Source organism: Gorilla gorilla, chromosome 21 (assembly GCF_029281585.2).
Source record: "Gorilla gorilla gorilla isolate KB3781 chromosome 21, NHGRI_mGorGor1-v2.1_pri, whole genome shotgun sequence".
Taxonomy (NCBI): Eukaryota; Metazoa; Chordata; class Mammalia; order Primates; family Hominidae; genus Gorilla; species Gorilla gorilla.
The window spans coordinates 62,379,452-62,449,561 of record NC_073245.2 but is presented as its reverse complement, the minus strand read 5'-3'; the positions used below and the strand labels follow the sequence as shown (position 1 = coordinate 62,449,561).

Below are 70,110 nucleotides of genomic sequence, written 5' to 3'. Positions count from 1 at the left end.
AATGTTTTGTAGAGATCAGGTCTCATTATATTGCCCAAGCTGGGGGAGTTGATTTTAACTTTATGTTAGAGTAGTCAGGGAAGACCTCACTGAGGTGACATTTAAGCAAAAACCTGAATGTGGTGAAGCAGGTATCTGGGGGACCTTGGACCACACAAAGGGAACAGCAAGTGCAAAGGCCCTGAGGTAGGAGCACGTAGTTTTGGTGATGACGGAGAGTAGCAAGAATTTGTGTCATAGAAATAGTGGGGGCTGGCCAGGCACAGCGGCTCATGCCTGCAATCCTAGCACTTTGGGAGGCTGAGGTGGGTGGATTACTTGAGGTCAGGAGTCTGAGACCAGCCTGGCCAACATGGTGAAACCCCATCTCTACTAAAAATTAAAAAAAAAAAAAATGGCCAGGCATGGTGGCGTGCATCTGTAATCCCAGCTACTCAGGAGGCTGAGACATGAGAATCACTTGAACCTGGGAGGCGGAGGTTGCAGTGAGCCGAAATTGTGCCTCTGCACTCCAACCTGGGTGACAAAGCGAGACTCTGCCTCCAAAAAAAAAAAAAAAAAAAAAAGGAACATGGAAACATGGAATGGGAGAAAATATTTGCAAATCATATATCTGATAAGGGGTTCATATCCAGAATACATAAAGAACTTTTACAACTCAACAGCAATAAAAACAACTCAATTGAAAATGGGCAAAGGACTTGAATAAACATTTCTCCAAAGAAAACTGTGAATGGCTAATAATCACATGATAAGATACTCAACATCACTAACCATTAAGGAAATACAAACCAAAACTGCAATGAGGCCCAACACTTCGGTGGATCACCTGAGGTCAAGAGTTGGAGACCAGCCTGGCCGACATGGTGAAACCCCGTCTCCACTAAAAATACAAAAATTAGCTGGGCGTGGTGGTACGTGCGTATAGTCCCAGCTACTTGGGAGGCCGAGGCAGGAGAATCACTTGAACCTGGGAGGTGGAGGTTGCAGCAAGCCAAGATCACGCCACTGCACTCCAGCCTGGGCAACAGAGTGAGACTCCATCTAAAAAACAAACAAACAAAACGCAATGAGAAGAGAGGATTTTGAATGTTCCTGACACAAAGAAATGATAAACGCTTGAGGTCATGGATATCGTAATTACCCAGATTTGATTATTACACGTTGTATACATGTATTGAAATATCATTCTGTAACCCATGAACATGTACAATTATGTGTCAACTAAAAATAAAAGGAATAAAACACAATGAGATACCACCTTACGCCCATTAGGATGGCTGCTGCGTTGGGAAGGATGTGTAGAAATTGGAACGCTTGTGTAGCTACTGTGGGAAACGGTATGGCTGTTCCTCAAAAAATTAAAAATAGAATTACCAAATGACCCAGCAATTTTATTTCTGGGTGTGTATCCGAACGAATTGAAAGCAAGATCTTGAAGAGATATTTGTACACTCACATTCATAGCAGCCTTCTTCACAATAGCCAAAAGGTGGAAGCAATTAGCTGGGTGTGGTGGCGGGCGCCTGTAATCCCTGCTACTTGGGAGGCTGAGACAAGAGAATCACTTGAACCCGGGAGGCAGAGGTTGCAGTGAGCCGAGATCGCACCACTGCACTCCAGCCTAGGTGATAGAGCAAGACGCCGACTTAAAAAAAAAAAAAAAAAAGAGGTGGAAGCAACCCGTGTCCATCGATGGACGAATGGACAAAATGTGGTGTGTCTGTACAATAGAATATTATTTAGCCTTAAAAAGTAAGGAGATTCTGACACAGGCTACAACACGGACGAACCTTAAGGATATTGTGCTGAGTGAAATAAGCCAGTCACAAAAGGGCAAATACTGCGTGATACCACTTACATGAAGTGCCTTGAGTAGTCAGATTCATAAAGACAGAAAATAGAACAGTGGTTGCCAGGAGCTGAGGTAGGAGGAAGTTCTTGTTTAATGGATATAGAGTTCCATCTTTGGGAAGATGGAAAGAGTTCTGGAGATGGATGGTGGTGACGATTACCCAACAGCGTGAATGTCCTTAATGGCACCAGACTGTGCACTTAAAATGGTTAATATGGTAAGTTTTATGTTCTGCATATTTTACCACAATTTGAAAAAAAAGGCCAACGTGGGCCAGGCGCAGTGGTTCACACCTGTAATCCCAGCACTTTGGGAGGCCGAGGCAGGAGGATCCCTTGAGCCCAGGAGTTCAAGACCAGCCTGGGCAATACAGTAAGATCTCTTTTTTTTTTTTTTTTTTTTTTTTTGAGACGGAGTCTCGCTCTGTCGCCCAGGCTGGAGTGCAGTGGCACGATCTCGGCTCACTGCAAGCTCCGCCTTCAGGGTTCACGCCATTCTTCTGCCTCAGCCTCCCAAGTAGCTGGGACTACAGGCGCCCGCCACTGCGCCCAGCTAATCTTTTGTATTTTTAGTAGAGACGGAGTTTCACCGTGGTCTCGATCTCCTGACCTCCTGATCCACCCGCCTCGGCCTCCCAAAGTGCTGGGATTACAGGCGTGAGCCACCACGCCCGGCCTCTCATTTCTAACAAACAAACGAAAGATGGATCTTCACCTGTGGACAGAGAAAGATGTCCACTGGCATTGTGACTTGAGAGGCAACAGGCAGGGCAGGGGCCTGGTAAAGTCACGTTTGTCTTGAAAACCTTTGCCATTAGCTAAAACGTTTTTAAAATGTGAATGACACGCAGTGTTGATGGTGTGGAAAAACAGGCACTCTTACAGTTTCAGTCGTTGTGCAAAGTGGTATAACCTCCAGTTCTAATCTGGCCATGCCCATCAAAATGGGAAATGTCACAGCCATAAAAAATGAGAGTTCATGTCCTTTGTAGTGACATGGATGAAGCTGGAAACCATCATTCTCAGCAAACTATTGCAAGGACAAAAAGCCAAACACGGCATATTCTCACTCATAGGTGGAAATTGAACAATGAGAACACATGGACACAGGAAGGGGAACATCACACACCGGGGCCTGTTGTGGGGTGGGGGAAGGGAGGAGGGATAGCATTTGGAGATATACCTAATGTTAAATGACGAGTTACTGGGTGCAGCACACCAACATGGCACACGTATACATATGTAACTAACCTGCACGTTGTGCACATGTACCCTAAAACTTAAAGTATAATTTAAAAAATAATTAAAATATTAAAAAAAGAAAAAAGAAAAAAACAAAATGGGAAATGTCACTGGACCCAGAAATGCAAGGCATTTATGCCACCAAGACACTCACACTTGCTTAAAGACAAATGGACAACGGCAAATGCTTTGCAATAGCAAAAGCTTGTGAGGTAACGTCAGTGGCTGTCATTACCAAAGAACACTAAGAAGAATGAGGTAGCTCCATGGGAGAGGACTTAGACCAGCACTGTCCAAGAGAACCTTCTAGAATGATGGACATGTTCTCTATCTGGGTTGTATCATACGGCAGCTATCAGCCATGTGTGTCTATTGAATTCCTGAAATGTGGCTAGTGTACTTGAGGAACTGAATTTTTAATTTTATTGAATTGTATTTAAATTTAAATTAAGGCTGGGTGCAGTGGCTCACAGCTGTAATCCCAGCACTTTGGGAGGCCAAGGCGGGTGGATCTTGAGGTCAGGAGTTCAAGACCAGCCTGGCCAAGATGGTGAAACTCCGTCTCTACTAAATAAAACCCACAAAAATTAGCCAGGCACAGTGGCAGGTGCCTGTAATCCCAGCTACTCGGGAGGCTGAGGCAGGAGAATCACTTGAACCCGGGCGGCAGAGGTTGCAGTGAGCCGAGATCGCACCACTGCACTCCAGCCTGGGCAACAGAGTGAGACTCCATCTTAAAAAAAAAAAAAAAAAAAAAATTAGCCGGGCATGGTGGTGTGTGCCTGTAGTCCCAGCTACTTGGGAGGCTGAGGCAGGAGGAGTGCTCTATTTTAAAAAAATACATAAAAATTTAATTTTTAAAAATAAATTTAAATCACCTCCTGGACTAGCGACTACTATATTGAACAGTACACATCTAGAACAATCTCCAAGATCTATCATTAACTGGAAAAAAAATAAAAGCCAAGAGCAGGCCGGATGTGTGGTGTGCGAACCCCACATAAATGAGGGGAGGAGTGGAAATGTACTCACGTATTCTTTTTGGTTTGTTTATCTGTTTAGAAACAGGGTCTCACTGTATCGCCCAGGCTGGACCACAGTAGCTGTTCACAGGGAGATCATAGCACACAAATTCCTGGGTCTGGTGATCCTCCCACCTCAGCCGCCTGAGTAGCTGGGACTGCAGACGTGCGCCACCACACCCAGCTTCATGTATTTGAGGATGCAGAGGCTCATGCTGGAAGGGTCATAAGAAACCAGCAACAGTAGTATCCCAGGGCCGGGGGTTCTGGCTGCCACCATGTAACACTGCACCTCAAAACTTAGTGAATAATGCTGCAATAACCGTGCAAGCGCAGATATTTCTTCAACATACTAGATGCATTTCCATGGGATATGTGCAAGCGCAGATATTTCTTCAACACATTAGATTCATTTCCATGGGATATATACCCAGTGGTGGGGTTACTGGATTATATAGTAATTCCTTTTTTTTTTTTTTTTTTTTTTCGAAACAGAGTCTCACTTTGTTGCCCAGGCTGGAGTGCAGTGGCATGATCTCAGATCTCAGCTCACTGCAAATTCCACTTCCCAGGTTCAAGCAGCCCTCATGCCTTAGCCTCCCAAATAGCTGGATTACAGATGTGTGCCGCCACGCCCTAAAAATACAAAATAAAAAATTTTTGTATTTTTAGTAGAGACAGGGTTTTGCCATGTAGGTCAGGCTAGTCTTGAACTCCTGACCTCAAGTGATCCACCCACCTCGGCCTCCCAAAGTGTTGGGATTACAGGCGTGAGCTACCATGCCCGGCCAGTAATTCTGTTTTTTAAGGGCTTAAAATAACCACCAATATATTTGCTCACGATCCTGTAGGTGAGGAATTAGGACAGAGCATGAGGGGACGGCTTGTCTCTGCTCCAAGCGTCCACAGTGGCTTCTGTGCTCCACGTGTGGCAACTCACGGCTGGCCCGAGTGGCGGATGGCTGGCTGGACCATGTGTCTGCTGCCTTAGTTCATTCCTCAGTGCTCCCTCTGGCAGTTTCTTTCTCCCCATGTGGCCTCTGCACATGCTGCAAGTTGTCCCTTCAAGTAGCCTCTCCTCCTGGCCTCTCTTGCCTCACCGCCTTTCCATGTGGTCTCCTCAGCACAGTCTTTTTTTTTTTTTTTTTTTTTTAAACCTTGCACTTTTTGCAACCAGCACAGACTTCTTACACAGCTGCTGGCCTCCCCCAGAACACAAAAGTGGAAGCTGCTGCTTAAGACTTAAGCCAGCCAGGCGTGGTGGCTCACGCCTGTAATCCCAGCACTTTGGGAGGCTGAGGCGGGTGGATCATTTGAGGTCAGGAGTTCAAGACCGGCCTGGCCAACATGGTGAAACCCCATCTCTAGTAAAAATACAAAAATTAGCCAGGCGCAGTGGCACGACCCTGTAATCCCAGCTACTCAGGAGGCTGAGGCAGGAGAATCACTTGAGCCCAGGAAGGGGAGCAGAGGCTGCGGTGAGCCAAGATTGCGCCACTGCACTCCAGCCTGGGCAACAGAACAAGACCCTGTCTCAAAAAAAAAAAACCTCAATTCACCATGGGGCCTAGCATGGTGGCTCACGCCTATAATCCCAGCACTTTGAGAGGCCAAAGCAGGAGGATCACTTGAGGCCAGGAGTTCAAGACAAGCCGGTCAACATAGCGAGACCCTCGTCTATACAAACAAATCCAAAATTAGCCAGGTATGGTGGTACGCATCTGCAGTCCCAGACATTCAGGAGATTGAGGCAGGAGGATCTCTTGGGCCCGAGAGGTCAAGGCTGCAGTGAGCCATGACTGTGTCACTGCAGTCCAGCCTGGGTGACGGAGCAAGACCTTGTCTCTAAAAAGAAAAAAAAAAAAAAATGTTTGCCATGGACACGTATGACCTTATGATTGGTTGGGTCCAGAATGTTGCCCGGTCCTGCTTCCACACCTTGGTTGTGCTGTTCCCCTGCCTGTAACAGTCTTCCTTTCCATCCCCAGCTGTCGAGATGCCCAGGGAAACGTTCCCTGAATGCCCAAGTCCGTTACTCTCCCCTCCTCCTGGCTCCAGCTGGACTTCAGGCCTCTGGGCCTCACTCCATCCACCCTACTGGAGTTAGTGTTGTGTAGTCTCCCTCTCCTGGGAACCCCTCTAGGGTCTGCCCAATCTTGGTCATCTCTGTCCACACACACATACAGTGGAATCATGCAGGTGCTGAGTAGGTGCTCAGTGACTTGAGGGCCCAAACCAGGAAAATACACATTTGCCCAACTCACTTTCCCCACCCCACCCCCACGCCCCGTCACAGGCATCATGGGTTGCGCTGCCTAGAATGGCCACAAGGTGGCGCGGGAGCCCCGCCTCCGATCTCTGCAACCTCTGTCTGAACTGCGAAACAGCTTCAGGTTGGGGTGCCTGAGGGCCAGAGACCCCCGGGAGAGGGGGCCTCAAGCCCAGCTTTAAAGAGAGAGCTTACAGGCCGGGCGCGGTGGCTCACGCCTGTAATCCTAGCATTTTGGGAGGCCCAGGCGGGCAGATCACCTGAGGTCAGGAGTTTGAGACCAGCCTGACCAACATGGTGAAACCCCGTCTCTACTAAAAATACAAAATACAAAAATACTAAAAATACAAAAATTAGCCCGGTGTGGTGGTGCATGCCTATAATCCCAGCTACTCAGGAGGCTGAGGCAGGAGAATCGCTTGAACCCGGGAGGCGGAGGTTGCGGTGAGCCGAGATCGCACCATTGCACTCCAGCCTGGGCAAAAAGAGTGAAACTCGGTCTCAAAAAAAAAAAAAAAAAAAAAAGAGAAAGCTTACTGCCTACTCCCCTCCTCAAATTCAAAATTTACTTCCTTTCCTCTTCAAGTAAATGGACTTTAATTATAGGCGTGCCAGCACTGATAGCTGCAGCAATCTCTGAAATCTTGTGTGAGTGAAAGATGCCAGACGCCAAGAACCTCCTGTGTGATCCCATCTGTTTAGAGCTCTAGAACAGGCAGAACTCACCCATGAGGAAAATATCAGCACGGTGGTTGCCAGTTGGGGGAGAGCACAACTGGGGAGGGGACAAGGGTGCTCGCTGGGGTGATGGTGTGTGTTTCGTGTGAGTTTCCTAAGGCTGCCATGGTAAGATACCACAAACCCAAAACAACAGAAATTTGTTCTCCCCTGAAACCAGGGTCCTGCTCCCTCTGGAGGCTCTGGGGAAGAATCCCTCCTTGCCTCTTCCATGGTGCTTGCCCGCCATCCACCATGTTCCTTGGCTCTAGCTGCCTCACCCCAATCTCTGCCTTCATCTTCCAACGGCCTTCTTCCAGTGCCTTCTTCCCTCTGTGTGTGTTCACCTCCAAATCTCCCTCTCCTTTCTCTTATATAAACACCAGTCATTGGATTTAGAGCCCCCCCTAATCCAGAATGATCTCATCTTAAGTTGGGTTACATCTGCAAGCCCCTATTTCCAAATAAGGTCACATTCACAGGTCCCAGGGGTTAGGACTTGAACATATCTTCTTGGGGGACACAATTCAACCCACTGCATGTTTAACATCTTGGAGGGAGTTTGGGCAGTGCAGGTGGATGCATTTGTCAAAAGTAATCAAAAGCGGCTGGGCGCAGTGGCTGACCCCTGTAATCCCAGCACTTTGGGAGGCTGGGGCGGGTGAATCACTTGAGGTCAGGAGCTCAAGACCAGCCTGGCCAACATGGTGAAACCCCATCTCTACTAAAAATACACAAATTAGCCTGGTGCAGTGGCGGGCGCCTGTAATCCCAACTGCTCAGGAGGCTGAGGCAGAAGAATTGTTTGAACCCTGGAGGCAGAGGTTGCAGTGAGCAGAGATCGCAACACTGCACTCAGCCTTGGTGACAGAGCAAAACTCCATCTCAAAAAAATAATAATAATAATCAAAAGTACACCTAAAGGTGCAGTTCACCAAATGTAAGCTTTACAGACAGAGAAACAAATATTGGACTCTAGTTAATGACATGCACACTGACATCTTGACATGCACACTGACATCTTGAGGGGTATCTGCAGCTTACCCAATTAAATGTTAAAAAAAAAAAAAAAACAAGCCAGCCATGGTGACTGCCACCTGTAATCCCAGCACTTTGGGAGGCCAAGGCAGGTGGATCACTTGAGGTCAGGAGTTCGAGACCAGCCTGGCGAACATGGTGAAACTCCGTCTCTACTAAAAATTAGCTGAATGTGGTGGCACACGCCTGTAATCCCAGTTACTTGTGAGGCTGAGGTAGGAGAATTGCTTGAACCTGGGAGAGGGATGTTGCAGTGAACTGAGATCGTGCCACTGCACTCCAGCCTGGGTGACAGAGTGAAACTCCATCTCAAAAAAATAAATGAAATAAATAAATAAATAAATAAATAAATAAATAAATATAAAAATAAAACAGATTAATGAATAAACAGAGGTAGAGCCCCACCAATGCCACTTTTGAGAATCTATCCTGAGGAGCTCATCATGAAAATAACTCAAGCCTGCTCCTCACCACACATTCATTTAGGCTTTTCTTTAGATAAGATCTCTGTAGCCCAGGCTCAAGTACATCAGCACCATCACAGCTCACTGCAGCCTCAACACCCCCAGACTCAGGTGCCCTTCCCTCCTCTGCCTCCCAAGTAGCTGGGACCACAGGCACGCACCACCATGCCAGGCTAATTTTTTTTTTTTTTTTTTTGGAGACAGGGTCTGTCACTCTGTCACCCAGGCTAGAGTGCAGTGGCACAGTCACAGCTCACTGCAATCTCAGCCTCCCCAGGCTCAAGCAATCCTCACATTTCAGCCTCCCAAGTAGCTGGGACTACAGGCACACACCACCACACCTGGCTAATTTTTTTGCATTTTGTAGAGACAGGATTTTGCCATGTTTCCCAGGCTGGTCTCAAACTCCTGGGCTCAAGCGATCTGCCTACCTCGGCTTCCCAAAATGCTGAGAAGCCACTGTGCCCGGCCTAGTCATTTAAACATTTTAATGATGAAAACTATGGAAACCAACTCAGTGCTCAGCTTTGCCACCCCCACTGGAGCACCTGGGGACTCAGCCTGAGGCTGTGGGAGGCATCAGGTGCGGGAAGCGTCTGAAATGAAGGGAAAGGTTGAACGTGGTCGCGTTTGCTTTATTACAGAAAGAATTATTCCAGCTTTCATCCAGTTCTCAGGGCCAGGCCGGTAACCCCCACAGAGGTGAAGGCCCCTGGTCAGCTGGGTGCTGGGTGCCCACCGGGTGCTGACATGCGTACTCAGACCCCTCAAGAGGAAAGGGTGGCCTCCTTCACCAGGAAGCCGGCGCTGGTCCCGGCCCTGTCGCCGGGAACGTGAGCAACTGGGCCTCTTTTTCCTGGGCATTTATGCTGTGCCAGGCACTGCCCGAGGGGGTCGTATTTCTTCATATATTTATTCCCTTCTCTTCTGGTACCTGCCATCCACCTCTTCTCACCCCAACTCAAAGGCAGCCATTCTGTCACTTTGTGTCTTTTTGCTGGAATGTGTCCCTGCAAAACACATGTGGCTACTTTGTGGCATGAACACTTGCGTGAAGGGTTTTGTAGCTGTGGCTCATCCACGGTCCTTTCTATGAGCAGTCCCCAGTCTCAGCCGCCCAGTCCCTGGGGTAGACACGCAAGTGACCCCCAACTTGCCCCACCACAGATAAGGTGAGCTGCCACCTCCTTGCACCCTCTAGGGCTGGTGCGAGGATGTCTCTGGGACTTTGGCTTGGGAGTAGGTTGTAGGGGATGGGGGGACTAAGTTGACTAAGTGCCAGGTGCTCTACAGAAAGGCTGTCCCGTCTCCACTCACACCAGCTGTGCCCAAGGGTTTTATATCCCGTATCTTCCACCACCGCTTGGTACTATTCACCTTTTTTTTTTTTTTTTTTTTCTTTTTGAGACAGGGTCTTGCTCTGTCGCCTAGGCTGGAGTGCGGTGGCGCAATCTCAGCTCACTGCAACCTCCACCTCCTAGATTCAAGCAATTCTCGTGCCTCAGCCTCCCGAGTAGCTGGGACTACAAGTGCCTACCACCATGCCTGGCTAATTTTTGTATTTTTAGTAGACACGGGGTTTCTCCATGTTGGCCAGGCTGGTCTCGAACTCCTGACCTCAGGTGATCTACCTGCCTTGGCCTCCCAAAGTGCTGGGATTTCAGGTGTGCACCAACACACCTGGCACTATTCACCTTTTAAATGATTTTTTTTTAAATTTTGAAATACTTTCAGACTTAGAGAAAAGTTACAAATACTTCAAATATTTCTCAAATGTTTTCATTTTACTACATTTGATGTATCATATTCTCCTTCTTTCTCTCTCTCTCTCTCCCCCCACAGACACACACACACACACGTGTCGTTTTTTGTTTGTTTGCTTTTTGAGACAGGGTCTCTCTGTCACCTTTTTAATTAGCCAGGCGTGGTGTTGCACATCTGTAGTCCCAGCTACTCAGGAGGCTGAGGTGGGAGGATCGCTTGAATCCAGGAGTTCGAGGCTGTAGTGAGCAGGTATCATGCCACTGCGCTCCCTCCTGGGCAACAGAGCAAGACGCCATCTCCAAAGAAAAAAAAAAAGAAAAAAAAAAAAAAAAAAAGATATCTGCAGTTGGGCATGGTGGCTCATGCCTGTAATCCCAGCACTTTGAGAGGCCAAGGCGGGTGGATCATGAGGCCAGGAGTTCAAGACCAGCCTGGCCAACATGGTGAAACCCTGTCTCTACTAAAAATACAAAAATTAGCCGGGCGTGGTGGTGGGCGCCTGTAATCCCAGCTACTCGGGAGGCGGAGACAGGGGAATCGCTTGAACCCGGGAGGCAGAGGTTGCCGTGAGCCGAAATTGTGCCGCTGTACTCCAGCTTGGACAACAGAGCAAGACCCTGTGTCAATAAATAAATAAATAAATAAATAATGTGAACTGTTAGTGTGAGTTACATATTTAATTTAAAATTTTCTAGACTGACCAGCCTGTGCAACATAGTGAGACGCCATCTCTACGAAAAAATTTAAAAATTAACTGGACATAGTGGTGCCTGCCTGTAGTCTCAGATACTTGGGAGGTGAGGCAGGAGGACTGCTTGAGCCCAGGAGTTCAAGGCTCCAGTGAGCTATGACTGCACTCCAGCCTGGGTGACAGAGCAAGACCTTGTCTCTAAAAATAAATATTTTCTTTTTTGAGACAGTTTTGCTCTTGTTGCCCAGGCTGGAGTGCAATGACACTATCAGCTTATCGCAACCTCCGTCTCCCGGGTTCAAGCGATTCTCCTGTCTCAGCCTCCCGAGTAGCTGGGATTACAGGCATGCACCACCACACCTGGCTAATTTTGTATTTTTAGTAGAGGCGGGGTTTCTCCATGTTGGTCAGGCTGGTCTCAAACTCTCGACCTCAGGTGATCCATCCACCTCAGCCTCCCAAAGTGCTGGGATTACAGGCGTGAGCCACCGCACCCGGCTTCTTTTTTTTTTTTTTTTTTTTTTTTGAGACAGAGTCTCACTCTGTCGCCCAGGCTGGAATGCAGTGGTGCTATCTCTGCTCACTGCAACCTTCACCTCCCAGGTTCAAGCGATTCTCCTGACGCAGTCTCCTGAGTAGCTGGGATTACAGGCGCCCGCCACCACGCCTGGCTAATTTTTTTTTTATTTTTAATAGAGACAGTGTTACACCATTTTGGCCAGGCTGGTCTCGAACTCATGACCCCAGGTATTCCACCTGCCTCAGCTTCCCGAAGTGCTGGGATTACAAACATGAGCCACTGCACCCCACCAAGGGTTGTAGTTCTTAAAGTCTTTCTTTATCAGGCATATAAGCATGAGACCCCTCTCTTCATGGTCTTCCTCTATTTATGAAGGTTTTCTTAACATTAGTGACACCAGGCCAGGCGCGGTGGCTCACGTTTGTAATCCCAGCACTTTGGGAGGCCGAGGAGGGCGGATTACGAGGTCAGGAGATCGAGACCACGATGAAACCCCGTCTTTACTAAAAATGCAAAAAATTAGCTGGGCGTGGTGGCGGGTGCCTGCAGTCCCAGCTACTCCGAGAGGCTGAGGCAGGAGAATGGTGCGAAGCTGGGAGGCGGAGCTTGCGGTGAGCCGAGATCGCACCACTGCACTCCAGCCTGGGCAATAGAGCGAGACTCCATCTCAAAAAAAAAAAAAAAAAATTAGTGACACCATTTTGATTCTGACAACTGTCACACTTTTTTTTATTGTGGTAAAATATTTAACAGAATATTTATATTTTTCTCCATTATTAAGTGTACAATTCAATGGCATTAAATGCATTCACACTAGGCACAGTGGCTCACACCTGTAATCCCAGCACTTTGGGAGGCCAAGGCGGGAGAATTACTTGAGCCCAAGTGTTCAAGACCAGCCTGGGCAACATAGCGATACCCCCATCTCTACAAAAAAATACAAGAAAAATCAGCCAGGCGTGGTGGCACGCACCTGTAGTCCCAGCTACTCGGGAGGCTGAGGTGAGAAAATCACTTGAGCACGGGAGGTCGAAGCTGCAGTGAGCTAGGATTGCACCACTGCAGTCCAGCCTGGGCAACGTAAGACCTTGTCACAAAAGAAAAGAAAAAAAAAAATTCACAATGCTGTATACTCGTCATAACTCTCTGTATCCAAAATTTTTCCATCATCCCCAACACAAACTCTGTCCTCATTCAACAATTCCCCCCTCTCTCCAGGTAATCTCTATTCTATTTTCCATCTCTCAGAATCTGCCCATCCCAGGTACCTCATACAACATTGTCCTTCTGTGTCTGGCTTCTTTCACTGAGCACAATGTTTTCCAGGTCCACAGGTGTTGTGGTCTGTGTTGGAATTTTCTTCCTGGGACAAAACAAGGCCTGACTGACTCCAGGGCTGCCCCCGATCCCCCACGCCCACCTGCCTGTCCCCTCCGCAGGCCTCAGTGCTTCTGTCTGTAGGGAAGGGAAGGGCTGGGCGGCCTGCTGGGCTAGTCACCTGCCACCTTGCCGTCAGCGCCTTCCCTCGCGTTAATCACTGTTCAGCCAGAAAACCGAAACCCCTGAACGCCCCAACAGGGACTCTCCCACAGGGAACGGGTTACAGAGACGACGGTGGAGGCAGAGGCCGAACGGGATGGGGAGGACGCTCCGAGAAAGAAATCGCAGCCGCAGAGAGCCACTGCCACCTCTACGCTGGAGGGGCTGGTAAGGTTGCTGTAGCCCAGGGCCTGCGTCACTCCGCAAAGCTGGAGGCACAGGGGCCTGTCCCGGGGCGCTCCCCGACCGGGGCCTCCGGTTGGCCAATAGGAACTCACCGGACGCGAGCCTGGGAAAGGCGCCGCAGGGTCAGCTCTGGGATACACAGAGCAGAGCTGCAGAGGGCGGAGCTTGGATCGGAAGGCAAAGAGCCCCCGCCCCCGCCCGACAGACCCTCCCTCCCTGGTCAACTCCTACCAGGCAGCCCCCACTGTGGCTCCAGCCCTGGCTTCTCGGACCCAGCTTCCTTCTGTCCCGCTGGCCTAGGGTGGAGCGCCTCCAGCTGTGGCCAATGCTTCACCTGGCCTTTCTGCATCTCTGCTGGTCCGTCCTCTGTGTAAGCAATGCCTGTATTCCATCCCTTCTGTCTGAAATGCCTAGGGTGGTCTCCCTCTTCCAGACTGGCCCCCAGTGAGACACCAGTGGTGCTGTCGTTTACAGAGTGGCCACAGTGCTACCACGGGAGGTTAGTGGATGGCTGAGTCATGAACCAGAAAGGAGGGCAGAAGTGAGGTGAGATGGGTCCCCAAGGCAGGTCCACTCCGTGGTAAGTGCAGGATCTCAAGGCAGACCCTGAGCTTTACAGAGACGTTGAGTGGCCACAATCAGGCCCCCAGCTCAGCCAGTGGACGGGCTCCATGTGGCACTGGGCCAAAGAAACCAGCCTCCACTGAGGGCCTCCTGTGTGCCCAGCTGTATTCCCACGTCAACCCCATCTCAGTTGGCAGGGCTCACCGTAATAGAGGACTGCAGACTGTGTGGTTTAAACAACAGAGATTGTTGTCAAGGTGTGAGCGGGGCTGGCTTCTCCCGCAGCCCCGCTCCGGGGCTTGTAGATGGCCGCCTTCTTGCTCTGGGCTCACATGGCCCTCCCTCTGTGTCTGTGTCCAAATTTCCTCTTCCTATGAAGACAACGATTATATTGGATTAGGGTCCACCCTAATGACCTCATTTTTACTTAATTACCATTTTTTTTTTTTCAAGAGGGAGCTTCACTCTGTGACCCAGGTTGGAGTGCAGTGGCAGGATCTCGGCTCACTGCAACTCCTGCCTCCCGGGTTCCAGCAATTCTCCTGCCTCAGCCTCCCGGGTAGCTAGGATTACAGATGTTCACCACCATGCCCAGCTAATTTTTGTATTTTTCATAGAGATAGGGTTTCACCATGTTGGCCAGGCTGGTCTTGAATTCCTGACCTCAAGTAATCTGCCCACCTCCACCTCCCAAAGTGCTGGGATTACAGGCGTGAGCCGCTGTGCCTGGCCACTTAATTACCCCTTTAAAGGCCTTATTTCCAAATACAGTAACATTCTGAGGTACTGGGGGTTAGAATCTCAACATAATTATTTGGAGGAGGTCATCATTCAGCCTGTGACACCCCCCAGTTTCACAAGGTGGGCATTATCGGCCCTGTTTTCCAAATGAGGAAACTGAGGCCCAGAGAGTGGCTCACCCAAGGCCACCCAGAGCTGGGTCTCCTCAGGTCCAGGGCTCCCCACCCCCCACACCATGAGCAGGGCTGCTGCTCCACCTGCCAGCCCAGGGAATCTTCTGTCACTCTCTGTGACTGCCGCAGACCCTGGGAAATGGATTCCAATCCCTCCCTTCCTTTCGCTCCCTCTGCTGTGTGTAATAAGATGACGACCCGGCCGGGCGCGGTGGCTCACGCCTGTAATCCCAGCACTTTGGGAGGCCGAGGCGGGCGGATCACGAGGTCAGGAGATCGAGACCATCCTGGCTAACATGGTGAAACCCCGTCTCTACTAAAAATACAAAAAATTAGCCGGGCGTGGTGGCGGGCGCCTGTAGTCCCAGCTACTCGGGAGGCTGAGGCAGGAGAATGGCGTGAACCCGGGAGGCGGAGCTTGCAGTGAGCTGAGATTGCGCCACTGCACTCCAGCCTGGGCGACAGAGCCAGACTCCGTCTCAAAAAAAAAAAAAAAAAAAAAAAAAGATGACGACCCACCATTTATTGGCCCTTTCCTACGTGTGAGGCTCTTCCACTAGCATTTCTCATGCATTCCATACACACACACGACACGGCTCCTCTGGCTCTGCTCAAGCCTCCTCAGAGATGCCCTCCTCACACACCCCACTTGTAACAATGCCTCCACCCACACCAACACGCCTCCTGCTTTATTTTCGCTTGTAGTGTCATAAATACCTGAAATTAGGCTGGATACGGTGGTTCACGCCTGTAATCCCGCCACTGGGAGGCCGAGGTGGGTAAATTACTCGAGGCCAGGAGTTCGAGACTAGCCTGGGCGACATGGCAAAACCCCATCTCTACTAAAATACAAAAATTAGCCGACTACTAAAATACAAAAGTTAGCCGGCATGGTAGTGTGTACCTGTAGTCCCAGCTACTTGGCAGGCCGAGGCATGAGAATCACTGGAACCCAGGAGGTGGAGGCTGCAGTGACTGAGATGGCACCACTGCACTCCAACCTGGGTGACAAACTGAGACTCTGTCTCAAAAATAAATAAATAAATAAAAATAATACCTGAAATTATATCACATGCATGCTTATTGGTTTGTTGTGTTCTCTGCACTAGACTGTAAGCTCCAGGAGGGCAGGACCCAGGCCTCGTCCCCTGCTGTATCCCTGGCACCTAGATGAGATTGTCAGTCACTGACATCTTTATTGAAATGTTGTTTCAGTAAATTATTAAATAAATTAATTCTTTCACCCAGCCCTCATCAATAATCTGTAACATGGGCCTTAGGATCCTTATTTTATTTATTTTTTTTTTTGAGACAGAGTCTTGCTCTGTCTCCCAGGCTGGAGTGCAGTGGCGTGATCTCAGCTCACTGCAACCTCTGCCTCCCAGGTTCAAGTGATTCTCTTGCCTCAGCCTCCTGAGTAGCTGAGATTACAGGCACACGCCACCACACCCAGCTAATTTTTGTATTCTTAGTAGAGATGGGGTTTCACCATGTTGGCCAGGCTGGTCTCGAACTCTTGACCTCGTGATCTGCCCGCCTCAGCCTCCCAAAGTTCTGGGATTAAAGGCATGAGCCACCGCACCTGGCCCAGAATCCTTATTTTACAGAAGAAGAAAGTGAGGCTCAGAGAAAGTCCCGAATCCACCCAGGCTCACCCAGCTAGTAAGTAGTGAAGCTGGAATTTGAACCCAAGTCTATGCTTGCAACCTCCACACCCAGGCCACCTCCTTGCCTTGACCTTCCTTCCAAATGTCTCCCTGCTCTATACCTTCCGAAACCACCCTCACACAATTGCCCCGAACCTCTCTTATTCTAGAAATTCCCAATACGTAACCAAGCTGGGTTGCAGTATCCCTTTGTGCCAGCAGGTGTCACCAGAGAATCCAGAAAGCCATAGTCCGCGGTCTTGCACTCCAGAGCACAGATCATACTCTGATTTACTTAATCACTTTTAAGGATATTTCCAAGTTTTTGCTCCACAAAGGAAGGCGCAGCTGCATCCTGGCACCTGTGTTCATGTGCTATGTGGTGAGAATTTCCCTGGGAATGGATTCCTAGAAATGCAATTGCAAAAGAGCAAAAATAATCTTTAAATTGCATAGATTTAAAGATTTGCTAAGCCGGGTTTACAACTGAGAAATGTGAGACCCAGAGAGGGCACATGGATGACTCAGGGGCACACAGCTAGCTAGTGGAAAGGCCAGATTTAGAACTAGTAGCACTAGCTCCTCTGGGCCAGGCGCGGTGGCTTACACCTGTAATCCCAGCACTTTGGAAGGCCAAGGTGGGCAAATCACTTGAGCCTAAGAGTTCGAGACCAGCCTGGTAGAGTGAGACCTTGTCTCTAAAAAAAATACAGAAAAAAATCAGCCAGGCATGGTGGTACACGCCTGCAATCCTAGCACTTTTGGAGACCAAGGTGGGCAGATCACTTGAATCCTGGAGTTTGAGATCAGCCTGGGCAACATAGTGAGACCATGTCTCTATAAAAAATACATATATATATCTCCAGCTGTGGTGGCACACATCTGTAGTTCCAGCTACTCAGGAGGCTGAGGTGAGAGGACTGCTGGAGCCCAAGAGGTCAAGGCAGCAGTGAGCCGTGATCACACCACTGCACTCCAGCCTGGGCAACAGAGCGAGACCCTGTGTCAGAAAGAACTAGCCTCCAGCCATGAATATTTCTACTGCACCTGGACGTTGCTCCCACCTAGGCTAAGGCAGAGTCTTTGTGCATGAATCTGTATGGGGGCCTGGATCTGACTGCTTCTTTGGTTATTCAATCATCCATTTATTCATTAGACAAACTACAATGGTGGGATACAGGCTCCATGCTGTAAGAAAGGTTCAAATAACAACTGCCTCCTAGTCAAAAAGTAGTTTGTTTTCCTCTCTCATATTAACCTGAATGAAAGTGATCCAGAGCTGCATAGTTGCTTTATGGTGTCAGGAACCCAGTCTTTTGCTATCTTGTGCTCTTTTTCTTGTTGAAGACAACTGGCAGTTTTCATCTTATGGTCCAAAATGGCTGCCCAAGGCTGGACACGGTGGCACATGCCTGTAATCCCAGCACTTTGGGAGGCAAAGGTGGGCAGACCACTTGAGCTCAAGAGTTCAAGACCAGCCTGGGCAACATGGCGAAACCTCATCTCTACAAAAAAAAATTAACCAAGCGTGGCGGCAGGTGCCTGTTGTCCCAGCTACTTGGGAGGCTGGGTGGATCGCTTGAACCCGGGAGGTGGAGGTTGCAGTGAGCTGAGATCGCACCACTGCACTCCAGCCTGGGTGACAGAGTGAGACACTGTCTCAAAAAAAAAAAAAAAAAAAAACCCTATGTTGACTTCTAGTCAACATAGTACTGGTAGTTAAAGCCAGTCAACATAGTACTGGTAGTTCTAGCCAGAGCAATTAGGAATGAAAAAGAAATCAGGCCGGGCGCGGTGGCTCACGCCTGTAATCCCAGCACTTTGGGAGGCCGAGGCGGGTGGATCATGAGGTCAGGAGATCGAGACCATCCTGGCTAATACGGTGAAACCCCGTCTCTACTAAAAATACAAAAAAATTAGCTGGGCACGGTGGCGTAGTCCCAGCTACTCGAGAGGCTGAGGCAGGAGAATGGCGTGAACCCGGGAGGTGGAGCTTGCAGTGAGCCGAGATCGAGCCACTGCACTCCAGCCTGGGCGAAACAGTGAGACTCCATCTCAAAAAAGAAAAGAAAAAGAAATCAAAGGCATCCAAACGGAAAGGAAGAAGTAAAATAATCTCTGCTCTCCAATGATATGATCTTATATGTAGAAACCCTAAAGATTTCACAAACTAAGAAAAAACTGTTAGAATTAATAAATGAATGCAGCAAAGTAGCAAGATACAAAGTCAGCACACAAAAATCAGTTACTTTTCTCTACACTGACAGTGAGTGATCTGAAACAAAAATTATAAAAACAATTTCATTTACAATAATATCAAAAAGAAGAAAATCCTTAGGAATTAATCCAAACAGTGAAAAACTTGTACAATGAAAACTACAGAACAGGCCAGGCTTGGTGGCTCCTGCCTGTAATCCCAGCACTTTGGGAGGCCAAGGTGGGCAGATCACCTGAGGTCAGGAGTTCAAGACCAGCCTGGCCAACAAGGTGAAACCCCACCTCTGCTAAAAATACAAAAAATCAGCCGGGTGTGGTGGCACTCGCCTGTAGTCCCAGCTACTTGGGTGGCTGAGGCAGGAGATTTGCTTGAACCTGGAAGGCGGAGGTTGCAGTGAACTGAGATAGCGCCACCGCACTCCAGCCTGGGTGACAAAGCAAAACTCCATCTCCAAAATAATAATAATAATAATAAGTGTTGGTGATGATGTAGAAAAATTGGAACCCTTGTGTACTGTTGGAATATAAAATGGAACAGCCAGGCCAGACGTGGTGGCTCACGCCTATAATCCTAGCACTTTGGGAGGCTGAGGCAGGTGGATCACTTGAGGTCAAGAGTTCAAGACCAGCCTGGCCAACATGGTGAAACCTTGTCTCTACTAGAATACAAAAATTAGCTGGGCATGGTGGCGCACACCTGTAATCCCAGCTACTTGGGTACCTGAGGCAGGAGAATGGCTTGAACCTGGGAGGCGGAGGTTTCAATAAGCCAAGATCAATCACGCCACTGCACTCCAGCCTGGACAACAAGAGCAAAACTCCGTCTCAAAAAAATAAACAATACATAAATACATAAATAAAATTTAAAAATGGAACAGCCAACGTGGAAAACAGTATGGCAGTTCTTCAACAAATTAAACACAGAAAGTACCATATGATCCAGCAGTTCCACTTCTGGGTATATACCCAAAAGAATTGAAAGCAAGATCTTGAATATTTGTACACCCATATTCATTAGCAACAGTATTTACGATAGCTAAAAAGTGGAAACAACCTAAGTGTCCATCATCATCGATCGCATGAACAAACAAGCAAAATGTGGTCCTTCAGCCTTAAAAAGGAATGAAGTTCTGACTCAAGCTATAATGTGAATGAAAGAGAGAGAGAAAAAAAAAGAGAAGAGAAGAGAAGAGAAAAGAAGAAAAGGCAGCCGCTTTTAAAATGAGCTGACCCTGAGCCAGGCTTCTAGGAGCCAGAGGTGACTCAGCAGAGGCCCCACCCTCGATTCGCATGGGGAGACATTCCGGGGCAGCCTCCCGCTGATGTGTCTCAGCACATAATCACAAAGAGCCAAGCATGCATGAGTCAGAAGCAGTTATATCCCTAAGTCATAAAGCAGCAGCTGGGCCCAAGATTCCTGGCATCCTTCCAATCTCACCTCCCCCGCCCTATTTACCCAGGAGCAAAAGAAGCGGAGGGAAGCAACACAGCGCAGCGTGACTACGTGCTTGATCTGTCTCCTCCTAATGGGCATGCAGGTTGGTTCCAGTTTCCAGCTATCCTAAACACACTTGGCTGGACCTCCCTGTGCATACAGAGGTGGGATTTTGTGACATAGGTGGGGGGAAATGGAATTGCTGGGGTGAATTGTAGATCCACGGGAGCTCCATTGCAACAGAAAAAGGCATGCCTCTTCAGTTTACTTACAGGTCAGGATTTCTAACCTTGGCCCCATTGACATCCTGGACTGGGTCATTCTTTGTTGTCAGGCAGCGGGGGAACCGTCCTCTGTAGGATGTTTAGCAGCATCCGTGGCTTCTACCCACTAGATGCCAGTAAATCACCACCCCCAGTTGTGACAACCAAAAATTTCTCCAGACATTGCCAAATGTCAGCTGGGAGTCAAAATCACCCCCAACTGAGAACCATTGCTGTAACTGTACAGAGCCTATGAGGATGAGGAGGATTTCTTTTTCTTTTCTTTTTTTTTTAGACAGAGTCTCGCTGTGTCGCGCAAGCTGGAGTGCAGTGGCGCAGTCTCAGCTCTCTGCAACCTCTGCCTCCTGGGCTCAAGTGATTCTCCTGCCTCAGCCTCCCGAGTAGCCAGGATTATAGGCATGCGCCACCGCGCCCAGCCAATTTTTGTATTTTTAGTAGAGACGGGGTTTCACCGTGTTGCCCAGGCTAGTCTTGAACTCCTGACCTCAGGTGATCCACCTGCCTCGGCCTCCCAAAGTGCTGGGATTACAGGCGTGAGCCACCGCGCCTGGCCTACGAGGAGGATTTCTAAGCACAGATTCTTTAAACAGGTTTTATGTGTTATTGACTTTCTTCTCTTTGGGCAGAAGGACATTTTACCTCCTTAGAAGGGGTGCAATGACATTGATAGTCACTAGTTTAAGAATAAGAGATGTCCCTTGCAAGCAGACTCAGAGAAAAAAAAAAGGGTCTCAGCTCCTAATTGGGATAAATAACGAGATTTGAATCTGAACGATAGAAATTAAATTATAGGCCAGGCACAGTGGCTCACACCTGTAATCCCACTGCTTTGGGAGGCTGAGGCAGGCAGATGATGAGGTCAGGAGATCGAGACCATCCTGGCCAACGTGGTGAACCCCATCTCTACTAAAACAAAAAATACAAAAATTAGCTGGGTGTGGTGGCGTGTGCCTGTAGTCCCAGCTACTCGGGAGGCTGAGGCAGGAGAATTGCTTTAACCTGGGAGACAGAGGTAGTGGTGAGCCAAGATCACGCCATTGCACTCCAGCCTGGGCAACAAGAGCGAAACTCCATCTCAAAAAAAAAAAAAAGAAAGAAAGAAAAGAAGTTAAATTATAGCATTGCACCAATGTGACATTTTCTGATTTTAAAAACTATACAGATTTCCTGTAAGAGAATGTCTTTGTTCTTAAGAAATACACACTGAAGAATTTAGGGTAAAAAGGCATTATGTCTGTAACTGACTCTCAAATGGTTCCGAAAAAATGGTACACATGGAGAGAAAGAAGGATAAATCACGTGTAGCAAAATGTTGATAATTAGGGTATTGAGAGTTTATTGTACTATTCTTGCAACTTTCTGTAAATTTGAAAAAAAATTGAATTATTATTTTTCAAGGCATTTTTTTAGAAACTCACCTATGTTTTGTTCTAGTTTTTAAAGCAAGTTTTAATCTGTCATTCCCACCTGCTCCCAGGAAAAGGAAAAACATCATTGTATGATTGTGCCCAGGATCTAGGCACAATTAGGGCACAGTCCCAAGAGGCTTCCAGAAAAAGGTTCTCAGTATAAGTGTGGCAGGCAGGAAGATCTCTTGCGTATATTTGTAAAATGCCTGGAAAGAAATTCCACTGAACATGAACAGTGGGTGGTGATGGTCCTATTGTCTATTGTGTCCCTCTGTAACCACCTTCTCCCTGCACTTGCCCCTCCCCAGTTTTATTCAAATGTCCACCCCTTCCCCAGGCAACCCAGGTGCCTTAGGGAAGTGACCCCATTCCCTGCCCTGTCTTGGAGGGCCGGATGAGTCAAAGAGTAATCTTATCCCTCTGCTAGTGAGTACAAATGAAGTCTGTGGGCCAACAAGGAGCGAGGAGCAGTTTCCTGGAAGCCCTGGGCTGGTGTTTGACTTGCTTTGAGATAGAATAAATGGGAGAAAGAGACTTTATGGGACATCTGGGCCGAGGGCTCCTGGATGCTGTGCTGAAAACACACGTACAGAAGCCAGTCTAACCTTCTGGATGATGAGAGCCCAGATGCAGCACAGAGATGCCCCAGCCAACAATCAGCTGCTATCTGGATCCCATCTGGATCCCATCTGAATCCCATGTCACCATGAATAAGGCCACCTTAGCCCAGCCAGCACAGCTGAAAGCCAGAAGCAGCCGCATGCACGAGCCCAGGGGAAGCCCACAGAGGAACCAGCAGCCAACACACAGAATAGCAAGCAGTAACAACTCAGTGTTTTTAAGCAACTAAGATTAAGACAACAATTTTAAAATGAACCAGGCCCGGCCGGGCGCGGTGGCTCTCATGCCTGTAATCCCAGCACTTTGGGAGGCCAAAGTGAGCGGATCACCTGAGGTTGGGAGTTCGAGACCAGCCTGACCAACATGGAGAAACCCCGTCTCTACTAAAAATACAAAGTTAGCCAGGCGTGGTGGCGCATGCCTGTAATCCCAGCTACTTGGGAGGCTGAAGTAAGGTTATAACATGGCCTGGCATGCAGTACGTGCTCAATAAATGCTCACCGTTATTGTTGATCATGCATTTCTGATCTTGTCCCCTATGCCATTCACTATGAGGGCTCACGATGACAGGCAAGAAACAAGTAATCTACTAGGGAAATAATTGGGGAACTCTCAGGAACACCAGGATGGCTAGAGAGCCTAGGAAAGCAGTTCATACACTGGAGGCCAAAAAGAAGGACTCGTGCCTGCCATGTGTGTGGCAGAAGCTTCTGAGCATCAACTATTAATGATACCATTTTCCTTTCTTATTATTAATAGAAGATTTTAAGTTGGTCTCCGCAGAGGACAACTGCATTCTCCAGCCTCCTGTACAGCAGAGAGTGCCATGTGACTAAGACCAAGTTCTAACCAGTGGGATCAAAGCAGGGAAGTGTTGCCTTCTTTGCCCCTTCCTGCTGGCTGGAATATGACAAAACGGCTGCAGCATGAGCAACCTTCTTGGGCCCTGAGGTGGAAGCCACCTGTTGGTTGACTGACCAGATGGTGGAGTGACCAGATAGAAGGGGCCTGGTGATTGTGGATTCTGCCACACTACCTCTGGTCCCCTATACCTATGTGAAAGGAAAAGAAATGTCTGCCATGTTTGTGTGTGTGTGTGTGTCTGTGTAGTGTGTGTGTGTGTGTGTCTGCCATGTTTAAGCCACTATAACTTTGGGATATCTGTGGCTTATAGTCAAATCTAATCCAAACAAATGCACCTCTATGTCCCCCTCACAGATAAGAAGATTGATGCAAGGGAACCCCTGTTGTGGCCATAACACAAAGATACCTTCAACCACCACCAACATGGAGCTGGACTCCGCCCTTCCTGGCCTCCTGGCCTTTTATTCCCCGCTAATTCCTCTGGATTCCTAATGACTCCCATTCCCTGCATGCACACCAGGTACAGTCACATTGTTATGCCCAGACCGTTTGTTCCTCAAAGAAGACCACCAGAGTCCAGAGTCAAAGCCAAGCGTCAAGGATCTTTACTACAAGTTCGAACCTGGTCCTTCCGTTCCACAGCATACAAGAGGGCCCTGAACAATGCGAGTGTTTGCTTTTTATAGTCTGAAAGTTACAGGGGAACAAAGGAATTCTTTTGGTTCCTGCTCTTTCAGCAAAACTTTGAATGGCTGTCTCCTTATCGGAGACTTTCCTGGTGGTGTTTGTACTGGGCTCAGGAAGTTTGAGAGATATATGGCGACATGTGGTGGGATGGGAGGATGGGATGTGTTTGTACTGGGCTTGTTTGTTTTGAGCCAGGGGCTGAGGAATGTGCCCGGCTCCTTTCATTCCCCCCTTTTCTTTTCAGGTATTTTTAGAGCCAATCTTGGGTCTTATAAGTCTGATTCTGTTTCAGCGTTTACAGGTTGGTATTGGACTCTGAGGACTATGAGTTGTACAGTGTCAAACCTTTCTTTAATGAACCGCAAAATTCTGTTAACAACACAAGGTCTTACGGTAAGCAGAAATAGTAGACTCAGCAGGGGTCTAAGGAAGGGGGCTAACAGAGAAAACATAGATGAGTTCCACTATTGGTCTGCAGCTGAAGCAAACTGCCGTGTTCTTACTTCTGTGCTTAACTTGCGTAACTGTTGGACCTGGTCTTTCACAAGCCTTGATTCATTTATGTAGAAACAACGGTCTTTCTTTAGAAACATACACGTACCTTCTTTTTCAGCAGTGAGTAGGTCTAAGGCCCTCCGGTGCTGCAAGGTTACTTGTGCTAGGGACGTCAGCTGCTGCTGGAGGGAGGCAAGGGACTTAGCTGACTCCTCCATAGCAACGGCAAATTGTTGGTACAGCTTGTTACTTTCTATAAGGATGTGACCTAGGGCTCCCCCAGCCAGTCCGGCCGCCATGAAGGATGTGGTGAGGGAGATTCCTGCAATGAGGGGGAGGAATATGGCTCGTGCAGGTCTCGGTCTAGGGTCTGGGTGAATAACAGCACTAGTCCAGTTACTGGTATACCTTAGGAACTTGCCGGCAGTAAGTAGAGTTAACCGGGGAACTAAGGTGACAGGAAGACACAGTAGGTTGGTAACAGAGGGGCTTGATAGGTTTTTAGATAGTGTTCCATTACACCAGAAGAATATGCCTGACGGAGCCTTTAAGGTGATATTAGGGGGCATTGCAGTGACGCTGCAGAGGCTGGAATTAGTTCCTGAGAAACAGTAGGGAAACTTTTCTTGACTGGGGTTTAGGTATAGTGGCACGTTAGGGATAGGGGCATATGAGAGGTTTCGGTGGTTGTTAGCTTGGGCAGAGGTGGAGGATCCTCATGGCAGGGGGACAGCGGTTAGCGGTGGACGCCTTAGAGTGGCACACAGAAAGCAGCCAGACAGGCTGTGAAGTCCTGTAAGGTTAGCAAGTTCTAATCCTTCTTGCAATAATTTTAACCAGGAAAAAGGACATAAATCTTGTGTCAGGCGGTTTTCTTGTCCTTGGATATTTCCATGGACCAGGGGCCCTACCTGCACTAGACCCCGCCACAGATAGAGGTGACTGCTAGGCCATGTGGAGGCGGAGGAGTAGTATACAGCCTTGTGTTGAGGCGTGGTCCAGAGGGAGTTTCAGGGGTCTCTAACTATCCATGTATATGAAAGGTCTCTATCTCGTCTGTGATGGAAGGGCCATCTGGGATCTATCTGTTCTTTTTTTCACCTCACCATTGGTATTTATGGATGTTACAATAGTTATAAGGGCAGCCGGCACTTTGGTGCCACCAAGAGTGCTTACAATTGTATTTAGCCTGATCATACTCGAAGCATATTATTGGTGCCACTGGTTTGGCTATTGGGAAATCGGTAAAATTTAGTAAAATTGGGCTATTGCACCCTGAGGAGGGGCAATCTGCACTGGCCACTAATTTCCCAGGCTTATGAGGTTGCCTAGGGTGGGTTTGGTTTTCATAAAGCCAGAATCTTCAGACAAAGGGATTAGGAGCTGGCTTTATATTTTCCTTAGCGGCCACTAGGGCGACTAATGTTAGAGTTAGACTACCTAACTGCATGTTTGCAGTGAGCTATGCTGCCGGCGCAGGGTGAGTTTTAAGGGGTTGTTCTTAGCTCTGTCCACAGTCCACGTGTCCGGTGCTTCAGCCGCCGCCGTGATTGGCCCCAGAAGGTCGGAGGTTGGGTCCACTGGCTTGACGTGGGTGTAGTGCATCTACGACGCAATGCCTTCTACCTTCAGGGCGGTGGGTGTGGTCAGGAGTACTTGGAGTGGTCCTTTCTACCTGGGCTCTAGGGTCTCTTGTCAGTGTCGCTTAACCAGGACCTAGTCTCCCGGCTGGTACGGATGGGGTGTCAGTGGGGGACTGGTCTCATATAGCTTTTTCAGCTTGGGCCAGATTTCTTGGTGAATTTTCTGTAAGGCTTGTAGGGGAAATAAGAATTCAGAGACATTTTCTGTTTCAGACTTAAGCAGATCATCTTTTAAGCTAGGAACCAGGGGTGGAGGTCTGCCTTACATGATTTCGTAAAGGGTAAGGCCCAGTTTGTAAGGGGTATTACGGGCCTGGAACAGAGCATAGGGGAGAAGGACTACCTAATTAGCGCCAGTCTCTATAGTCAATTTAGTTAAGGTCTTTTTTAAGGTCCGATTCATCCTTTCTACCCGTCCTGAACTCTGGGGCCTGTAAGCACAATGTAGTTTCCAATTTGCCCTAAGGATGGAAGCCAAATCCTGACTTACCTTAGTGACGAAAGCGGGCCTATTATCTGACCTTATCTGGACGGGGAAGCCATACCTGGGAAGGATATCTTCCAGAATTTTCTTTGCTACGACCTGAGCAGTTTCTTTTTTGGTTGGGAATGCTTCAGTCTACCCTGAAAAAGTATCTACAAAGACAAGTAAGTACCGGTACCCGTACTTTCCTGGCTTTATTTCAGTAAAATCTACTTCTCAGTAGATACTGGGCCTGGTTCCTCTGAGCCTTGTTCCTGTTGCAGCTTGAGATTGGGGGTATGCGTTGTTAAGCTGGCAGACTTTGCAACTTGTCACGATATTGCTGGCCGTCTCAGCTATATGTCTGATTTTGAGCTTGGAGCATCTGATCAGGTCTTTCATCCGCCGGGCCCCCAGGTGGGTGGTTCGGTGGATGTGTTCTAACACCTGTTGTCCTAATTTTTGTGGTAGGATGGTTTGGTCATTAGTATCAGTCCACTACCTATTCTGGATTTGTTTCAGGGGAAGTTTGTCAATCCACTGGAGATCTTGTTCTGAATATTCAGGGAAATATGGCAAGTCCTGGGGGCCCGGGTCAGGGAGCTGGAGTGCAAGGAGTTGGCTGGGAGCCTTCGCCACATTCCTTGCAGTTTGGTCTGCCAGAAAGTTGCCTTGAGCAGTTGGAGTAGTTAGTTTCTGATGCCTTGGGCAATGTACAATGGCTAATTTTTCTGGCCTCCATAGGGCAGTTAGCAGGGCTAGGATCTCTTGCTTGTTTTTTATCTCTTTTCCTTCAGCCGTCAGTAACCTTCGCTCCTTGTAAATGGCCTTATGTATATGCGCCGTTGCAAAAGCACATCGGCTGTCTGTATATACTGTCAGCTTTTTCCTCGCCCCTAAGGTAACAGCTTGGGTGAGCGCTATCAGTTCGGCCTTCTGGGCCGATGTCCCCGGGTGCAGGGGTTCTGTCCAGATTACCTCAGTCTCTGAAGTTACTGCCGCTCCAGCGTACTTCTGGCCTTGATGCATGAAGCTGCTCCTATCAGTGAACCAGATGAGGTCGGCGTCAGGAAGTGGGTGGTCCTGCAGGTCTTTGCTCAGATTATCATGCCGGGGGGGCCGCCTAGGTTGGGTGTACTCTGGCTGTAGATGCTCTTTCTGTACCACTGCTGCCAGGACCTCGGTCATTTTTTCAGTGGCCTTAAATTGCTTTTCCTCTGGAGTATCTTTGTTATTGTAAACCCGCTGGGCTATCTGAAGGAGGTCCTGAATCCGCTTTCTTTCCAAGTCTTCTAATTTCTGGAGTTTTCTCTTAATATCTGGGGCTGCCTGATTTACGAAAGACATTATAACAGCTGCCTGACTTCCTGGAGCCTCTGGATCTATGGGGGTGTACTGTCTAAAAGCTTCCATTAATCTTTCTAAGTAGGTAGCTGGGCTCTCTGTCTTCCTCTGCAGAATAGAATATACTTTAGCCAAATTAGTGGGCTTGCGAGCAGCTGCCCGGAGACCTGCCATTAGAGTCTGGCAATAAAGGTGTAGCCGTCCCCTACCTTCTGCCGTATTGTAGTCCCACGCCGGCCTGGTCAGAGGAAAGGTTGCGTTTATGAGGTCGGGGTTGGCAGTCAGTTGACTGTCGTCCCCCAGGACCAGCTTTCTAGCTTCTATCTGTATTCTCTCTCGCTCCTCCGTGGTGAACAAGATTCAGAGGAGCTGCTGACAATCATCCTAAGTGGGCTGGTGGGTGAACATGACACTATCCAGTAAAGCCAGTAAATCTTTGGGGTTGTCTGAAAACCGAGCACTCTGAGTCTTCTAGTTATACAGATCACTGGTGGAGAATGGCCAGTACTGGAGCCTGGGGATTCCTGTGTCATCTGGGGGTCCTATTTCCCAAAGGGGTAAAGCCACCGTGGAGTCAGGCGGCTGAGGGGGGCTAGTCCGCGAAGTGCGCCCTCGCGTCCACCCTGCCAGCCTTTCAAAGTTACTTTTCTTTTCAGCCGGCCCGTGCGTGCCGGCCTCCTCCTGTCCGCCTGCTCCTTCCTGCAGCTTAGCCAGGGGGGCTGGGGCCTGGGGCCCGGAGGGGTACGGAGGGGGTTCTGTGAACAGTGGGTCCCCGCTGTCAGGTAGAACAGGATGGGGGGGGCAGTTGGTTGCTTGGATTTTAGTGGTCGAGCAACCAGTGCCTTACAGGGTTCAGAGGCTAATTGGAAAGGGGACAGCCAAGGAGGCGGGTTCTTAACAAGGTCGTGCCATATGAGGATATATGGGATTTGATCTAAGTGGCCTGCACGCCTAGGTAGGAAAATCTTGGACTTTACCTTAGTGATGACAGCAAGTCGGAAGGTCCTTTCGGGCGGCCACCCCACATCAAAGGCAGGCCACTCGGAGCGACACAGAGTAATTAGCTCTCCTTTCCTGATTTCTATACCAAGATCATGGCCCTTTGCTCCAACTTCCTCGAAATTACTCGTAAGGGGAGATAGAGGAGCGCTCCGGGTATTACTTATCCTGTAACAATCTGTAGTCTCTTCCTGTAAAGGAATGTGGGTTTGAATCCCTGTAAAGGAAATCTGATCTGACTTATTAATGACATCTAATCGCAGGCGCACTTTGGCAGCCTTGGTCAGAGTTAGCTGCCTGGATCGCGGTCGCGCTGGGGCAGCCTAGATCAGAGACAGCTGCTGCCCGCCAAACCGGGGCGGTTCAGATCGCAAGCGTGCACCGGAAGCCCGGGTCAGAGTTAGCTGCCTGGACCGCGGTCGCGCTGGGGCAGCCCAGATCAGAGACAGCTGCTGCCCGCCAAACCGGGGCAGTTCAGATCGCAAGCGCGCACCGGAAGCCCGGGTCAGAGTTAGCTGCCTGGACCGCGGTCGCGCTGGGGCAGCCCAGATCAGAGACAGCTGCTGCCCGCCAAACCGGGGCAGTTCAGATCGCAAGCGCGCACCGGAAGCCCGTGTCAGAGTTAGCTGCCTGGACCGCGGTCGCGCTGGGGCAGCCCAGATCAGAGACAGCTGCTGCCCGCCAAACCGGGGCAGTTCAGATCGCAAGCGCGCACCGGAAGCCCGGGTCAGAGTTAGCTGCCTGGACCGCGGTCGCGCTGGGGCAGCCCAGATCAGAGACAGCTGCTGCCCGCCAAACCGGGGCAGTTCAGATCGCAAGCGCGCACCGGAAGCCCGGGTCAGAGTTAGCTGCCTGGACCGCGGTCGCGCTGGGGCAGCCCAGATCAGAGACAGCTGCTGCCCGCCAAACCGGGGCAGTTCAGATCGCAAGCGCGCACCGGAAGCCCGGGTCAGAGTTAGCTGCCTGGACCGCGGTCGCGCTGGGGCAGCCCAGATCAGAGACAGCTGCTGCCCGCCAAACCGGGGCAGTTCAGATCGCAAGCGCGCACCGGAAGCCCGGGTCAGAGTTAGCTGCCTGGACCGCGGTCGCGCTGGGGCAGCCCAGATCAGAGACAGCTGCTGCCCGCCAAACCGGGGCAGTTCAGATCGCAAGCGCGCACCGGAAGCCCGGGTCAGAGTTAGCTGCCTGGATCGCAGTCGCGCTGGGGCAGCCCAGATCGCAATATAGATCAGATGAGAGCCAGGGCACGTCTCCCACCGGTCTCCGCTGGCTGTCCTATAGCGCGTCCGCCAGGACTGTGCCAGCTCCAGTTTCAGACCTCGCGAGTCACAGATTCGGATTCAGAACAGACACAGACAGACAAACGGAGACGAGCCAGCTCACTTATCAGTAGATCAATCCTAGCAGATCCGTTGACCAGGGGTCTGGTGGGCTTGGGGAATCCCGGACGAGCCCCCAGATGTTATGCCTAGACCGTTTGTTCCTCAAAGAAGACCACCAGAGTCTAGAGTCAAAGCCAAGCGGCAAGGATCTTTACTACAAGTTCGAACCTGGTCCTTCCATTCCACAGCATACAAGAGGGCCCTGAACAATGCGAGTGTTTGCTTTTTATAGCCTGAAAGTTACAGGGGAACAAAGGAATTCTTTTGGTTCCTGCTCTTTCAGTAAAACTTTGAACGGCTGTCTCCTTATCGGAGACTTTCCTGGTGGTGTTTGTACTGGGCTCAGGAAGTTTGAGAGATATATGGCGATATGTGGTGGGATGGGAGGATGGGATGTGTTTGTACTGGGCTTGTTTGTTTTGAGCCTGGGGCTGAGGAATGTGCCCGGCTCCTTTCAACATCTCCTGGCGTTTACTCTTGCCATACCCACTGTCCAGCTTCCCTCCCTTATCTTTGTTCTGTTTTGTTTTTTGAGACGGAGTCTTGCTCTGTCGTCCAGGCTGGAGTGCAGTGGTGTGATCTCGGCTCACTGCAACCTCTGCCTCCCGGGTTCAAGCCATTCTCCTGCCACAGCCTCCCCAGTAGTTGAGATTACAGGCACAGGCACGTGCCACCACGCCCAGCTAATTTTTGTGTTTTTAGTAGAGATGGGGTTTCCCATGTTAGCCAGGCTGGTCTCGAACTCCTGGCCTCAAGTAATCCGCCCGCCTCGGCCTCCCAAAGTGCTGGGATTACAGGTGTGAGCCACCACACCCGGCACCTTACCTTACCTTTTCTCCTTGGTAAAAACATTGGAGAAGTTGGCCAGGCGCGGTGGCTCACACCTGTAATCCCAGCACTTTGGGAGGCCGAGGCGGGCAGATCACGAGGTCAAGAGATTGAGACCATCCTGGCTAACACGGTGAAACCCCGTCCCTACTAAACATACAAAAAAATTAGCCGGGCATGGTGGCAGGCGCCTGTCGTCCCAGCTACTTGGGAGGCTGAGGCAAGAGAATGGCATTAACCCCAGAGGTGGAGGTTGCAGTGAGCCAAGATCACGCCACTGCATTCCAGCCTGGGTGGCAGAGCAAGACTCCATCTCAAAAAAAAAAACAAAAAACGAAACATTGGACAACTTAACTTCTCTGAGCCTCAGTTTCCTTTTCTGGAAAATGGGGCCAAATAGCAAGTTATATGCAAACTGCCTGCCACAGAGTAATAGCCACCTTCAAACACAGTTCCCCACACCTTTCTCACTGATCCTTCCCTGATCTCAGGCCCCACACTCTGCAAGCAAGAAAAAACATAGCAAAATAAAAACAGAATCCAGGCCAGGCGCGGTGGCTCATGCCTGTAATCCTAGCACTTTGGGAGGCCAAGGCAGGTGGATCACCTGAGGTCAGGAGTTCAAGACCAGCCTGAACAACATGGAGAAACCCCATCTCTACTAAAAAATACAAAATTAGCTGAGCGTGGTGGTGGATGCCTGTAATCCCAGCTAGTCAGGAGGCTGAGGCAGGAGGATCGCTTGAACCCAGGAGGCAGAGGTTGCGGTGAGCCGAGATCACGCCATTGCACTCCAACCTGAGCAACAAGAGCAAAACTCCATCTCAAAAAACAAACAAACAAACAAAAACAGAATCCATTGGATTCCTATAACAGTGAAGTTCAAAGGAAAGTTTCAGTTCAGGTAAGGTTTGTTCCAGTGGCTCAGTGCTAACAGTAATAGCTAAAATTTATTGAAGGCAGGTGTAGTGGCTCACACCTATAATCCCAGCACTTTGGGAGGCCGAGGCAGGTGGGTCACTTGAGGTCAGGAGTTTGAGACCAGCCTGGCCAACATGGCAAAACCCTATCTCTACTAAAAATACAAAAATTAGCCGGGTGTGGTGACAGGCACCTGTAATCCCAGCTACTTGAGAGGCTGAGGCAGGAGAATCACTTGTACCCCAGAGGCGGAGGTTGCAGTGAGCCGAGATCGAGCCATTGCACTCCAGCCCAGGTGACAGAATGAGACTCTGTCTCAAAAAAATAAAATAAAATAAAATTTATTGAGGATTTACAATATACCAGGCACTCTTCTAACAACTATGTATGTATTAACTTATCTTCATAACAATCCTATGGAGCTGGCACTCTGCTAGGATCCCCATTTTTACAGGAGGAAACTGACATCCTGAGAGAGTAAATAATTTGCCCATGGTCACACAGCACACAAGTGGTGGAGCTGAGACTTAACCTAAGTCTGTCTGACTGGAAAGGTAGGGCTGCTTTCAGGTGAAGCTTAATCCAGGCACTTAAAGGTCTCAGCAAGGACCTGGTTTCTCTTGGTCTCTCCTTTTTGCTTCCTCTAATGTTGGACTCACCCTGAGGATGATGCCCTCATGGCTGCCAGCAGATTCTGATGAGACTTGCTTTCTTATTCACATCCCAATTCCATACCAGGATCCTGAAGTCCACTGTGATAGACCATCTGAAGTCACATGCTCATCCCTGAACCAATCACTGCATCCCAGGGGACTGGACAATGTAGCTTGGCTTGTGCTAAATTCAGGGGCTGAGAACAGGGACAGCAAGAGAGATTCCTCCAAAAATTCAGGGCATTTTTTTTTTTTTTTTTTTTTACTTTTTTGAGATGGAGTCTCACTCTGTCACCCAGGCTGGAGTGTGATCTTGGCTCACTGCAACCTACACCCCCGGGTTCAAGCGATTCTCCTGCCTCAGCCTCCCGAGTAGCTGGAACTACAGGCACGTGCCACCACACCCGGCTACTTTTTTTGTATTTTTAGTAGAGACGGGGTTTCACCATGTTAGCCAGCATGGTCTCGATGTCCTGACCTCATGATCCGCCTGCCTTGGCCTCCCAAAGTGCTGGGATTACAGGCGTGAGCCACCGTACCCAGCCAATTCAGGGTATTATTTCTATGAAGGAGCAGGAATGGATGTGGGCAGCCAGAAACAGATATCCACATGCCCATGTCTCACAAGTTTCTAAAAGAACCTTTTGTGGAAAAGAGGAAGTTTGGGGACAGCTGTGCCACAGTCCAGACAGGCAACATCTGGTTCTGGTCAGTCCCTCCAGGACACCCACCACCCCCAGGGAAGGAAGCCTTCCTGTCCACACTCTTGTCCCTTGTCAGGAGGTGGGCACACTGAAGGTGTTGGCCTAGAGCCCGCAACAGGGCCAGAGCACTGCCTGGGGCACTTTCTGCTGGGTAGGAAGCCCTGCTGGGGGTGAGAAGATGTGCTCAGTGACTGGATCTGGGAACAGGTGGCTCTGCTGGGCACACACAGCCTCTCAGGAGCCCCCAACATCCTGACCACATGGCCATCCCTGCTTGCCTCTGAGGCTCTTCTCGCAGCCTGGTACACTCTCTGAGGCCCCCTGGTCCTTCTGCCAGGCTATGGCCTGGCTTTTTTAAAATTCCTGTGGGCTCAAAGCCCACTTCTTAGCAGCCCACATATTCAGCCAAATCATTAAAACACATCTGCAATAGAGGATTTTTAGAGCAGTGAAACTACTCTGTCTGATAACTATGATGGTGGATCCATGTCATTACACATTTGCCCAAGCCCACAGAATGTACACCAAGAGTGAATCGTAATGCCAACTATTGACTTTGGGTGATAATGGAGTGTCAATATAGGTTTATCAATTAACAAATGTACCACTCGGAGGCCAAGCGCAGTGGCTCATGCCTGTAATCCCAGCACTTTTGGAGGCTGAAGTAGGAGGTTTGCTTGAGCCCAGGAGTTCAAGACCAGCCTGGGCAACATAGTGAGACCCCATCTCTACAAAAAATAAATTAGCCAGGCATGGTGGTGTGTGCCTGTGATCCAAGCTACTTGGGAGGCTGACGTAGGAGGATTGTTTGAGCCTAAGAGGTTGAGGCTACAGTGAGCTGTGATGGTGCCACTGCATTCCAGCCGGGGAGACAAATAGAGAGACCCTGTGAGGAAGAAAAAATTTTTTTAAAAAAGGAAGTCTGGGCTGGGTGCCGTGGCTCACGCCTGTAATCCCAGCACTTTGGGAGGCCAAGATGGTTGGATCACATGAGGTCAGGAGTTCGAGACTAGCCTGACCAACATGGTGAAACCTCATCTCTACTAAAAATACAAAAAATTAGCTGGTGTGGTGGAGCACATCTGTAATCCCAGCTATTCAAGAGGCTGAGGCAGGAGAATCGCTTGAACCCAAGAGGCGGAGGTTGTAGTGAGCTGAGATCACACCACTGCGCTTCAGCCAGGGCGACAGAGTAAGACTCCACTCAAAAAAAAAAAAATACAAAAAATTAACTGAGTGTGGTGGCCCATGCCTGTAATCTGCCTGTAATCCCAGCTACTTGGATGACTGAGGTGGGAGAATCACCTGAACCCGAGAGTTCAAGGCTGCAGTGAGCCATGATCACACCACTGCACTCCAGCCTGGACAAAAGAATGAGACCCTATTTAAAAAAAAAAAAAAAAAAAAAAACGTGTATGTCAAAGAACATTATCAAGGAAGTTAAAAGACAACCAACAGAATGAGAGAAAATTGCCATAAATCCTATATCTGATAAGGGATTAATAGCCATACTATATCAAGAACTCTTACAATTCAAGAAAAATACCAATAACTGAATTTGAAAAAAGGCAAAGGATTTGATTTTTTGTTTGTTTGTTTTTGATATGGAGTTTCGCTCTTGCTGCCCAGGCTGGAGTGCAATGGCGTGGTCTCAGCTCACTCGGATCACTCGCCTCCCAGGATCAAATGATTCTCCTGCCTCAGTCTCCCAAGTAGCTGGGATTACAGGCATGAGCCACCACATCTGGCCAAGGCAAAGGATTTTAATAGATATTTCTCCAAAAAAGATATACGTGGCCGGGCGTGGTGGCACATGCCTGTAATCCCAGCACTTTGGGAGGCTGAGGCAGGTGTATCACCTGAGGTCAGGAGTTCACAATCAGCCTGACTAACATGGTGAAACCCCGTCTCTACTAAATACAAAAAAATTAGCTGGGCGTGATGGCGCATGCCTGTAATCTGACCTACTAGAAGAAAAAAAAAGTGCAGTTCTGACATGTGCTACAACATGGATGAAACTTGAAAACATTATGCTAAGTGAAAGAGGCCAGACACAAAAGGCTTCATATAATTATAGATTATATGATTCCATTATATTGAAATGTCCAGTAGAAGCAAGTCCTTAGAAGCAGAAAGTAGATTAATGGTTACCAGGGGCTGGGGAAAGAGGGAAGTGAGGGAGTAACTGCTAATGGATATGGGGTTTCTTTTGGGGGTACTTAAAATGTTCTGGAACTAGATAGTCGTGATGATTACACAACTGTGTGAATATATTAAAAACCAAGGAATTTAATACGGTTCACTTTATACTTTAAAAGGTATGAAATTTATATCTCTTGGGGGGGCATGGTGGCTCATGCCTGTAATCTCAGCACTTTGGGAGGCCAACACGGACGGATCACGAGGTCAGGAGTTCGAGACCAGCCTGGCCAACATGGTGAAACCCCATCTCTACTAAAAATACCAAAATTAGCCAGGCATTGTGGGCGCCTGTAATTTCAGCTACTTAGGAGGCTAAGGCAGGAGAATCGCTTGAAACCGGAAGGCAAAGTTTGCAGTGAGCTGAGATCACGCCACTGCACTCCAGCCTGGGTGACAGAGCGAGACTCTGTCTCAAAAAAAAAAAAAGAAATTTATATCTCATGAAACAAAAGATATAGGCTGGGCACAGTGGCTCATGCCTATAATCCCAGCACTTTGGGAAGCTGAGGTGGGAGGATGGCTTTAGCCCAGGAGTTTGAGACCAGCCTGGGCAACATGGCAAAACCCCATCTCTACAAACAATACAAAAGTTACCCAGGCATGGTGGTGAGCACCTGTAGTCCCAGCTACTTGGGAGACTGAGGTGGGAGAATCCCTTAAGCCTGGGAAGTCAAGGCTGCAGTGAGCCAAGATTATGCCACTGCACTCCAGCCCAGGTGACAGAGTGAGACCCTGTCTCAAAAAAAAAAAAAAAAAAGGCGGGTGGGGTGGCTCACGCCTGTAATCCCAGCACTTTGGAAGGCCAAGGTGGGCGGATCACGAGGTCTAGAGACCGAGACCATCCTGGCCAACACGGTGAAACCCGGTCTCTACTAAAAATACAAAAATTAGCTGGGTGTGGTGGCACGTGCCTGTAGTCCCAGCTACTCAGGATGCTGAGGCAGGAGGATCGCTTGAACCCGGGAGGCAGAGGTTGCAGTGAGACGAGATTGTGCCACTGCACTCCAGCCTGGCAACAGAGTGAGACTCCGTGTCAAAAAAAAAAAAAAATGTCAGATCATGTCATTCCTCTACTCAAAACCCTACAGGGAAGGGACTTCCCAGCTCATTTTAAGTAACTGTCTCCCCCATATCCTTTAGGTCTTGGATCCAATGTCACCTTCTTAAACAGGACTTCCCTAACCTTCACCCCCACCTCCCAAGAAAGCAGGGATTCTGTCACATTCCCTGCTGTTTCCCTGGGACAGGTTGGTGTTTAATAAACATGTTCAGTGAATGAATGAAGGAATGAGTTATCTCAGGCAGTCTGTCCATCAACCATCTTGTGCTGGCCACTGTGAGGGTCTCTGGACAGCAGCAGTAACCAGCCACCCTACCCTGTTTGGAGGCTGTGGGATACAAGCAGAGAGCTTTAGAAGGTGTTTACCTGAAATCTGACATCCAGCCCCCACCAAAGCCACCAACCGCCCCCCCCCCCACCCGCCCAAGCCTTAAGCTCCTGGGTTAAAAAATCCAACTGTTGGATTAACTGTGCTGTTAATACATGATGCAAAACCAGCCAGCTTCACCAGAATTCACCAGGACTTGGGTGGCAACCGATCCCTGCCAATGGAAGGTGGCTTTTCCTTCCTGGGAGGAGGTGTGGGAAAGAAACGGAGGGAGCATAGGCCTGGGTGGGGACAGTGGCTGTCTATGGTAGGAACACTCAGGAAACAGCCCTGGGGTGACTGGTAGTGCAGGAATCCAGGACTTAAACCCTCAGAGAACCTGGATTCTGGAAGGGGATCTTACCTTCCCTCTCTGCTCCCCCAGCACCTTTCAGGACCTTCCACAGCCTCTAGGGAGGCTCCTATGTGATCTCACTGTATGGAATTTTTTTTTTTTTTTTTTTGAGACCAAGTCTCACTCTTGTCACCCAGATTGGAGTGCAATGGCGCCATCTCGGCTCACTGCAACCTCCACCTCCCAGGTTCAAGTGATTCTCCTGCCTCAGCCTCCCAAGTAGCTGGGATAAGTAGCTTGCCTAATTTTTGTTTTTTTAGTAGAGACAAGGTTTCACCATGTTGTCCAGGCTGGTCTCAAACTCCTGGCCTTTGGTGATCCACCGGCCTCGGCCTCCCAAAGTGCTGGGATTACAGGCGTGAGCCACCGCGTCCAGCCTGTATGGAATTTTTTTTTTTTTTTTTTTTTTTTTTTTTTGAGACGGAGTCTCGCTCTGTCGCCCAGGCTGGAGTGCAGTGGCGCGATCTCGGCTCACTGCAAGCTCCGCCTCCCGGGTTCACGCCATTCTCCTGTCTCAGCCTCCCGAGTAGCTGGGACTACAGGCGCCTGCCACCGCGCCCAGCTAATTTTTTGTATTTTTAGTAGAGACGGGGTTTCACCGTGTTAGCCAGGATGGTCAAGATCTCCTGACCTCATGATCCGCCCGACTCGGCCTCTCAAAGTGCTGGGATTACCGGCGTGAGCCACCGCGCCCGGCCGCCTGTATGGAATTTCTATGAGAAATTATTGCATACTTTGTTGTCGGTTAGACCTGGGGTAAATTCCTGCTGCTGTCATTTATCTGCCGAAGTATTAGACGCATCTGGCTGAGCCTTAATTCATTCATCAAGCATTTATTGAGCTTCTACCATGTTCCAGCCCCGATCCTGGCACGGGGGCCCTGCTGTAAACAAAGCTGTTCTCTGCCCTCAGGAGCTTGCTTTCTGATAGGAGAGACGGGGACTGCAAGCTCAATCCCCACCAGAAGCGCTGTGAAGACAAAACAGGGTGATGTCACAGTGACTGGAGGAGGGGGCACCTTTGAGCAGGGTGGTGGTGGTGGGGCTCTCTGAGGAGGCAATACCATTGGTGTTTAAGAGTCAAATAAATGTTGCTCGTCTAGCTCTTGGTCCAGCACCTGACAGATATTAAGCGCTCGGCAAATCTCATAGTGACCCTAGTTGTCATTTTCGTTAGTTTACTGTCCTCGCCACCGGGAGAACATGAGCTGGGGAGGATGCGGGGCAGGCTCGACGTTTCTCCTCTTTGGGCGCACAGCACAGAGCTGGCACACAGCTGATGAACACATGGCCCCCGAAACCTCTGCACACAGTAGGGCTTGATAAACCAGCCCACTGTCCATCGGCCTCGCTAGAGAGCATCGTACAGAGCACCCGCCAAATGCTTCCTGGCCTCGGCCCCAGCCCGGCGCCCTGCCCTCGAGTTCCTTGCACACAGTGGGCGCTTAACGCTGCCGGCTCAAGAAATGCCCATTTCTGGGCCCAGCCTCGGCCCATTGCACGGGCCCGCGAACCGAAGCCTAGCTGGGCGGCGACGCGCCGCGAGCTCCCAGTGGGCTGGAGCCGGGAGCCCTGCCGGGGCTGAGCTGGGAAGGCGGGCACGCGCCTCCGCCCCAAGCTTCCGCGCCCAGCTGCGTCCAGCTGCGGCCCAGCCCCCGGCTGGCGGCGGTTGGCTGCGGCTCAGCGACGCCCGATTGGCCTGCGCGGCTCCGGCGCGAGCCCCGATTGGCTGTGACGCGCGCCGGGCGAGGACCCCGCCCGCGCCGCCGCCGCGCCCGGCGCTGGGCGGTCATTGGGCGGTGTGATCTCGCCGCGGTTCCGCGGCCCTGCCGCCGCCGCCGCCGCCAGCAGAGCGCACCGGGCCGATCGGGCGAGTGGCCATGGCGGGCGCCGAGGACGGGCCGGGCCAGCAGCTGGAGCTGGACGAGGACGAGGCGTCTTGTTGCCGCTGGGGCGCGCAGCACGCCGGGGCCCGCGAGCTGGCTGCGCTCTACTCGCCAGGTAAGACCTCTGGGCCCCCCTCCAGGCCTGCGGTCACCAGCCCCGGCTGCGGACAGCGACCCCAGACTGGAGTCCCAACCTCGGGCCCAGATGCGGAACTCCAGCCCGGGTGTCTAACTTGCAAATAGCAAGTTCGGGGACCCCACCCCAGTGTCCCTTCCGAACCCAAGCCAGAACCTTGGCCCCGGGGTTTCCTGGCTGCAAAGACACTCCCCAGATCAAGAAATTACCATGAGCTCCCTGGGCTAAAAACGGAGCAGATACGGAATCCTAGCCCCGGGGCATTCTCGGTTGTGAAGAGTGCTCCTAGACTTAGAACCCCACCCCCTCATCCCCCCAGGACCCCGTCCAAGCCCAAAGCTGCCCTTCAGCTGTATGCACTGCCCTCAGGCCCCTAAAAGTCACACCTCATCCTGGGTTCCCCAGATCTGGAATCTACATCCTAGTACCTCCTCTGTGCCCTAGCCCAGGCCCTGGGCTGCAAACAATGACCTCACCTCCCTAACCTGGGAATGTCAGCCCCTCTGCCCAGGGAACCCTAACTCAGGGGCTTCCAGCTGCACGGTACCCCCCACACCCTTCCCCCAAAACCCCATCCTAGTGATAGCTTCAGTGGCTACTGACCGATATCCTCTCCCCAACCCTCCAGTGGTGAGCATCAGTCCTTGCCCCATATTCCTGGATCCCAGGCAGTGAGGGGACTGAATGTACCCCACTGTAAGCTCACCTGTACATAAGCCCCAACTCTAGCTCTTGCCCCTCCCTCACATCCATGTATTGGCCCCTTCCTTAGGACTTGGGACTGGAACCCCCATATTCCCCAGACCAGATCATAAGTTGGAGTTCACCTCTCCCTCTCTGTCCCTTTCCCTCAGGCCACGGTTTCTCCCTAGCTTCTTCCTGCTTTGCTCACTGTATATGCTCCAGCAAGCACCCCCCCACACCCACTTTTGTGACTCCTATGTGAGCCCTAGGAATTTTATTGTTTGGCCTCAGGAGGGCCCTATATCCCCAGGAGTTAAGGAAGTGCCTTTGAGAACTCCCGGTTCAGGTGACTGGGAGGCACCTCTACCTGGGTGTCACCATGGAATGAAGCTTTGTTTGTCAAATATCCTGACATCCTTCCTTTTTCTGTGGGGCAGCCACCAAGCACCACATGCAGCCCTTGCCTGGAGTGGGCCTGGGGTCACTAGCACCTTAGCTTTCTGCCCTCACTGGCCTGGGTTCCATGCCGTCTCTTCCTTAAAAGGTGGCATGGCCACGGACCATTTGCATTTCCTCATTGGGTCCTAGACCACTCCATTCTCTGTATGTGATTTTTCACACCTGACTTGGGCACCTGGTCCATGCCGCTATGGTTTCTTCAGGCCTATACCCAAGACACCCAGCCTATGGACTTAAAACCTCCTGCTCTCCTGGGGGTAGGCCAGGGTTAACATCCTGACTCTGTTATTCAGCTGTATGACCTGGTCCAAGCCACTTTCCGTCTCTGTTTCCTCTTGGTTTCCTTGCAAGTTAAAGTTTATCTGCCCGTTTGTGTTAGGAAGTGGAAATGAGATCGTCCACTGGCATTCAGTAGGCACTCCCTGTTGTGTGGTTTTTTTGTTGTTGTTGTTGTTTTTTGTTTTGTTTTGTTTTGTTTGTTTTGAGACAGAGTCTCACTCTATTGCCCAGGCTGGAGTGCAGTGGCGTGATCTCTGCTCACTGCAAGCTCCTCCTCCTGGGTTCACGCCATTCTCCTGCCTCAGCCTCCTGAGTAGCTGGGACTACAGGCGCCTGCCACCATGCCCGGCTAATTTTCTGTATTTTCAGTAGAGATGGGGTTTCACTGTGTTAGCCAGGATGGTCTCGATCTCCTGACCTCGTGATCCGCCCACCTCGGCCTCCCACAGTGCTGGGATTACAGGCGTGAGCCACTGTGCCTGGCACCTCCCTGTTGTTAACAGTAGTCTGACCTTTGCTGTGGGGGATCCGCCTCACCTCTCTGGTCCTCAAACTCCCCACCTGGGAATTGGGGATAAGGATTCAAGGGCCTCCCTCTTTAGTGTCCAGCTCTGCCTGCTCCTGTGAACCCTACCTACTTTCAGACAGCCCAAATCATTCCTAGGCATTCTGAGCCTCCCCAGGGATTGCTGTTTCCCCACTCCACCACGATCAATTGCATATTTGTCCATTTCTGGTTTCCCCAAGTGCCCTTCACTCTCTGAAGAACAGCCATGCCTGAATCAGAGTCTGCAGACAGCCTGGTGCCCCAAATCTACAATCAAGGCCCTTTATCTCCTCCAGACCTGGAGGTAGGGGAGGAGACTTGCCAAACTGGTTTCTCCAACTTCCTTTCCACTGGCCTCTCTGCTTCTATCTGCTCACTGTGTGATCTTGGGGAAGTATTTGACCTCTCTGGGCCTGAAAGAGTGAGAGACCAGGCTCAATGCATATTGAACACCTAATGTTCTAGTCCATGTTCTAGGCTCTGGGGGCAGAGTGGTGAACAAGACAGAAAAAAATGGAGCTGGCCGGGCGCGGTGGCTCACACCCGTAATCCTAGCACTTTGGGAGGCCGAGGTGGGTGGATCACTTGAGGTCAGGAGTTCGAGACCAGCCTGGCCAACATGGCAAAACCCCGACTCTACTAAAAATACAGAAATTAGCTGGGCATGGTGGCAGGCCCCTGTAATCCCACCTACTCAGGAGGCAGAGGCAGGATAATCTCTTGAACCCAGGAGGCGGAGGTTGTTGCAGTGAGCCAGTACCACACCACTGCATTCCAGCCTGGATGACAGAGCGAGACTCTGTCTCAAAAAAAAGAAAAAGAAAAAAACGGAGCTGGCATTTTAGTAAATAGCCGGGCCATAAATTGACAAATAACTGTCTCACGTGCCCAGTGGTGGCAAGCGCTGTGGAGCAAATACATAGCAGGAGAGGGGGATCTGAAATGTTGGGGACGGGAATGACATTTTAGGGAGGGGGCAGTGAAGGCTTCCCTGAGCAGGTGACATTCGAAGTGAGGCCTGAAGGGAGGAAGGGCTGGAGGGAGGGAGCCCTGAGGATATTTGAAGAAGGGTTGGTCCAGACCAGGGAAACAACAAATGCAGAGACCCTGAGGTGGGAGCTTGCCAGGCATGTTTAGGGAATATGGAGGACACATGTAGGCTGGAGGGAAGAGTAGGAGAAGTTCCTGGGTTCTAGGAGCGGAATGTTTGAGATTACTGGGGCTGGAGGTGGTTTGGCACTGTGACAGTTGACAGCCATAATCATGGCAATCAACATAGCCGAGTGATTGAGCCCTCACTGTGCTGGCATTTTCCTCACCTGCTCTCCGTGCATCCCCACTACAACCGTGTGAGCTGTACCTTGATATTAACTGCATTCACATAGGAGGAGGCTGCAACCCCTCCCAACCCCCACCCCAGGCATGCTCTTCCTAAAGCTCACCCTGATCGGGGTTAGGCCCACATCTGCCCTCACCTGATGAGAAGGCCAGCAGGACAGGGACTGAACCTATTTGGTTTGATTAAAGTGCTTGGCCCCTCATGAGCACCAAGTCCACTTTTGTTGGAACATTTCCTGAGGCTTAGAAAATGGGAGAGGCTGCCTGAGGTCATACGGCGGGGCACCGGGCAGCGGTAGGGCTAGGCCTGGAACCCGGGACTGGGCCGGGTGGGGGTGCGCTAGGTTCTGTGTTCTTACTCTTCACTATGGAAGTCAGCCAGCCAGGGGTGAGTGTGTGGGAGGCGGGGGCGAGTATTCCGGATCATCAGAACAGCATGTGTGCAGGGCAGGTGGCAGACAATGGGCCTCTGTGTGTAGGGAGCTGTGAGTAGTTGGACCAGAGCAGCATGGGGCTGAGGGAATGGTGACAGGTGCAACAGGGAGGCGGCCACAGCCTGATTTCGCAGGCCCCAAGTGTCTGGCCCAGAGGTTGAGCCCTGGTCCTGCAGGACCCAGGAGCCGTTCTGTCCTGTTCTGGGCTGAGTTTCCCAGCAGCAGCCCACCTCATGCCAGATGTCAGGGTTTGTGAAGGGCCTGGCCAGCTTGGCAGGCCAGAGGGTGAGGCGGGTGTCCAGCTTCCCAGGAGGTCCCAGCTGAAATCTGGCCATGTGTGTGCTACTTCTCAGGTGCCCCAGGCTTCATGGGTGCAGCCTCACGGTCCTTGATCCACCTGTACCCCACCCAGGCCAACTGTGGGTGCCCCCTGCCCTGGGGGTTACAGAGGCTCTTGGCACAGGGGGAAGGGAAAGGTGGAGGGTGTCAGGAGTACTGGGTGAGAGTCCTGGCCTGTACTCCCAAAGCTGAACCCAGGGGTTCCGTCCCCCAGATGGGCCTTCTGTTTTTTGTTTCTTTTGTCTCTGTTTCTCATCTTTGTTTCTTTCGGTTTTTTTGTTTGTTTGTTTTTGAGACAAGGTTTTGCTCTGTTACCTAGGCTGGAGTGTGATGGAGCGATTGCAGCTCACTGCAACCCAAAACTTCTGAGCTCAAATGATCCTGCCGCCTCAGCCTCCAAAGTGCCGAGATTGCAGGTGTGAGCCACCACGCCCAGCTAATTTTTATTTTTATTTTTGTAGAGGCAGGATCTAGTTATGTTGCCCAGGCTGGTCTCCAACTCCTGACCTCAAGTGATCCTCCTACCTTTGCCTCCTAAAGTGCTGGGATTACAGGCATGAGCCATGGCACTCAGCCTGTTTCTCATCTTCCCATGGCTCTGATTCCTTATTTGTCTCTCATCTCTTATTTGTCCCTCTGTCCATCTCTCATCCCCACCTTCTCTCTACCTCTTGTCCCCCATCTCCCTGAGGCTGAGGGTCTGCTGGAGGCCAGGGGTCCTCAGAAGTCCAGCTTATTTGGGGCTTGTCTCTACCTGGAACCAGAAGAGTTGGGCCCACCAAGCCTTTGACTGCAGCCTGTCCCGTGGAAAGCAGGATGACAAAGGCATGACCCCAGGCCTCCCCTGCTCTTCCTAGCTCTCCATACCTACCACACGAGGCCAGCCCCTTCCTCAGGCCAATAAGTGGCTACTGCTTTTGGCTCAGATCTTCAACCCCTGCCAAGCCAGGGGCTGGCTCTGAAAGCAGGACCTCAGCACTACAGCCAGAAGACAGCCCGGGCCTCCTGTGTCCTGAGCAGCCACCCTCCCTGTCCCCACCTCAGTCTGCCCATCTGTTAAGTGATACAGTTTAGGCCAGTTGACCCCACAGGCCCTGCCAGGCTGATGATCCATGCTGTGACTTTGGTGACCCTCAAGTGACTTTGGACAAGTGCCTTGACCTCTCCATGCCCAGCTTCTCTCTCTGAAGGATGGGACAGAGAGTCCCTAGCTCCAGGAGGTGGTGAGGGGTGCTGAGATCATGTTAGCCCTGTATCTGGCATGTTCCAGTTGCTCAGTGAAAGCTACTTACGTTGTGTATGTTTTCTCCCCCTGGAGACGGAGTCTTGCTCTGTTGTCCAGGCTGGAGTACAGTGGCACGATCTCGGCTCACTGCAACCTCTGCCTCCTGGGTTCACCCGATTCTCCTGCCTCAGCCTCCCGAGTAGCTAGGAGATTACAGGTGCACCCTCCCGAGTAGCTAGGAGATTACAGGTGCACACCACCACACCTGGCTAATTTTTGTGTTCTTAGTAGAGATGGGGTTTCACCATGTTCATGTTAGCCAGGCTGATCTCAAACTCTTGACCTCGTGATCTGCCCACCTTGGCCTCCCAAAATGCTGGGATTACAGGCATGAGCCACCACACCCGGCCATTGTGTATGCATTTTTTATGGATGAGAATTAAGGTATTTGGTCTGCAGAAGGATCCAGCTCCCAGAGGCCAAAGAGAGATGGAGTTTAGATGGAAAAATATTCAGATTTGGAGGACGTTCTCCATGGCGTGGGGAGAGAGCTGGATCATCTTTGGTTTCAGGACTGCCCCGAACGTCCAGGCTAACATGTCTCATTGATGTGTCTGGGATCCAAACCCAGCTCTGAACCTCAGTTTCCTTGTCTTGGAAATGAGATCACTCAGTTCCTTCCCTGAGGGGCTGATACTTGAATGAGAGACTGTGCCTCAGACTCAAAAACTCAGATGACTGCAGGGGCCCAGCCAGGGCTGCCACCAAATCTGGCCACCCAGTGTGAGACCCCAGGGAAGGGAGAGGACCAGGGTGAACCCGGAGCTCGTATCCCATTGGATGGGGGCAGCTATTACTTATTGTTTAGGCCTAGGGTGGCCAGAGCCCTGTGTTGTTGAGGGAAGCAGGAAACTAGGAATTTTACGTGATTTTCAAATTTAGCTCACTTTTTAAAACTGAGGGCAAAACATGTCAGAGGGAGTCAGTTTGCAACCTCTCCGATATGGGCCACACCCCAGCGCATGACAGGCTTCGGTGTGTGTCAGCCATTGTTAGGGTAACTGTTATTTGATCATGTTGCAGTTGGCTCTGCCCACTTCCTGTCCCTGCGTGCTGTGGGGCGGGCAGGCAGGTCGATCGGGAAGGTTCACTTGTTCTTTCCTTCTCACCGCCTCTCCGTGTCCTTCCACCCCACCCGCTCAGGGCTTTCTGCTTCTGAGCCCTGGGCCTTGGCTACAAACAAGAACCAGAAAGGGGAAGGCCTTGCTGGGCCTGATCATGGTGATCCCCAGGCTGGGGCGGCTGCTGGGGCTGTGGGGGTGCTGCGTGGCTCAAGAGAAACAGCCCTCGCCTGAGAATTGGGGAACCAGGAGATCTAGGCCCCTGTGACCTCTGCTATGTGACCTCTGTTGAGGTCCTTCTCCTTCCTGGGCTTCACGGTCCTCTTCTGTACAAAAGGAGCCAAGGGCATGTAACCCTGGTGTGTTCCCTTCCCCTTCTGAGCCTTGGTCTTTTCATGGGGCAGGGGAGGGCAGCTGTCCTGGTTCTGGGTCAGGGTAGGTCAGGAGCAGCTTGCTGTTGTGTGACCTGGAGAAGGCCTTCTCTCTCCCTGAGCCTCAGTTTCCCTATCATGACAAATGGGGAACCCAGTACTTCCTTCCCAAGGTATGTCGGTGAGCGGCACCCAGAGACAAAGCCATGGAGTTGTCCGTTAGGATTGTGGTTGGGAATTTGCTCATTCTGCAAGCATTTACTGAGTGTCAGGGCCCTGGTGAGTGAGCCAGACATGGTCCTGGGCCTCCCGACTTCACATTTAGGTAGGGAAAGACAAACGTAGACAAGGCCACAGGCATGAGCAATGGGCCTCGTGTTGGGGGAGTGTGGGGTCAGAGGAGGCATCATGGATGGCTTCCTGGAGATGGAGGTTTCCAGGGTGAGATCTGCAGGAGCAGTGTCAGGTGCACAGGGAGTGAAGGGAACAGCATGCACAGAGTCCTAAAAAGAAGAGAGGGTGGACACAGGAGGAGCCCTTCTCACCTGCTCTGGCCCTGACCCCTTCACAGGGACCTGCCTGGCCCCGCTGCTTAAGGGGGGGCCTGGGCTCCTGACCCAAAATGTCGTCAAGGTGATAGGGTGATGGGGAATAGAGGGAGGGACCAGGGGCAGCAGGAACAGGATGGAGCGGGGCGAGAGCGGGATCTTAGGAGCCAGACCTCTGGCCATGGAATTCTGGTCCCTGCTGACTAGTTGGGTGGCTTTTGGGCTACTTCCTTGACCACTCTGATGGTCAGTTTTCTCACCTGCAAAAGGACATCACTTCAGCAGGCGCCTGATATGTAGTAACTGCTCAGTATATTTTAAACACCCATGATAAAATTGTTGTCATTAAAGGTCTTCTGTGCCTTATGGAGCAGCTGCCTGGGGCATACCCTAGTCACATGTTCTATGTCACCCACATGGTGTTTTTATTTCCTTTAATTTTTTTTTTTTTTCTTGAGATGGAGTTTTACTCTTGTCACCCAGGCTGGAGTGCAATGGCGTGATCTCAGCTCACTGTAACCTCCGCCTCCTGGGTTCAAGCGATTCTCCTGCCTCTCCCGAGTAGCTGGGACTACAGGCGCCTGCCACCACACCTGGCTAGTTTTTGTATTTTTAGTAGAGATGGGGTTTCGCCACGTTGGCCTGGCTGGTCTCAAAACTCCTGACCTCAGGTGATCTGCCTGCCTCGGCCTCCCAAGGTGCTGGGATTACAGGTGTGAAACACTGCACCCGGCCTTATTTCCTTTAATGTTTAAAATTTTTTGTTTTGTTTTGTTTATTAATAGAGACAGGGTCTTGCTATGTTGCCCAAGCTGGTCTTGAACTCCTGGGCTCAAGCAATCCTCTCGCCTCAGCTTCCCAGAGTGCTTGGATTACAGGAGTAAGCCACTGGGCCTAACCCCTTTTATTTATTTTATTTTTATTTTTATTTTAGTTTTTATTTTTTGAGATGGAGTCTCACTCTGCCGCCCAGGCTGGAGTGCAGTGGTGCCATCTCAGCTCCCTGCAATCTCCGCCTCCCAGATTCAAGTGATTCCCTTGCCTCAGCCTCCCGAATAGCTGGGATTACAGGTACCCGCCACATGCCTGGCTAGTTTTTGTATTTTTAGTAGAGATGGGGTTTCACCATGTTGGCCAGGCTGGTCTCGAACTCCTAGTCTCAAATGATCCTCCTGCCTCGGCCTCCCAAAGTGCTGGGATTACAGGTGTGAGCCACCATGCATGGCCCCCTTTTATTTTTTTATTTTAATTTACAATTAAAAGAAAACAATGTAATATGCTAGTACTTTAAAAGGAAATAAGGGAAAAGCCGGTCTTAACTATATAGATTTTTTTTTTAACATAAATGGCTGCTATTTGGCACCTTGCTTTTTGCACTTACCTAGATGTCCTGGACATCTCTCCACGTCCACTTATAGACAACTGCCCGGGCGTTTTCCTGGCTGCAGAGATGATGTGGACTGAATTCATTTGGCCAATCCCCAGGCAATGGCCACTGAGGTTATTTCCCAAGTTTTGACACCACAGACAAAGCTGCAGTGAGTGAATCAGCTTTTCTGGGCTTGTGTGTCTGTGAAAAGTATGTGGCAACACTGAAACAGATTGCACACCCAAAGCCTGACTTCTGGCTCCTCTTGGGAATCAGAAGCTCTGCCTCCCTGGCCCACACGCCATACTTTTAGAAGCCCCACTGCCCCACAGCCCTATTTGTCCATGAATTCCTGACTCATTTTCTGGAGCCTGCTTGAGGGAGGCTGGGCAGGGTGTGAGCCACCAGGATTAAAGGTTGTTTGTAGCCTCTGCCTCCAAATAGTTACCTGCAAAAGGGGACAAGTGAAGCCACAAAGATTCTAGTTTAAAAAAAGAAAAAGAAGCTCATTAAAGTTCCCTTAGGTGTCTCCAGAGGGAGCCCAGAGGGGCCCAGGAGACCAGAGTTCTGGTCCTGTCTGTCAAAGAATTGGTCTGTCAGAGAATTGGGCCACTCTCTGAAGGGCCCCGTCCTTGGTTTAATGCATCCAGCCCTGACTGTTTGACCTTGGCGAGGGCCTCAGTGACGTCATCTGTGAAATGGGTACAGACTCCTTTGCGGGAGTCTGTAAGCTCAGCTTGTGGTTGGCAATATAGATGCATTAAACAAAGTTGAAAAGCTCCTGGCCGGGTGCGGTGGCTCACACCTGTAATCCCAGCACTTTGGGAGGCCGAGGTGGGCGGATCACAAGGTCAGGAGTTCAAGACCAGCCTGGCCAATATGGTGAAACCCCATCTCTACTAAAAATACAAAAATTAGCCGGGCATGGTGGCGGGCACCTATAATCCCAGCTACTCAGGAGGCTGAGGCAGGAGAATCGATTGAACCTGGGAGGTGGAGGTTGCAGTGAGCCGAGATGGCACCACTGCACTCCAGCCTGGGTGATAGAGTGAGACTCTGTCTCAGAAAAAAAAAAGAAAAGAAAAGTTCCCATGGGGCCACACTCTGCCTGGCCTTGACCTTCCAGCCTTTACCTCTCGCCTCTGCTCCCTGCAGGCAAGCGCCTCCAGGAGTGGTGCTCTGTGATCCTGTGCTTCAGCCTCATCGCCCACAACCTGGTCCACCTCCTGCTGCTGGCCCGCTGGGAGGACACGCCCCTCGTCATACTCGGTGTTGGTGAGTGCCCGAGGCACTGCTGCCTGCCTCAACTTCCCTAGGGGCCAGGGACCCACCGGGTAACTGGCGCGTGTGTGTGTCCGCATGCGTGGATGTGTGTGCTTGAGTCCAGGATGTGCCTTGAGTACCCCACCTCCCTATTGCAGTCAGCAGCACCTCCCTGCAGCCTGTCACTTGGGCCCAAAACCTAAACATGATCCTCAGTTCCTCTCTTCCTCTTGCATTGCACATCCAAACCATCAGCAAACGCTGTTAACTCTACTTTCAAACTGCATGAGGAGTACAGCCATGGCTCTGTACCTTCATGGTCCCCACGCTTGTCCAGCCACCATCCTGTCCCACCTGGGCTGTTTCAGGAGCCTTCTTCCTGGTCTCCCTGCCTTCACCTTTGCCCTGCACCATCCAGTCTCCACATGGCTAGCTGGATCCTGCTAGAGCCCCAGGCAGATCATGCCACTCCCCCACTCTCATCTGCGTACACCTGCAGCTGTATAGAACACCCGCTCCTCGGTGTACCTGCCCCAGCTTCCTCTCGCCACCCTCATGCTAGGTCACCCTGCACCTGCCACGCTGGCCCCCTGACTGTGCCTCTGTCACCTGCTCTCAGATACATTCCTACTTCAGGGCTTTTGCATGTGCTGTTCTCTGTGCCTAGAACTCTCACCTACATGGCTCACTCCAGGTGTCTCCTGAGAGGTCACCTCCTCTCAGCAGAGGAGGTGTGATTGCCTTAAAACATAGCAGCCCCGGCCAGGTGTGGTGGCTCATGCCTGTGATTCCAGCACTTTGGGAAGCCAAGGTGGGTGGATCACCTGAGGTCAGGAGTTCGAGACCAGCCTGGCCAACATGGTGAAACCTCGTCTCTACTAAAAATACAAAAATTAGCCGGCCGTGGTGGCAGGCGCCTGTAGGTCCCAGCTACTTGGGAGGCTGGGGCAGGAGAATCATTTGAACCCAGGAGGCGGAGGTTGCAGTGAGCCAAGATCACGCCACAGCGCTTCAGCCCAGGCAGCAGAGCGAGACTCCGTCTCAAAATAGCAGCTCTGTCACACACTATCCCACTTTTCTGTTGTTACACTGTGTCCACAGTGTCTTTATTTGTTTATCATCTATCTCTCCCAACATCTCTCCCAACTCAAATGCCAGCTCTCTGAGAGCAGAGATTTTTGTCTGTTTCATTCACTGCTGTGTCTCTAGCTCAAGCCTCAGGCCTGGCACACAGCCGGTGCTCAGTATTTTTTGAATTGATGAATGAATAAATGAGAGAGCTGTTGTTTATTAGTACCTCCTGGTGTTTTCCATTGGTCACTTCTTTTTTTTTTTTTTGAGACGGAGTCTGGCTCTGTCGCCCAGGCTGGAGTGCAGTGGCGCAATCTCAGCTCACTGCAAGCTCCGCCTCCCGGATTCACGCCATTCTCCTGCCTCAGCCTCCCGAGTAGCTGGGACTACAGGCGCCCGCCACCACGCCCGGCTAATTTTAGTAGAGACGGGGTTTCACCATGTTAGCCAGGATGGTCTCGATCTCCTGACCTCGTGATCCGCCCGCCTCGGCCTCCCAAAGTGCTGGGATTACAGGCGTGAGCCACCGTGCCCGGCCCATCGGTCACTTCTTACGCTAAGGTTGTCATCATTTTCCAGATGAGGGAACTGAGGCTCAGAGAAGGGACCAGTCCAGAGTCACACTTCAAGGCAGAGTACAACATAGTTGTTAATACACTATCTCCACTCCCAGGCCCTGGATGACTCAGTTTCCTTCCTCTCCATGCACCACCCTTCCCCTCCCCATCCCCGGCTCCAAGACTGAAGGGGGCGGCTGTGCCCTTGGTCCTGCCTGGCCCTTCCTAAGGGTTCAACTCCCACAATCTCATTAAAAGCGTTCTAGCCACCTAAGCCAATAGTGCTCAGGCCAGCTAATTGAGCCATCTGGGTCTGGGGTGGGGTTGGTATATGCTGGGCACGGGGGCTGGACCAGCTGGAGGGGAGAGAGATGAACCCATCCATTGCTGGGAAGCCCAGGCAGGAGCCAGGCATGTCCCCTGCCCCCAGGGATGGGAGAGACCTGCACCCCCAGCCTCTCTGCCTCAAGCCCCATATTCAAGGGCAGGAATACAGACAGTCTGAGCTTTGCAGCCTCATCGGGGGATGGTTATGAGCAGGCCTCTACAAACCTGGGTTCAAGTCCCAGCTCTACCACCTCCTGGCTCTGTGGCCTTGGGCAAGTGTCATTGCATCTCTCAGCCTCATTTACCACAGTGTAAATGAGGCTGCTGGCAGTACCTGCCTCCTAGGGCTGTTGTGAAGGCAAAATGCAGGTGTGCCTAAGTGCTGAGAAAACCAGTGACTAAGCAGGGGCGGGGAGGGGACAGCACCTGCCAGACTTTCACTTCAGCCTTTCACTGATCAAGGCTTTCACTTCAGCCTCGCTGGTCAGTTTAATGACGGATGTTTTGTGAGCACCTACTATGTGCCAAGCCCCATGCTGGGCACTTTTCACTCTTTGTGCTACCCTAGTAAGGAGGTTCCCATCACCATCTGAGAGGCTAAGTAAGTCACATATTGGTCCTCACCCAGGCAGCAGCAGAGTCTGAGATTGCAAATCCAGACCTGCCTGGCTTTCAGTTGAGGACGTCCCCACCAGGGCCTGTATAGCCTCCAGTTAACATTGGGAGGCCAGGCGGTTTCAGGCCTCTACGGGGGTAAAGGATGGGCTGGATCAGAGCCCAGGTGTGTGCTGTGCAGGCTGGGAGGGTGGATGTCCCAGGTAGGTCACTGTCTCCCTTCCCTGGTTGGGATCTGATCTTCCAGCCACAGCCCAGGAAATCTCTGGCTTTCGAGGCTGCACAGCACCAGCTTCCCCATCCCACACGTTTCCCTCTGGGCTGATAAGAGCAGACAATCCCCTGATAATGGTGTTTGCACAGTCCCTAATCGATTTAAATAGCCACCCTGATTTGTGTGTTAACATGCAGGCAGTAAGGGCACGGTGCCAGCCTGCAGAGCCTGCCCCCTACCCCTATCTCCCCAGAGCTTCCACTGTCCCAGGCAGGTCCCAGAAATCAAGGAAGGCAGAAGCACGAAAAGGTGTTGAGTTAATAAACACAGACACACGTGATGCAGCATTGGGAAGCAAAATCAAGCTAAGGGGGTAGGCGGGAAAGGCCTCTCTGAAAAGGTGACGTTTGCACAGAGACCTGAAGGAGGTGAGGGAGGGGCCGTGCAGAGATCTTGGGGAGGGGCATCCAAGGCACAGGGAAGAGCAAATGCAAAGGCCCCGAGGTTGGCACGTGCCTCGTGTGTTTGGGGAACAGAGCGAAGCCATTTTGGCTGGAGGAAATTGATCAAAGGAAAATTGTGGCAGCCCAGCAAGGCACTGGAAGCAGATGTTGTGGGGCCGTGAGGGCCGTGGTCTGGATATGGGGTCATGAGAAGCCATTGGTGAGTTTCCCACAGGGAGTTGACATCATCTGATGCTGCAGGGAAGATGGCTGGGGGTGGGGACAGCCAGGGAGGAGGCGCCTGCCATGGTCCAGCCACGTGAAGATGGCAGCCCAGACCTAAGGGCGGCCCAGACCTGGGTGGAGCAGTGGAGGTGGTGATGAGTTGTCAAATTCTGGAGGAGCTGTGAAAGGTGAGCTGCCAGAATGTGCTTCCAGGTTGGCTGTGGAGGTGAGAGAGAATTAGCTTGACTCCAAGGTTTCTCTCTTGAGAGATGGAAGGGATGAAGCTGTCATTCACAGAGATGGAGAGAGGTCATCGGCAGAGCAGGCCTGAGGGAGATGCTTGAGATGGCCGCTGGTGAGCTAAGGAGAGGTGTTGAGCAGGAAACTGGAAATCTAGGTCTGGAGGCAGGGAGAGGCAGCTGGAAATAGCAATCTGGGGGTCCGGCCGGGCATGGTGGTTCACACCTGTAATCCCAGCACTTTGGGACGGTGAAACCCTGTCTCCACTAAAAATACAAAAATCAGCTGGGCATGGTGGTAGGCGCCTATAATCCCAGCTACTGGGGAGGCTGAGACAGGAGAATTGATTGAACACAGGAGGCAGAGGTTGCAGTGAGCCAAGATCGCCCCATTGCACTCCAGCCTGGGTGGCAGAGTGAGACTTCCTCTGGAAAAAAAAAAAAAAGAAAGAAAGAAAGAAATCCGGGGGTCATCTGTGTCAAGATGAAGCTCCTTATCTCCCAGGCTGGCTGAGCACCCCCAGGGGCTGAGTCTCCCGTGTTTCCAGGCTGGGGAGGAGGAAGAGCCAGCAAGGGAGGCTGGGATGGCACTGCCAGGGAGATGGGGGGAGAACCAGGGAGGTCGGGGGAGAACCAGGGAGGGCTTGCAGGGGCCAAGAGGAGGATGTGTTTCCAGGAGTCTTGGGGGTCGACTGGGAACAGCCACCGAGTGGACCAGCAAGGTGGCCAGTAAAGGGACCTTCGGATTTAGCCACGTGGAGGTCATCAGCCACTGTGACACGCACATCGTTGTCGTGAGTGAGTGGGTGAACAAGTGAAGGCCGTAGGAGCCCTGAGCTTTTGTTCCATGTGGAGAAGGGGGAGGAAGCATTTGGGTTGTGAGTTGGCCCTTAAAGGAGCAGAGTCCTCCGTGGACCTTGGGAGAAGCCTTCCGGGCAGAGGGCACAGTGAGTCCAGAGGTCGGGGATGAGGTCAGAGAAGTCCCAGGCTCGGGTCGTGGCCCGTCCTGTGGGTGGAAGTGGAGTCTGGATCTGACTGAGCTGGAAGGCGGTAGAGACAGGACTGGGACCCAGGACCAAAGCCCATGGATTTGCCCTCAGTGCATTCACTTGGCCCCTCAGCCACGCCTTCCATCTCCATGCCAGGCCTTTGAGGTGGGCAGGGAGGGGTGAGAAAGTCCCAGCTGGGTGACCTCTGGGGAAATGGAAGCCCCCACGGGCCCAGAGACTACCTCAAGTTCCCCCGTGAGTCAGGGTAGCCTGGGGTGAGCCGTCTCCCATCCCTCTCCTTGTCCCAGTGTTCTGCGGGGAAGGGTGGTAACCAAGCCGAAGCTGCCCCCAGGGGGAGCCGGCTGCCAGCTGCCACCACCCCAAAGCTGGGACAAAGAGGCTTCTGTGTGCCTGTCTGCCACCCCTGCCCCCATTAAAGCAGCCTCAGACAGCAGCCTGGAGTCATTGCCACCGGCAGAGGCCGCAAGATCACGGAGCCAGGGGGAGGGCTCCTGGTCTCCTAAAATGATTCCTGACTTCTGTCCAAAGCACACATCCCTCCCTGCTGGGCAGCCTGCGGGCGCCAAGCCTTGGCCATTGGACAGATGGCAAGACTGAGGCTCAGCAGAGAGCTCACAGGAGCTGCGTTGGGGGGATGCTTGCTGTGTCGCGGGACCCACCGGGCCCTTTACCCAGCAGCCCATTTTATTAACTTCTCATAGTTAAGGGAGGTAAATGTCCCCATTCTCCATACCTGGGTGCGAAGTCTCCCTAACCCTAACCCTAAGGTTGCATCATCCTGAATGACTCTAGTGAGTCTCTGGCTACTCACCAGCAGCCGTGCCTTGCCCCTGCCACCGTGTGACCTTGGGGAGTTCTTACCCTCCTCTGGAAGGTCAGGATGGGGTGGGGCCTGTTACTGTGGACATGAAGTGAGATTGTCCACTTTTTGAAAAACAGACTTTATTTTTTAGCACAAGTTTTCAACTTACAGAAGGATGGGGCAGATAGTACAGAGAGTCCCCATATGCCTGGGGCACGCAGTTTCCTCCATTATTCACATCCTAAATCTTACATTAGTGGGGCACATTTGTTACAGTGTGTGCCAGTGTTGATACATTATCATGAGCTGGAGTCCATGGCTTATTCAGATTGCCTTAGTTCTTCCCTAATGTCCTTCTTCTGTTCCTGGATCCCATCCAGGGTATCACATGGCCTTTAGTTGTCATGTCCCTTTAGGCTCCTCTTGTCCAGTTTTTTTTGTTTGTTTGTTTTTTGAGACGGAGTCTCACTCTGTTGCCAGGCTGGAGTGCAGTGGCACAATCTCGGCCCACTGCAACCTCCACCTCCCGGGTTCAAGCGATTCTTCTGCCTCAGCCTCCCGAGTAGCTGGGACTACAGGCGCGCGCCAGCATGCCCGGCTAATTTTTGCGTTTTTAGTAGAGATGGAATTTCACCATGTTGGCCAGGATGGTCTCAATCTCCGGACCTCGTGATCCACCCTCCTCGGCCTTCTAAAGTGCTGGGATTATAGGAGTGAGCCACCGCGCCTGGCTGACCTTGACGGTTTTGAGGAGTGCTAGTCAGGTATGTTGTAGGCTGCCCCTCTGTTGGTATCTGTCTGATGTTTTTCTCATGATTAGACTGGGGTTACGGGTTATGAGGAGGAAGAGTTCAGAGGTGAAGTGCCATTTTCATCACATCATAGCAAAAGTACAGACTGTCAACATGACTTATCACTGCGATGACTCTGATCCCATGGCTAAGGTAGCAGATGTCAGAGTTCTCCACAGTTAAGTTACTCTCGGCTGGGTGCGGTGGCTCACGCCTGTCATCCCAGCACTTTGGGAGGCACTTTAGGATTTGTGAGTGGGTCGCTTGAGCTCAGGAGTTCACTGGTCAGTCTGGACAACATAGTGAGACCCTTGTCTCTACAGCTGTAGTCCCAGCTCCTCGCGAGTCTGAGGTGGGAGGGTCGCTTGAGCATGGGAGCTCAAGGCTGTAGTGAGCTGTGAATGGCACCGCCACACTCCAGTCTGGGCCACAGTGGGAAAGTCTGTCTCAAAAAAACAACAAACAAAAGTTACTCTGCTCCCCCCACCCCGCCTTTTTTTTTTGAGATGAAGTCTTCCTCTGTCACCCAGGCTGGAGTGCAGTGACTCGATCACGACTCACTGCAGCCTCAACCTCCCAGGCTCAAGCAGTCCTCCCACTTCAGCCTCCAGCAGGACCACAGGCATGTGCCACCACACCTGGCGAATTTTGTTATTTTATATACAGACAGGGTTTCGCTATGTTGCCCAGGCTGGTACTGAACTCCAGGACTCAAGCAATCCTCCCACTGTGGCCTCCCAAAGTGCTGGGATTATAGGCGTGAGCCAATGTGCCCAGCCTTCCTCCCCTTTCTTTTTTTTTTTTTTTTTTTGAGACAGAGTCTCACTCTGTCACCCAGGCTGGAGTGTAGTGGCACGATCTTGGCTCACTGCTACCTCTTCCTCCCAGGTTCAAGTGATTCTCCTGCCTCAGCCTCCCAAGTAGTTGAGATTACAGGCCTACACCACCATGGTCGGCTAATTTTTGAATTTTTAGTAGAGATGGGGTTTCACCATGTTGGCCATGCTGGTCTCGAACTCCTGAACTCAAGTGATCCATCTGCCTCGGCCTCTCAAAGTGCTGGGATTCCAGGTGTGAGCCCTGCGCCCAGCCTCCGTCCTCATTCACACTGTGCTCTTTTTGGAAGGAGGTCTCTGTACACAGCCCACACTTAAGGAATGGGAAGTTATGCTCCCAGTGATGCACTTTTTAACACTTCACAAAGCCCCAGTACACAGTGTTAACCCAACTACTGTTTTCTCATCTGTATAATTTTTATTATTCTCATCTTTCTCATTATCTGTGAGGATTAAGTGTTTAGAATGATTAAGGAGATAAGATTCGGCCTAAGCGAAGCCTTGATGCCATTCAGGGATTAAAGGAGATAAAACATTTAAGGCGTTGGCACAGGGCCTGGTAGTTATAAGTGCTCAATAAATATCAGGTTTGTTTTTTTAAAAAAAGTAGTTGACATCTTAACCCAAAGTAAATGAGGGTGGATGTCTACACATAGACCTGTACACCAATATTCACTGCAGCAGATTCAAAACAGCCCCAAACTGGAAACAGCCCAAATGGCCAACCATGGCCAGGTGGATAAATGCATCATTGTACATCCAGATGGTGGGATACTCAGCCCTAAAAATGGTGAACCACTGCTGATCCGCATGACTGCATGGCCCACGCTAGAAACATTACACTAGTAAAAGAAGGCAGGCTCCAAAGAGCACCTACCATCTGAATCCGTTTAAATAAAGTTCTAGAATAGGCAAAATCAGTCTCTGCTGATAGGAGGCAGCTCTATGGTTGCATGGAACAGGGTCAGAAGGGAGCTTAGTGGGACAGGGGAGCCAGCTGCGGGGCTGGAAATGCCTTTTTTTTTTTTTTTTTTTTTTTTTTGAGATGGAGTTTTGCTCTTGTTGCCCAGGCTGGAGTGCAATTGCGTGATCTCAGCTCACCGCAACCTCTACCTCCTGGGTTCAAGTGATTCTCCTGCCTCAGCCTCCCGAGTAACTGGGATTACAGGCATGCGCCACCACACCTGGCTAATTTTGTATTTTTAGTAGAGACAGGGTTTCTCCATGTTGGTCAGGCTGGTCTCAAACTCCTGACCTCAGGCGATCCGCTTGCCTCGGCCTCCCAAAGTGCTGGAATTACAGATGTGAGCCACCGTGCCCGGCCTGGAAATGCTTTCTATCAGGGGTCAGCACACTATGGCCTGAGGACCAAAAACACTTGTAAACAAGTATTCTGGGAATGCTGTTGATGTCTGCCTTCACACTACAGCTGCAGAGTTGAGGGCCTGCAGTGGAGACTGCCTAGCCTGCAAAGCCCAAAATATTTACTGTCCATTTATGTGTTTATTTATTTATGAGATGGAGTCTCCATCTGTCGCCCAGGCTGGAGTGCAGTGGCACGAGCTCTGCTCACTGTAGCCTCTGCCTCCCAGGTTCAAGCGATTCTCCTGCCTCAGCCTCCTGAGTAGCTGGGACTACAGGTCCGCACCACCACACCCAGCTGATTTTTTTGTGTTTTTAGTAAAGACGGGGTTTCACCATGTTGGCCAGACTGGTATCAAACTCCTGACCTCCAGTGGTCCGCCTGCCTCAGCCTCCCAAAGTGCTGGGATTACAGGTGTGAGCCACCGTGCCCGGCCTGCCTGACCCTTTAAAGAAAGTTTGCCAACCTCTTATATTCTGTGTAGGTATAGAATCTCTATCTTAACCTGGGGGTTGGTCAGACAGGTGTGTCTATGCATAAAAAGGCTGTGAGCTGTGTAAGGCCTATGGCCTTTACTGTTTGTAGGTTATATTCAATTATAACATAAAATGAGCCAAGGTTTAGAGAGGGGAAGGGGCTTGTCCCCATCTCATCAGGAGCCCAGAACTCGGGGAACAAGGAACCTGGACTCTGAATCCCTTGCGAGGCCCCACCCTTATGACATCCAGTCACTTCTCCTCTGTAGCTATTTCTTTCATGAAGGCAGCATTCATTCATTCATTTATTTTTGAGACAGAGTTTTGCTCTTGTTGCCTAGCCTGGAGTGCAATGGCGAAATCTCGGCTCACCGCAACCTCCGCCTCCCAGGTTCAAGCCATTCTCCTGCCTCAGCCTCCCGAGTAGCTGGGATTACAGGTGCCCACCACCATCCCTGGCTAATTTTTTGTGTTTTTTGTAGAGACAAGGTTTCACCATGTTGGCCAGGCTAGTCTTAAACTCCTGACCTCAGGTGATCCGCCCACCTTGGCATCCCAAAGTGCTGGGAGGAGTGCAATGGTGCCAGCTCTGCAGCTCTGCACTGCGCTCCAGCCCAGCCTGAAGGCAGCATTTAGAGATGTCATTAGTCTGAGCTATGGGGACAGGACCTCGAGATACCTCAGTTGACCTCATTAAGCAAGTAAAGATGCTGAGGCCTAGAGTAGGCACAGTGTCACATAGCAATATGGTAGCAAGAGCTGAGGCCCCCAACACTTCATCTAGTTCTGTCGTAGCTCTTGGCCACATGGCCTTTTGTCCCTGCTGGTAGACAGAGGCAGTGCATACACAGCATCCCAAAGTATGCAGTAGGAGCTCTAATAATGCCATGGACCTGCTGCAGTACAGTTTAAGGACACAAAAGGGTGCTGGTTTTGGAGGCAGGTCGACAGGCCCCTTCCCATCCCACAGCTGCCATTTCCAGGCCACTTGACTGGGAGGCAGTGGTTCAACTTCTCCAGGCCTCTTTCTTCATCCAAGAAGGGATGACAAATGAGGCCATCTCAGGGGATGACAAGTGCCATGAAAGAAATGAAGCAGGGAGATGTGAGCGAGAGCAACTGCCCGGAAGGATGGCTTTAGCCAGAAGGGTTGGCTGACCTTTGCTCTGAGCAAGAAGGCCGAGGAGGAGCCAGCACAGGGGATCTGGAGTGGGGGTGGGGTGCTGGGTAGAGGAACAGAAAATCCAGAAGCCCTTCTCGGGCTTCCACCTCCCTCGCCTTCTACATCCCTGCCCCTGCCCCTGGCCTGGGTCCACCCTCCCCATCACAAATGAGCAAGACTGCCCACACCAGAGCAGGGCCACTGGGTGCACAGGCTCTGGGGCCTTGCTGAGTCCCAGCCACTTTATCTCAGCCCAGCCACTGTGTAGTGACACCCTTCAGCCTGTCCTTAGGCATCTGTGTGCCAGGAGGTGTAGCTGCCACCTGTCCCCACCTGCCCTTCCGCCCTTATCCCCAGGAACTTGCAGGTGCCTGCGTGAAGCTGTGCTGCCCCCACCCCCACCACCCCTCCCGTGCTTGGCACCTGTGATGGATACCACAGGGCCTCTGGAAAGTCTGCATCCAGTGGCTGCCCCTCACCCTGGGCCTGGACGTCAGGATTGCACATTCACAGTGACTTGCGTGCTTACTTTTTTCCCTTCAACCACAAGTCTCACTCACCCAGGAGGCATCCAGGGGCTTTTCTGCAGTCTCCACAGTACCCCCTGTCACCAAGGGGTTGAGGGCACCAGCAGAACTCAGAATCTCGGACAACCAGTTGACACAGCAAACCAAGTCTGGGAAGGGGTTTGTCTGAAGCCCCATGAGCCAGGGGGCCGCACGTGTCATCACTCACAGCTGCCTTTGTCCTCTGCTGGATTTTACAGCGTTCCCCCATAGACATGTGTTCAGTGTCTGACATGTTTCTGTCCCTAGAGCTTATCACACAGGAGGCCTTTGTGGAGTGTGGCTTAGTTGATTGACTCAATGACAGCAACAGTAATATGGCCTGAGGGCTTACTATGTGCCAAGCACTGCACTTAGTAGTGCTCTACTGAGTTCTGAATAGGTGCCAAGAGCTGGGATGCAGCCACAAACGAGACTAAAGCCCTGGCCATGGTGGAGCCAACCTCCTTGTTGGGGGAGAAAATAAACCAGCAAAAGAGCAGTCAGAGGTGCTGAGTGCTTGGAGAACAATATACATAGGAGATCGGAAATGCTGGAAGATGAGGTGGTTGCAATTTTCCATCAGGTGTCCAGGGAGGACATTTGAGTAAACATCTGAAGAGGTGAGGGAGTGAGCTGTGTTGCATCTTAGGAAAGAATGTTCTAGGCAGAGGGAACAGCAAATGCAAAGACCCAGAGGCATGCAAGGGAAAGGAGATAAAGTAGGCCTGGGCTGCAGCTAAAGAGGAGAGTGACGGGAGGCAGTAGGGGTGGAAGCCTCAGTTTCCACCTCTATAAAGTGGGAATAAAAAAGCTACCAACTTACAACAAATGGTGAGAATTCATCAAGATCTAGCCTGTAAAGCACTTGTGCTTGGCATTGAGAAAGTGCTCATAAAGGTTAGCATCATTCCCTTTTATTGATTTATTTTTTCAAGACAGAGTCTCACTCTGTTGGCCAGGCAGGAGTGCAGTGCATGATCTCGACTCACTGCAACCACCATCTCCCGGGCTCAAGCAATTCTCCTGCTTCAGCCTCCCGAGTAGCTGGGATTATAGGTGTGTGCCACCACACCCGGCTAATTTTTGTATTTTTAGTAGAGATGGGGTTTCACCATGTTGGCCAGGCTAGTCTCGAACTCCTGACCTCAGGTGATCCGCCCGCCTCGGCCTCCCAAAGTGCTGGGATTACAGGTGTGAGCCACGGCGCCCAGTCACATCATTCCCATTTTACAAGAGGAAACTGGGCACAGAGAGGCTAAATAACATGTGCAGCGTCACAGCTAGTGAGTGCCGGCACTGGAATTTGAGTCCAAATCTACTGAACCCTCAAGTGAGTGAATGGTGTTGGCGTCTCTGAGGGAACCCTACTCAAGTTCCGAGCAGATTGAGAACAGAAACAAGGAAAAGGCTGCTGGAGACCAAATGATCATGTTTATTGCTGATAAATGCTGGAGGGGTGGGGGTGGAGCAGCGAGGCTTCTATCTGCAGGTAAGGTACTTTCTTTGTTTTTTGAGACGGAGTCTCACTCTGTCGCCCAGGCTGGAGTGCAGTGGTGCGATCTCAGCTCACTGCAACCTCCGCCTCCCGAGTTCAAGTGATTCTCCTGCCTCAGCCTCCCGAGTAGTTGAGACTACAGGCGCATGCCACCACACCTGGCTAATTTTTGTGATTTTAGTAGAGACAGGGTTTCACCATATTGGTCAGGCTATTCTCGAACTCCTGACCTCAAGTGATCCGCCTGCCTCAGCCTCCCAAAGTGCTGGGATTACAAAGCATGAGCCACCGCACCTGGCCAAGGTACTTTCTTTCTAACACCAAACCCAGGAGGACATTGCTGCAGTTCCAGGCAGCACTGGTGCAGAGCAGGCTTTCCTTATATGGGGCAGAGAGAAGGGCACAGCCTGCTCCTAATAGGCAAAGGTTGAGCTGATCTGAGCATGCCCAGTTTATGCTCTCCAGACTCTCCAAGCACATGAGTCTTGGCATCTCCCCGAGCACAGCAAGTAACAGGCAGGAGGAGTGTTAAGCCTGAGGCTCCATCTTCAGGGAAGAAAACATCCCAACTAGAGAAGAAGGGACACCTTCCCCTCCTAACAAATGAATGAGCGGGCAAGTGAGTAAATGAATGAGTGATTCTGATTGGGGGGGATGCAGGCATGTCCCTTCACTCACCCTCTTGTCCACAGTTGCAGGGGCTCTCATTGCTGACTTCTTGTCTGGCCTGGTACACTGGGGTGCTGACACATGGGGCTCTGTGGAGCTGCCCATTGTGGGGAAGGTGAGTATGTTGACCTAACCATGTCCTCAAGAAGGAGGTTGGGCTGTATGGCCTTGAGTGAGTCCCCTTTCTTCTCTAAGACTGTTTCCCTATCTGAAAGATGGGAACCATCATTGCAGCCTGTCCCTCACCCCTGTCCTGCAAGACTAGAACAGGAGTCCCTTGGGATTTTGGAAGCAAAAGCATCAGGCTTGGGATGGTCCAAGAGTTTAGATACGTGCCTGCCTCATCAGAACCCCTGAATTTGGGGGTGGCTTGCTTTTCCATTGTCTCCCCTGCTGCTTCTTGCTGTTTTAACTGCATTTTATCCTGTATTAGTCACTTTTTTGGTTTTGACAGAAAATCTAAACTGGCTTAGGCAAACAAGGGTACTGATTCATGTAACTGAAGATTTCAGGGTTAGAGCCAAATTAAGGTATGGCTGCATCCAGTAGGACCAACAGACCACATTCTTCAGGCGCAGTCTTCTTCCATCTCTATCTCTACTTTCCCCTCATGAGGTGGCCAGTGTGCTTTCTCACCGCCCAGAGATCCATCCTTCCAGCTCCCAGGAAAAGAGAACTGTCCTCCTCCTCCCAGGAGAACAGCATTTCTCCTTCCCTGTAGTTTCCGCCAACTGAAGTCCCACGGCTCACTCCCATTGGCCCAGATTGGGTCACGTGCTGGGCCCTCAGGCAGTCACTGGCCAGAGGAAGGAGATGCTATGATTGGCCAGGCCTGGTCACATGTTCTTTCTCAGCCCGGGGCGAGGTCAGCCTTGTCAGAAAGAGCCTGGACTAAGGAGGGGAGGCTGTTACCCCAGAAGGTGCAGGGGGTCCAGAGGGTCCCACCTTTTACTTAGAGGGACCTCCTCAACTGCCTTGGGGTGGGGAGGAAGGGCAGAGGTTGTCTCCAAGCCCCCTTACAGCACAGGTAGGGAGACTGAGGCCCAGAGGCAGACAGTGCCAACCCAAAGCCCCTCCAGGGTCATTTCGGCTCATCTCCCCAAAGGCTGGATGGGGTCTGTGTCTGGCAGTGGGCCAGGTGGGAATGTTCAGGCATCCCAGGTGGAGGGAACTTAGGATCAAAGGCGGGAGGTGAGCCCAGGGTGAATGTGTTTAGGGGGCTGTGGAGAGCAGCTGACCACCTTAGGCTGACTGCTGGGGCTGTGTCCCCCTCAACTCCAGGCTTTCATCCGACCCTTCCGGGAGCACCACATTGACCCGACAGCTATCACACGGCACGACTTCATCGAGACCAACGGGGACAACTGCCTGGTGACACTGCTGCCGCTGCTAAACATGGCCTACAAGTTCCGCACCCACAGCCCTGGTGAGACACCCAGCTAGTGGTGGGCTGGGAGGGGGCCTTGGGGGCAGAGGCCGACCCCCAGGAGCCTTCTGGGGCTTATGTGTTTGGCTCCTTATGGTGTTTTAAAAGAGTTTTCATTCACTGTCTTCATGTAAAATCAGGAAACCTGACATGAAGATGGAGGTTTCCAGCTTCTCTTGCACAATCTGCTCTGGCCCCCCTGGGTGCATGTTCCCACCTGGCCTCACTGGGTGGGAGCTGAGCTGCAGCCACTGCCTTTGACAGGACGCGTCTTTCCAGTTTACCACCGTCCCCACTACTCCTTGCTTCCCTGCACCCAACCCACCTTGTTCATTTGTGTTACCTGCCTGGCAGGGCTTCTGGGGTTTTGCTACCGTGGCCTAGTGGAAAATGTCTAGGCTGTGAAAACAGGGGCTGCCTATTTTTAGAGGGACTGGTCCCAAAGTAAGTGATTTCACCACTCTGAGCCTCAGTTGCCTTATCTGTCAGGTGGAGGTAGGTTGGGGCCCGGTCCTGTTCCAGCACCTTAACACCCATTGGTTCTTCAGGCAGCCTCCCGTGGGTAGAGGTGGTGAGGACGTGTAGTGTAGTGGGTGCTATGGCACCCTGCCCATCCCCTTCCCTGGGGGTGCACCCATCCCCTGCTTCTGTGAGTGGTGGCTGCTGACAGCTCCCAGCTTCTCCAGGGATGGAGGGGAGGTCCCACCTGTCCCCTTGGGATAAGGCTGGAGCCAGTGACTGAAACGCCTCCGAGGCTAGTCCCTTTGCCTCTGAGTGGGTCTAATCTAAAGAGCCGTTAACACCTCAGAGCTCCTTGCAGGAACAGACTGAGACAGGATGCCACCCACCCCATCTTTGCTCACTCTTCCCCTGCCATGTCTTGCTTCCCTCCCTCCCTTCAAGGTTTTTTCCTGAAGAGGCTCCCTTGATAAGTCACATGCACAAGAACCTGTTTCAGGCTCCACTTCTAGGGAACCTGGGTGAAGGCATCATTCCCATTTTCCTGATGGGGAAATTAAGCCTCTAAGAGGCAGAGTCACCGACCCAGCCCATACTGCCAAGAAATATCGGCAGAGATCGGAACCCAGTTCCAGCTGACTCCGGTCTACATTCCCAGCCATTGCCATGCTTAATGCCATTATCCTATTACACCATTACGCCTGCTTCCTGAGCAGGAGGAAAGCCTGAAGCCCAGGGCAGCACCTGAGCTTGCCTGCGGCCCTGCAGGGGGTGGAAGAGAATCCTGGGTGCTTGCCCAGCGCAGGAGCCGCCCAGGAGCAGGTGGTGAGGGCCAGTTGGGGTGGGTTCCCCGTCCCAAGTGACAGCTGTGCCGGCCCCCCCCGCTCCCCAACCTGCAGAAGCCCTGGAGCAGCTATACCCCTGGGAGTGCTTCGTCTTCTGCCTGATCATCTTCGGCACCTTCACCAACCAGATCCACAAGTGGTCGCACACGTACTTTGGGCTGCCACGCTGGGTCACCCTCCTGCAGGACTGGCATGTCATCCTGCCACGTAAACACCATCGCATCCACCACGTCTCACCCCACGAGACCTACTTCTGCATCACCACAGGTGCGGCCACCAGTGGCGTGGAATGGGCTTTCCCCACCCCAGCCACTGCACCATCTTCAAGGTCAGGAGGGCAGAGATCACAGCAGGAGGTCACACAGTCCTTGCCCTCTGGGAATAGTCTCTCAGATCATGCATTTATTGAGCACCTACTGTGTGCCAGGCACTATTCTAGGTGCTGAGGACACAGTAAATGAGACAGACAAAGCCCTCTCCCTCGACTTCATGGCGTTGTGATTCCAGCCACCCATCATCCCGTATTTATTGAGCACCTACCACATGCCATGGTGCTTTGGGCGTAGGCTCCTGCAGCAAACAAAATAGCATGAATCAGCTGGGCGCAGTGGCTCATGCCTGGAATCCCAGCACTTTGGGAGGCCAAGGCGGGTGGATCACTTGAGGTCAGGAGTTGGAGACCAGCCTGGCCAACATGGTGAAACCCCATCTCTACTAAAAATACAAAAAAAAATTAATCGGGCTTGGTGGTGGGCACCTGTAATCCCAGCTACTCGGGAGGCTGAGGCAAGAGAATTGCTTGAACCTGGGAGGTGGAGGTTGCAGTAAGCTGAAATCGCACCACTGCACTCCAGCCTAGGTGACAGAGACTGTCTCAAAAAAAAAAAACAAAAAACAGAAAACACGGATCCTTGCCCTTGTGGCACTCACCATCTAGTGAGGGAGCTGGAACAAATGAATAAAATGTGTAGTGTGGCTAATGGTGCTAACTGCTATGGAGGAAAATAAAGCAGGGGTGGGAGAAGGAAGTGGGGGCTTTGCCTCTTAAATCGGATGGTCAGGGAAGGTGACACTTGAACAAAGACCCGAGGAGCTGAGGGACAAAGCTGTGCAGACCTCTGTGGGAGGCACTCTAGGCAGCAGGAACAGTAGGTGCGAAGGCCCTGAGGCTGGCCTTTGCTTGCTTGGTGTGTTTCCGGAATGGCAAAGAGGCTCCTGACTGGAGTTGAGGCAGAGCAATGGAAGAGGGAGAAGGGGGCAGAGCAGTGGAAGAGGGAGGAGAGAGGGGGCAGAGCAATTGAAGAGGGAGGAGAGAAGTGTGGGAGGGCCCTGAAGATAGATGAGCACAGATTAGAGCAAAGGTAACAGGAAGCAGCAGGCCAGAGGCAGGAATGTGCCCAGTGCAGTGGAGGAAGGGAAAGGAGGCCCACGTGCCATGCTCAGTTAGCAGCCAGTGCGCAAGAGGTGAGGTGAACTGGGAGTTTCTCTGGAGCCAGCTGGGCTGCTTTCAAGGTTAGGTGTATCAGGTGCTGTCAAGTCTAACTCAGGCCTAACTCTCAGCTTCTCCACATGTGCCTTTAGGCAACTCACAAACCTCCCTGGGGACCGCTTTTCTCCTTACAAAATAGGGCTGCAGCCCCCTCCTTCATATATCACCTTCTTAGGGCCATAGTGGGAATGGCAAATGCAGTGTTTGGCATATAGTAGGTACTTGATAAATTACAGCTACTATTTTTTTTCAGGTCTTTCTGGAAACAGAACTGAGAACCACAAAAAAACATTCTTTTTCATGTCCTCAATTTGTGCTCCTTGGAAGGCAGGTGGAGGGATTAGAATTCAGGCTATTTAGGAGATGGGTTAACTACTTAGGCAGGGCTGAGTTCCAATCCTGGTTTGGCCACCTGCTAATTGGGAAACTCTTCTCTAAGCCTCAGTGTGCTCATGTGGAAAATGGGACTGATATTAGTATCTACCTCATGGTGAGCTGGAAGGCTGTAAGATTGTGAGCAATATTTATTCAGCACCTACTCTGCGCCTGGCTGTATTCTAAGCACTGAGGATCAGCAGTGAAAGAACACGGTGTTTTGCATTTTGGGGATAATGTTCCAGTTAGGGATTGGGGGGTAAACAAACACAGAACAGGAAAATAGAGAATTAACGAAGATGGTTACAGGTTATCATAAAGGCTATAAAGAAATGAAAGAGGGTGGCCTGTCATGGTGGTTCACGCCTGTAATCCCAGCACTTTAGGAAGCCAAGGCGAGAGGACTGCTTGAGCCCAGGAGTTCAAGACCAGCCTATATAAGACAAGACCCCATCTGCATTAAAAAAATTGTAAATAGAGCCAGGCGCAGTGGCTCATGCCTGTAATCCCAGCACTTTGGGAGGCCGAGGCGGGTGGATCACGAGGTCAAGAGATCGAGACCATCCTGGCCAACATGGTGAAACCCAGTCTCTACTAAAAATACAAAACTTAGCTGGGCATGGTGGTGTGCACCTGTAGTCTCAGCTACTCGGAGGCTGAGGCAGGAGAGTCTCTTGAACCCGGGAGGTGGAGGTTGCAGTGAGCCGAGATCGCCCCACTGCACTCCAGCCTGGCCACAGAGTGAGACTCTGTCTCAAAATAAATAGATAGATAGATAGATAGATAGATAGATAGATAGATAGATAAAGGGTAATGTGAGAAACCTGGGGTGCTGCTTAAGTGGATGATCAGGGAAGGCTTCCTGGCAGAGGTAGCATTTGAGCTGAGTGATAAGGCCACCACAGTGCCTGGTATATAGTAAATGCTCAAATATAAGTAAGTGCCTGGTATATAGTAAGAAAGTAGATGAATATGGGGGTTGGAGGCCTGAGTGGCCCCAGACCCATTGGTGGGAGGCCCCCACTTCCAGTTCCTTGGCCGGTCCCTGTGTCCTATCCTGTACTGACTCACTCCTCATTGGGCCCCTCCAGCCCAGTGAAGGTCAGCTTTCTCCCAGTGTCCCCTTGACTACTCTCTCCCATTCAACCTCCCGCTGCCATTTCTACTGCAGGCTGGCTCAACTACCCTCTGGAGAAGATAGGCTTCTGGCGACGCCTGGAGGACCTCATCCAGGGCCTGACGGGTGAGAAGCCTCGGGCAGATGACATGAAATGGGCCCAGAAGATCAAATAACTTCTCCGAGCCTGCTACCTGGTTGCCAACCTTCCCTAGCCCCCAAACCGAAGCCATCTGCCAAATTCCAGCCTCTTTGAGCTGGCCCCTCCAGATGGAGAGGACATCTCCTGGGCTGGGCCCAGGTACCCCAGCCCACCCCTCATGACACAGAATACTTGAGCCACTGATTTTTCATTTCCTTTTTTTTTTTTTTTTTCCTCGGCCCCTCCTCAGCCACCTGAGCTGCTCTATCTGCAAGCCTGACTCTGCCAGCCTCCCCTGGTAGAGAGGAGGTTTACCCACTCCCTGCACGCCTGCCGTCCCTGCCCCGCTGGGCAGCCCTTCAGTGTGGCTGGCGTTGGGGCCAGTGAGTTGCCTCTTTCCCTCCTTGTCTGGCCCCAGTGGTCTGGGGAGCCCCCAGGCACACCTAAGCGTCGTGGAGCATTGTTCTGCCACAGCCCTGCATACTGACCCCCGGAGGCTGGGCAGGTGGACAGCCCCAGCCACCACCTTCAGCCTAGCCTGTCCCCCAAGGATGGTGAAGCTCAGCAGGGGTCTGAGGGTAGCCGGCCAGAAGAGGCTGGAACCTCCTGCTCAAGTCTAGACCCCTACTTCTCTGCTGCCCCCACCCTGCCAGAGCTGATGTTTCCAATACCAGGATGTCTTCACAGGGCACAGCCCCTGCAGAGCATCTTGGTCATTTGGAAGAGGACACGGTATCCCCTCTGGCCAGAGTATGTCAGAGAAGGAAGAGTAGGGCTTTTTTGTTTTGTTTTTTTTTAAAGGTGCTTGCTTGTTTAATGTAAATAATAGAAAGCCTTAATATCTTTTCTGTAACACGGAGTAATATTTTAATGTCATGTTTTGGATGTACATAATATATTTATAACAAAGCAGCAAGAGTCTACTTAACCTTGGCTGCCTCGTGGTGTTTCCTGGCTGGGTGGGGTGGGGGGTATCAAGGAGCCTGGGACGTGAGGCCCCACTCTCGCCCCATTCCCAGCTCCCCCCAACCCTGGCCTCAGGATGAGAGCTGTCACCTGAGACAGTGAATTAATGTTGACATCTGCTCCAAAGCCTTTTGGAGGGGATTGGGTGAGGACAGTGGTCTTTCCTGTTGATCATGATGATAAAGTAATGATGGCTGATCCCTATTTGTGACTTCCTTCAGCAAATATTCACCGGCACCTGGTGTGTGCCAGGCTCTGTCCTGTACACAGGTACAGCGGTGAAAGAACCAACAAAGACCTATCCTGGTGGAGCTGACCTCCTGGGAAAAGAGTCAATAAACAAATAAATGCACATGGAAATTCAGGTGGTGATTTGTGAAGAAAATCAAACAGGACAGAACCACAGTGGAAAAGCAGGGTCGGTGCTGCTTTGGCAGGGTGGTCATGAAGGGCCTCTGAGCTGAGACCTGGGGGAGGAGAGGAGGTCAGACACGAAATAAGTGAGGGAAGTGGCCTCTCGATGGGACAGCAAGTACACAGGCCCTGAGGCAAGAACAAGCTTGGGGCCGCGCGCAGTGGCTCACGCCAGTAATCCCAGCATTTTAGGAGGCTGAGGCGGACAGATCACCTGAGGTCAGGAGTTCTAGACCAGCCTGGCCAACATGGTGAAACCCTGTCTCTACTAAAATATACAAAAATTAGCCGGGCCTGGTGGCAGACGACTTTATCCCAGCTACTTGGGAGGCAGAGGCAGGAGAATCATTTGAACCCGGGAGGTGAAGGTTGCAGTGAGCCGAGATCGAGCCATTGCACTCAAACCTGGGGGATAAGAGCGAGACTTCGCTCAGAAAAAAAAAAAAAAAAAAAAACAAGCTTGGGATTTTAAGAGATGGTGAGGCAGCCACTGTGGCTGGACTAGAGTGAGCTAAGGAAAAATGGAAGACAAGGTTGGGAAAACATGGATTTGGTATACAGAGACTCATAGGCTGAGGTGAGTGGGGACCTGCTGGTCATTTTATTTATTTGTATTTATTACTATGTTTTTAGAGACAGGGTCATGCTCTGTCACCCAGGCTAAAGTGCAGAG

General features: G+C 51.2%; 1 protein-coding gene and 1 long non-coding RNA gene across 7 annotated transcripts; one reads left to right on the top strand and one right to left on the bottom strand.

Annotated features, from left to right (window-relative positions):
• Positions 1-8,883: 8,883 nt before the first annotated feature.
• On the bottom strand, positions 8,884-14,221 carry LOC109024426 (uncharacterized). Of its 5 annotated transcripts, none has more exons than XR_010132358.1 (3): positions 14,075-14,221; positions 12,850-12,944; positions 8,884-9,616 (listed from the first exon to the last, which is right to left on the bottom strand). It is a non-coding gene; the product is annotated as an uncharacterized lncRNA (long non-coding RNA). The 5 variants fall into 5 exon arrangements; XR_010132357.1 differs by lacking the exon at positions 14,075-14,221 and adding an exon at positions 13,538-13,997; XR_002003931.3 differs by lacking the exon at positions 14,075-14,221 and adding an exon at positions 13,080-13,517.
• Positions 14,222-39,085: 24,864 nt separating this feature from the next.
• PEDS1 (plasmanylethanolamine desaturase 1) lies at positions 39,086-69,383 on the top strand. Of its 2 annotated transcripts, XM_004062357.5 has the most exons (6): positions 39,086-39,363; positions 49,254-49,373; positions 62,228-62,319; positions 63,486-63,630; positions 64,989-65,201; positions 67,970-69,383. In XM_004062357.5, the coding sequence occupies exons 1-6, from the start codon at positions 39,243-39,245 to the stop codon at positions 68,089-68,091; spliced, it is 813 nt and encodes a 270-aa protein (XP_004062405.1). In that variant the 5' UTR covers positions 39,086-39,242; the 3' UTR covers positions 68,092-69,383. The 2 variants fall into 2 exon arrangements, with proteins under 2 accessions (XP_004062405.1, XP_063558326.1); XM_063702256.1 differs by lacking the exons at positions 62,228-62,319; positions 63,486-63,630; positions 64,989-65,201; positions 67,970-69,383 and adding an exon at positions 59,850-62,082 and having other exon boundaries at positions 39,129-39,363.
• Positions 69,384-70,110: the final 727 nt, after the last annotated feature.

Excerpts from the sequence above, each read along its gene's own strand:
- PEDS1 (XM_004062357.5), top strand. The coding sequence starts at position 39,243 with ATGGCGGGCGCCGAGGACGGGCCGGGCCAGCAGCTGGAGCTGGACGAG. Across the intron at positions 62,320-63,485 it reads AGCTGCCCATTGTGGGGAAG|GCTTTCATCCGACCCTTCCG; the intron begins GTGAGTATGTTG and ends CCTCAACTCCAG. Across the intron at positions 63,631-64,988 it reads GTTCCGCACCCACAGCCCTG|AAGCCCTGGAGCAGCTATAC; the intron begins GTGAGACACCCA and ends CCCAACCTGCAG.